We start from the raw sequence: 72089 nt of genomic DNA, 5'->3' as shown, positions 1-72089 counted from the left end.
GAGTAGGTGGCTGTACCACCTTAGAGAGCGTGCTTCTACTTGGATAGAGAGGTTCGTCAGCTTGAAGGTCTTCAGGATCTCAGTATTGCGGATCTTTTCATACCATTTGAAGCCTTTGACTCGACGCAGATGTCTATTCTGAACGGCATCGACCTTTCTTTGCTGTGTCTGGGTTATCAGCCATGTCTCAGATGAGTACAGCATGCTTGAGACGGTGGTGTTGTAAATTCGGGCTTTAGTATGGCGGCTAATATGGGGTTTGTGGAAGATTACTCTCAAGAGTCGTCTGAACACAGAGCCTGCCTTGGGTGTTCTGGCTGAGATTTCGGCGTCAAATATGCCACTTGAGGATATAATTGATCCGAGATGTGTGAAGTGCCTTACCACATCGACAGCTTGGCCGTTAATCTGAAAAGTTGAGAGTGGTGCTGATGTAGTTATTTCTATGGGCATGATCTTCGTTTTCTTCCTGTTGATTTGTAGCCCAACTCTCGAGGCTGTGAAGGAGAGCGTCTCGAGTGCACACTTAAGTTGGTCAAGATTGTCACTAAGGACAGCCACATCATCCGCGAAGTCAACATCGAACAGAGTCCTCCCGGCCACTGATGTCGAAAGTATGGGCATGGTGCGTCTCGTTCAGGATGTCGTCGATGACGCAGTTAAACAGCGCGGGTGCAGCAGCGCATCCTTGCCGTACTCTATTTTGTATGAGGTAGGAAGAACAAAGATTCCCGTTAACCAGGACGGCACTTTCTGTGTTGTTGTAGAGTTTTTGAAGAGGCTAACTATCTTTGTGTGTAGGCAAGCAGGTTTCAGGATTAGTCAAAGGGGCAGTCTGACAACAGCGTGAAAGGCAGAGCAAAAGTCAATGAAAGCTATGTAGGTTTTTCTGTTAAATTACACTGTCTTCTCAACGATCTGTCTAACCGTGTGAATATGTTCAGTTGTCGATCTTCCTTGCGTGAATCCGGCTTGCTGGGGCCTCTTTCCCAAATGCATCAAATGAAAATATTTAGAAAGCCATTTTGTTTGAAATAGTCCAACGGTTAGATAACAAAAACTTTGTTGTCAACATACCCCCCCCCCATATCCTGGGGAAGGGCTGTAAAGTATGCCGTGGGTGGGTATATAAGGTTCTTATGGAAGAAGTGGTCATATATACTTTGGAGGGGACTCAAATGATTAGAAATTGAAAGCTGTAACTCCCCTTTTAAGAGTCAAAAGTGATCCGATGGTGACTAGCCCCTCCTCCTCCCAACCTTGTTTTTCCCCAAATTCGTCAAATCGAAATTTTACATAGCCATTTTGTTCAAAGTCTTATAAAGTGCAAATAAAATCTGGTGTACTTCTGTAGTCCTTCACTTGCTCCATCACACCATGTCGCTTTGTGCCATTTATGGAAATCCATCTCCACGTGTGTACGGTTCCATCAAGTGTGGTTCACACCAGTTGGTGTACAAGATTTTTTCAAGTGGGCTATCCCTAGGATAAAGGTTCTACAACATTTTACTTTTCAGCCATGCCAGTTTTCGGCATCAGAATAAGAAAGTAATACACTATAATAGTTCCAAAAAAGGAATACCGTCATGTATCAGTGTTAAATTCCCCCAAGCCTTTGATGAAAACTGGATACTATTTTTATTGAACCCTAGCGTCAAATAGCCATTCTTAATAGATTTAACAATGATATCCTAAAATACACGTATCTATAGCGAACCTATTAATGTGTCAGTAATTGCAAAATGAATTTGTCTCCTAAATTGAATTTTTTTTTTATGTAGGCGGACATACAATTAATTTTTTAAAGGCAGTTTTAAAGTTTCGATTACTATGAGCTGTGATTTACTCTTTACTAGCTTACAACCATTGGTGCAACCATTATTTAAGCTGTGTTTTGTATATCCTAGACATTCTTTGTTTTTACTTGTTTCTATAAATATAGGAATGGAGAAATTAGGAGCTAAAAAGGGATGGTTTAAGGGATTATTTTTAAATTTCGAAATAACAATGAAGAGCGATGCCAGAGTGTAAAATGAGTAGAAATATAGTCAAATAGTAAGTCTGTATAAATTACTATAAATGAATAAGTAAGTTCTAAAACAAGAATAAAACTGACAAAAATTACCTAAAAGAAGTATCAGTGCCGCCCCCTCATACCTCTTAAAGGCTAAGCGTTATTTGTCTTTTGCTAAAAACAATACAATAGGCGTCCCGAACAGCATCTTTTCTCGTTGGTCAAAAATTCAACGAAAACATGAAAATGATAGTCAGTTTCACAGGAAAGATAAAAAATAATTTAGTGGAAAAATATATTCGTTACTTACAATTTAACTATGCTGTAAACTATTTTAGTTTAATTTTGCTCAAAGAGTATTTGAAACTCAAAAGCTATGACACTAAGTTTCGCATTCTCTTTAAGTTTTACAATCTAATTTTGCATAGCTTTTAGCTTTTAGCATAGATTCTTAGTTTTGCATACCTTTTCAAGTGCATGAAGAGCAACCTCCCCATGCCTATGTATATTCAGCTATCCCCAAAATATTCCAAAACACCTATAGATGGGTTCTGGCAGCCCTACTCCCAAAAACTCATTGCTATGGCTGAAAACAGAAATTCAATATCGGATATATAGCCTCATTCTCTTTACCGAGGCAGCAGGGACAGATCCAGGGATTGGTTTTTGGGGATTCCCCCTAGAAGGTTGAAAACTACATTAATTATAGGGGTGGAGGGCTGAAAATGCCATTGGTAGAGCCTAATTTCGTTGGTGCCCCCCCCCCAAAAAAAAAAAAACGCTGATTCTGTACCTGGCCCCACCTGGCAACCATTCGAATTAAGAACTTTAAGTTAGGCTAGTACCTTTTAACTAGGCTTCGCGTGTCTTAGATACTCTTATTCTTTCCTTTCTACGTATATAAACACGGAGAAACAAGAAGCCCAAATGGGGCTGCTGTAAATAAGGATACTTTCAGGAAAGCTAATTAGGGTGATATATTTTTTCAAAGAATAATATTTTCTTTCATAAGAAAGATTTCCTATTGTATTTTAAGGCACACATCGAAGAGGTTCCTTTTCAAAATATCTTCAGTTGTTTAAAATCTTAAAGGGATAGTGTTATATCTTAATAATTTTGTGGTTTTCCTTAACGTCTAAATGAAGCATTAAACAAAGTAAATTAATATATTCGGCATTTTACTATCTACTATTTTATTTATGAGAGTAGGAAAGTAGTTGATTTATAAAAATAGAACCCAAAAAATTTGATGGCTTAGTATATGTCCTAGTAAGATTTTCAAGCTCAGATCACTGCTGTTTCTGTATTTGAAAGGCTTAGAAAATTACACAGAAGACTGGCCAATTCTACCTGTCTAAACTTTAGAAAGAATGTGCGTTTCCTTGATTTTGATTTAAGTCAACTTTACTTGACTCTAGAATTTGAAAACAAAATTATAAAAATTTGAGGAGCAATGAGTGATCCAGGTATAAGCAGTATGGTCCCTCTGGCTGCCTCATTGGCCTTTCCATCAATCATATGATGCAATTGAGACAACTCTATTAATGAGAATGACTTTCGGTATAGACTCTTTTAAAATTTCCAAATTTCTAACCAAATATCGTTAATTCATTAATAGAATGATCTCATTACATCATATGATAGTCTCGAAAGCCCAAGAAAGCCTTTCAGACTTTGCTGATTGTAATTGGATTCATCATTACTACTGATTTGAATAACTATGAAAACCATGATACCTTTCCATCATGCAAACTACATTAGGTAAAGCAATAAGGAATTAATCTAAAGCTTAGTTGTGATAGAGCTCGAACATTACTCCGCCTAGCAAAAATAGCCCAAAAGGCCTTCTACAATCATTTTGCCACACTTCAACTTGAAGTCTGAAACCATCGTTTAGCGAGGTGATATTTTTCAGATAAAAAAGAGAAAAGATGTTAAAAATTAGCATTACAAACATTTTATTAATAACAAGCATTAGATTATATCCTGTATTGTAGGGTATACGGTGTAAAGAAAACAAGGACCTGGGAATCAAAGAAAATGCATGGAAGGAAGCGGCAAAAAACTTAAATGACTCAGGTAAAAATGGGTTTGGCATTTGTTCAATATTTGAAATGAGCACCCTTGCTTTTAACACATTTAGTAGTTATGGGCTATTGTATTTCTTTTTGTGGGACGTGATCGCCTCTCATTAGGTTGCTAGCTACTACGGCAACCCGGATAAAGGAAAAAATATCACATGTTATTTGCTTGGAGGTAAAGTAAGCGAAGTTTCTTGATAAACATGCAGTAAGAGCATAAGCACAAAGTACTTTCATTTTTTCTTCATATCATGAAGCAAAGAAAAAACATTTTCAGCTAATTATCATGTAATTTTCGTCTCGCCTTGCGAACTTTTTTCTTCCTCAAACAATTTTTTGTCACGCTCTATAAGAACTTAACTTCAGACGGTGATTTTTTTACCCTTATATTAATATTTTGGCTCTATACCCAAGGGTCATCCTCAGCAAAGTGCACATAAAATGTAAAATAAGATTTAATACTTGGGATCATTAAAACTAAAATTTAAAGTCTTAGAAACATGGCTTCGAAGAATGATCAGCATTTTATTGTAAGTCTTATTTTATATTTTTTATATGTGCTTCCCAAAGGATGACCCTTAAACAAAGAGGTAAAACATCCATTTAAGGATTAAAAAATTTACTGTCTTACATTCATCCTTCATCGTTTCATACGGTGTTGTTTGTACTGCCGATCTGAGTAGGATTTTAAATCATATTGCGTTTTTGTCCCAAATTCAAGACAAAGTTTCCAAATTCCTTATAACCAAGGAATTTATCCCAAATTCAAGACAAAGTTTCCAAATTCCTTATAACCAAGGAATTTAATAATCAAGATTTAGCAAAGCTATGAGACTCAGGAAAATTTAAGAAATTTACCTGCTTTCTTCAACGTCTGGAATGAAGCATTAAAAAATTGCTTATATCCAAGATGAAGGCTTTTTGATATCTTGGAGAGTAACTGGGTTAAGGGAATGAAACTTTCTGGAACGGATTCAGATCATATATTATCAAATAAAAATTTATTTGGAAGTATCTATTTTCACCCGCTCCGAAGGGCATCAACCTTTGATGAACTTAAATAAAATTATATTATAAAAGGAAGCTTTCTGAAATGGAGCTAGAGCGCTAATATGGCAAAGGGAAAGAATATTCAGTTTTGTACCTTTGCTATAACTTAAATGTTTAAAAAATTGGGGAAAATGTCCCTTCAGTTCGAAAATAGACTGCCAATTTAACTCAAAATCATATTCAATTCATAAGAGTTTTGTCTTTGCGACATAGAATCAAGACCCAGTCCAATTTTAGATTAGGGGTGATTCTTTTTTTCAATTTTGCCATGAACCCAGGATCTACTGCTTAGATTATACCTCAGGAAGTTATTTTCAAGCTCTCAATGCCACTTCTTCCCTACAGGAGCATCAAATGGGAAGAGAAAGGGGTAGGGGTATTCACACCCTAGATCTTTTGCTTCCCTCCCCCTAGATTAAAAAAAAAACATTTTACATTTCCCTTGAAAATGCTTTTTTGCAGTATTTTCATTAAAAAAAATTGAAAAAACTTAATAACCCTCCCCCTCTTTAGATTTTGACAAATACATTTTATCTATATACCCTGCCTTTTCATGAATTGACAACACTTCTTCCCTATCCCTTAAGCCCAAAAGAGCACATAGTTTAGACTAGTGTTGTAAAATTGCCGTAAAATAAAAACTCGGTAAGTAAAATTGGTAAAATTGACAAAATAAGGTAAAATTTATAAAATAATGTAAATTTGGTAAAACAAGGTAAAATAAGGTACTCCCTGGGAAATGCAGAGTAAAATTGGGGTTTTAGAGTTGCCTTGTAGCTGCAAGACAAGTTAAGCATTTCTTTTTAAGCATCACTTACAGCTTTTAATGAAATTTTTTAATGATTCTGATTTCCTGGGCTTGAAAAAGGTAATGCCCTTCATCTGGAGTTTCATCAGTTTAATTAATTGTCTAGTGTATTTCTTTTGTAATCTAGTGCCCAGCATAATACCTCAGCAATTGGACAGTGCCTGACTTCAGACATATATTTAAAAAAAATAATAAGAATAATAATAATAAAATAAGATAGATAAATCACATTTACCATCGTTTGGGAGTAAAATCCTATTTGTCATTTTTTACACATTTAAACCTAAGAAATGCTGCCAAAATCAACGGGATTTTCTTATAAATCTAGCTCCTCTCCTTCAGAATTAGATTCTGATTCAGGTGACCGTGCCTGTTCTGAAGCAAGATCCCCCAAGCCCTAAACACCTAAACAAAAGTCCTGGATATGGCCCTGAGTGTTATATATCAATTTCTGAAAATTATTTCAAACAACTGTCGACAAACAGGGGCCGTTAAACTAGAATAAGATTTTCTTTAGACACTGTAGCCAGTAACAGCCAGTAACAGTCGGTAGCAATTCGTCGAAAAGCAGGACAAACTTTTGAAAAGGGCTATTCAGGATACTGGTTCCGCTTTGGCCCCTCTATATCATTGAAAATCCAGATGATGTAGTTCTTTTTGATGAGGCAACTTTAATATTTGAAGCAAATGGCCTCTAACACTTCTTTAGGGGGAAATTGAAATTTTCAACAAATCTATAAAATACAGACCTTGCTTTAAATAGAGATTAAATAAAAAAAAACTAGTTTTTTTAACTGAAAGTAAGGAGCGACATTAAAACTTAAAACGAACAGAAATTACTCCGTATATGAAATGGGTTGTCCCCTCCGCAATCCCTTGCTCTTTGCGCTAAAGTTTTTAATTGTTTTAAAAAGTAGAATTGTGGCAAAGAGTCAAACTTTAGCGTAAAGAGCGAGGGATTGTGGAGGGGACAACCCATTTCATATACGGAGTAATTTCTGTTCGTTTTAAGTTTTAATGTCGCTCCTTACTTTCAGCTAAAAAAACTAGTTTTTTTTATTTAATTCCTGAACGTTTTTGAGTTAATGCATGTTTGATTTTGGCTCTCCGCGCATAAATTATTGAAATGAAATTAGTATTTTAATTTTTTTTTTTTTTTTGGCTAAATGGCTTTCTCTTAGTTTTGATCAGACGATTTTGTGAAATAAGGGGTGGGGAAGGAGGCCTAGCTGCCCTCCAATTTTTCGGTTACTTAAAAAGGCTACTAGAACTTTTAATTTTTAACAAACGTTTTTATTAGTAAAAAATATACGTAACTTAAAATACGTAACAAACTTTTATATTCTTATATTTTTATTATGTGTACGAGGAGGTTTGTACCCTCGTTAATACCTCGCTCTTTACACTAAATCGTAAGTTTTGTCCCAATTCTTGAAGAATGACCCCTGAATCAAAAAGGCCGTAGAATAAATAGTTGAAATTACTAAAAATATTTTAGCATAAAGAGCGAGGTATTTATCTCCTCCTAAATACCTCGCTCTTTATGCTAAAGTATTTTTAGAACCCCTCATATGCGCAATAATCTCTGTTCGTTTTAAATTTCAATGCTATTCCTTACTTTCAATTGAAAAAACGTTTTCATGTTTATTTTTTCATTGTTTTTTTATAGTAATGCTAGAAAATCCTGCGCCCTTTTCATTCAATTTTTCTTCCCCCATCACATATTCCTCCAAGGAAAGATCCTCCCACATAGCCCTCTCCCATCAACTCCACCCCCCAAACCTAAAAATCCCCCTGAAAACGTCTGTACACTTCCCAATAACCATTACTATATGTAAACACTGGTCAAAGTTTGTAACTTGCAGCCCCTCCCCCAGGGATTGTGGGGGAGGAAGTCATTCCCAAAGACATAGTTATTATTGTTTTCGACTATGCGGAACAAAATGGCTATCTCAAAATTTTAATCCGTTGACTTTTGGAAAAAAATTAGTGTGGGAGGGGGCCTAGGTGCCCTCTAATTATTTTGATCACTTAAAAAAGGCACTAGAACTTTTCATTTGCGTAAGAATAAGCCCTCTTGCGACACTCTAAGACCACTTGGTCGATACGATGACCCCTGGGGAAAAGAAAGAAAAAAAACAAACAAATAAACACGCACCCGTGATTTGTCTTCTGGCAAAAAATACGAAATTCCACATTTTTTTTAGATAGGAGCTTGAAATTTTTGCTGTAGGGTTCTCTGATATGCCGAATGCGATGGTGTGATTTTCGTTAAGATTCTATGACATTTAAGGGATGTTTCCCCCTTTTTTCCAAAATAAAGCAAATTTTCTCAGGCTCTTAACTTTTGATGACAAAGACTAAATCAATTGAAACTTATATATTTAGAATCAGCGTGAAAACTCGATTCTTTTGATGTATCTTGTAGCATCAAAATTCCGTTTTTAGAGTTCCGTTTACTATTGAGCCGGGTCGCTCCTTACTACAGTTCGTTACCACGAAGTGTTTGAAAAGAAAATAATTCGGTATTTCTGGGCTTCTGACATTATGACTCCTTTGCAGAAGTTAGGCTCAAAATTGGAAAAGGATTATATTTTTTTTCTGGGCCCCTTCCACCTCTTAGTTCGTTTATTTTCCCATTAGTTTTCACCTGTTTTCGCTTTATAGTTGTTTTATCTCTTAGCAGTTCTTTCGTTAGTTGAGTTATGGTTGTGGTATATATGTTTTATCGCTCGTATAGTTGTGTTATATTCAAATTATACTCCATAATAGAGAGGCTCCGAACACCCAGCATTGTATATTCAGCTCTGAATTTGACGTTTTTTTTCTAACGTGACCAGATTCGTCCTGCGCCCTGCGCCCTTTTCATTGAATTTGTCTTCCCCCATGACATATTTCTCCAAGGAAAGATCCTCCCACATAGCCCCCTCCCCTCAACCCTACCCCCAAAACCAAAAAAATCCCCCTGAATACGTCTGTACACTTCCCAATAACCATTATTATATGTAAAGACTGGTCAAAGTTTGTAACTTGCAGCCCCTCCCCCAGGGACTGTGGGGGAGTAAGTCATCCCCAAAGACATAGTTATTATAATTTTCGACTATGTTGAACAAAAAGGCTATCTCAAAATGTTGATCCGTTGACTTTGGGAAAATAATGAGCATGGGAGGGGGCCTAGACGCCCTCCAATTTTTTTGGTCACTTAAAAAGGGCACTAGAACTTTTCATTTCCGTTAGAATGAGCCCTCTTGCGACATTCTAGTACCACTTGGTCGATACGATGACCCCTGGGGAAAAGAAAAAAAAAAAATGAAAATAAACACGCACCCGTGATTTGTCTTCTGGCAAAAAATACAAAATTCCACATTTTTGTAGATGGGAGCTTGAAACTTCTACAGTAGAGGTCTCTGATACGCTGAACCTGATGGTCTCATTTTCGTTAAGATTCTACGACTTTTAGGGGGTGTTTCCCCCTATTTTTCTAAATAAGGCAAATTTTCTCAGGCTCGTAACTTTTGATGGGTAAGACTAAACTTGATGAAAAACTTAAAATTAAAGGATTCAAGTAAAATTTTTCTTCAATTTAAACTAAGATCATCTGTCTACACTTTTAGTGAAAATAAGGTCAGTGCAATCACTAAGACAATCAATCACTAAGCGGATAATTTTATCCAATCTAATGGTGAATAGTATTGGTGACAAAGACTATTGGTGAATAGTCTTTCATTTATTTTGGCTTAGTTTTTTGGTTTGTTGGATTCATTCTTTCTTCTGCTCAGTTAGAGTAAATTCAAGAGATCCGTTTTCTTTCCTTTTTTGAGGATTGAAGACGACTAAGGCGGAAGTCCCTGACGAAATATCTGCCTCTATAATTTTCGCTTCTTTTTTATCCGCTGGCTGACATTACCCTCATTTTTCTTGGCTATTTTTTTTTTCTTTTTTGTCATATATCAATGCTGCTTCTAGCCCTTTCTGTCTTTAATAGTTCTCATAACTAATATAATTTTATTTCAGCTGATATTCCACCATTTTAAAATTATAATTAGCTGTACTATAATACGCTTTATCGTCCTGATCACAAGAGACCTAAGTCAGACAGGCGGTCTTCCTTTTAAACCAGTAGACACAGCTATACGCAAAATCAAAATCATATTCACTCTTTTTCTGACAGCCTCTTCGCCCTTTTATGTTCTGAAAATTATAAGGCGTCATAAAATATGTCAGTAAAATCTATAAGATACTGGTAAAATACGTAAAATACCGGTAAAATAGTTAAAATACGTAATTTACGTAAAATAGCTAAAACGCCAATTCTACGGGATCCGTATAATTACGCCTTTTAAAACAGAAAACACGACTATACGCAAAATTAAAATCATATTCACTCTTTTTCTGACAACTTCTTCGCACTTTTGTGCTCTGAAAATAACAAGGCGTCGTAAAATATGTCAGTAAAATCTATAAAATACCGGTATAATACTTAAAATATCGGTAAAATAGTTAAAATACGTAATTTACGTAAAATAGCTAAAACGCCAATTCTACGGGATCCGTAAAATTACGCCTTTTAAACCAGAAAACACGACTATACGCAAAATCAAAATCATATTCACTCTTTTTCTGACAACTTATTCGCGCTTTTGTGCTCTGAAAATAACAAGGCGTCGTAAAATATGTCAGTAAAATCTATAAGATACCGGTAAAATACTTAAAATACCGGTAAAATAGTTAAATACGTAATTTACGTAAAATAGGTAAACACCAATTTTACGGGGATCCGTAAAATTACGGTACAATATCAAAAGGTGTGGGACTCAAAAAACTTTCATTGAACCTCCATAGATCTATTTCTGAAACTTTCAACCTTTTTTAAAACATGGTTTGTTCAAGCTGATTTGAAGTCCTGCATCCGGTTTCGCTAGTCATTTAGGGTAAAAAATAAATTATCTCACATTCATTTATAGTACTGGATAAAAAATTATCATTTATACATAATTAAATTATTCCCATTTAAGTTCAAAACAAAGACTTGTTATGCGTAAACTCTCACTATATTTTTGGGGGGTTTTAGGAACCCGTAAGCCGAGAAGATTTTAGCCGTTCAAGCCAAGTGGCTAGTGTGCTGGGTTTGCAATTCTCTGTCTGGAAGGGAAAGTCTTCAAGTCCTAGTGGTGCTGATTATTTGGGTTTTAACGGTGTGAATTAGTAAGCTCAACCAGAGTCGCCCAGCTCCAAATGAATATCTTCATCATTCTGGGGGGAGGGGTATATTTTTACCCACAAAATTTATGATGAACAATGAATTTATCTGGCAAAATCTCGAAGTGATAGCAAAAGACGTTTTTCGTCAGTATTACGCTTGCTAATGACAAGAAAATTCAAATGATTGATTATAAAACAATATTTTTCAACTTTCATCAAAGGTTGGGTCTTTCTGGAGGGGGAATGCATGGGCCCAGATTCATCAAAAGACCTTCCAGGGCATAATTTAAGCTTTTGATTCATTAAAAGCTTGTCATCCAAATTTTTACCAAAAACAAAATCATTTTACCTTGTGTTTGCCAATCCAATACCAAATATACTTTTTGACTCGAGTGTTATTCAATGACTAAAAATACAAGCATAGCAACTTGTATGTAAATTAATCTGTGATGGATTTACCTGTAGAAATTTGATACTTGACATCATGTTCGTTAATACTATTCCAAGTCCATGAACCTTGCTCTTAAAAAATAAACATGTGACACTGACACAAACACTCTCTTTCTCTCTGGAAGAGAACTTTCGTGGTTGTGGAGTAGAGAAGTACTTAATGAGGAAAAGAGGATTTAAATTGGTATTAAACATCCATTGGAAACTCTTAATGAATTCCGGATATGTAGCTTTTGATTGACAAGGGACATGTCATGACATCAAAAAATAGTAGGGGATATACCGGATATTGTTGTAAAAATGAAATTCTGAGCTGCGGTTTTACTCTTCCCGGGTAATTGGGGCTTGTCAGGCAAAGTCAATGAGCAGATCAGCCACATACAAAAGACCCGTTTGGAGGGGGGCTGGAGAAGTCACGTATGTGTAACATAAGAAACTACAGAAAACTCTGGGGGTCTTTTGATTTTCCCGCCTCCAGCTCGAGGCCTCTCCCTTCCTTGGTACGCTGCTGGCAGTGACTTTTGATCCATTTAAGTCTACTTAATAGGTTTTTTTTCAGAATTTAGTTTATTCAATACAATTTCCAACAAACAATTGACAATGCGGCTGACGGCGCTCTTTTTGTGTTTAGCTCCAGTTTGGTAGCTCAAAAGTCTTTGTATGATGTTTTGTAAGAAACTTGCCTTTGTATTCTTTCTCATCAAACGAAGGAAGTTCAGTCTGATTTTTGAATCTGATCCCGAAGCTTTAATTCGATTTTCCAATAGTTTGTGAGATATTTAGAAGTTTCGCGCCTTCTTTAGTTTACAATATGTCCTCTTTGTCCACTTATAGGAATAGCTGGACATACTAACTTTAATATCAAAGTTTTTTCTTAGATCCCAAAAATATTTTTTATTTATGTAATAAGATAGAAAAAAAACTAAAAATTATTTTCAGTGTTTTTTTTTTTTTGCTTTTCTGCCAAGCTTATGCCCCATGAAATGCCGCCATTTGAAATACTACAAGTTGAACTACCTAAGCTCACTCTGTATGAGCATCATAATAGACCAAGTCAGAGTAAAAACAGCTCCCAAACCCCCGCATATAGGCCTAATCTAAATCTCTTTACTGGCTATAGTACGGAACGTTAATTAAAAATTGATTGATTATCTTGAAATTTGGTTTCGGTTTACAAACGGTAAATTTTCAACCATGGCCGTATCTAGGCCGTAAGCAGGGTCGTACCCAGAGGGTGTGAGAGATACCCGGTTTTAACCCCCTTCCTGGAATTTTTTCCGGCTCGTAGAAACATAGCAAAATGAATGTAAAACATTTTTGTTACATTTTGTAAAAAAAAACTCTAAATCCTTCCCCTCCAGAAAAATACTCCCCCTCTCGAACAAAAATCCTGGATATGCCCCTGCATGTAAGCGTTGGGTGGCATAGTTCAAAGCAACTGTACTGTTAACTGTGGGGTTACATCAGACGCGTACGTAGGCAGCATCTAGGCCCATTCTAACCCTTTTTCTCCAAGAATCTTGAACTTTTTAAGAGTTGCCCTTGTAACACTATTTCTTTCCATATGATTTCGCTTGCCAGCCTTGCGAATCTAGTCTTGGATTTGTAATTAGCGACTACAGTAACCCTTAAATAACTATTTATTAAATTTTACCATATAGTCATTTTTCAATTTTATTTTATGAGATTTTACTCGTACTCACAAACTTTGAGACCTTAGAAAACATATATATTGTTGTATGTAAACATACATGTTGTTGTAATTTTGTTTGAATGAATTTTATCATCTCACATCACTTTAATTATCAGTCTCAGTTGAAATTCTTTGAAGTAATGATGCTAGGGCCAGCCTCCCCCCCCCTGAAGTAGTTGGGGATTTGTGGTTGCGACCGCTTGCTCTGGTTTGGATTAAGACGAAATTTATTTTTTTGGTAATTGGTTTTAATAGTTGAGTTTTTAATAAGTTTTTAATTGTTAAGACTGTTTTGTTTTGCAAACAAGTTTGAAACAAGGTTTACTTTACTTTAAATTGTCTCTGTCAGATTTTACTAATGATGTATACCGCCAAAAAGTATTTAATTAAATTTAGATTTATCAAGGGAATCTGTCCGCATTACTTCAAAAGCCAAATGGGAGGCAAACATCTTCATTTCTTAATAACAAGGAGGGAAATTTAAAATCCAAACTGCTTTAGGCTGTTGAAATGATATTTCAGGATTGTGATGTCCCAACGGGGTTGAAAAGCAAATTATTCAGTTCTTTTTACTGCCAAAAAATTGTTTTCTAGTCTTGCTATGGCACTGAGGCGAACAAATTGATATCATTACTTTTTTTGGCTGTCTGTTTTGTTTTTTTGGGTTTGCTTTTTTTTTGCAAAGCAGGGTATTTTTTTCAACATTGTTGTTTTTTAGGAGATTTGTATAATAGAAAGTAAATGTATGAGAAGTGCAGAAATTATTGATTTAAAGTTTGGATTTTGGTGAACAAATGGTGGCCACTATACTGCCTATTTCATGTAATTAAAGCTCTGCATTATATGACATATCACCTCCTCTGTTCATCCTAAAATATTAAAATAAAGGCCAAACTCTTTAGAATTTTAATAAAAGTTCGTATAAGTATATACTTAAAACTAAGTATATGACTCGAAATAATCCTTCAAATGTCGGAGTAATCATTTAAGAAGAAAATATTTTCGAAAAATTGATTATAAAAGAAGGCAAATGATTATCTGTTTATTTTTATCTTTTATCAAGCTGGTATAGATGGGTCTCTGAATTCTCAGTTTGAATCAGTGGAATGACATCGATTTTTTTTTTAAACATTTACCAATAAAATGTTGACGAAATTATATGCAACTTGAGTTAACCACGGAAACGGAATACAACTAAGATATTACTTCAGAATTTCTCATCTTCTGTTGAAAAAAAAGTTGAAAAATAAGTGGAAATTCCCAGCACCAGGAAACGGAATGCCGCTACAGTATTACTTCAGAATTTCTCACCTTCTCAATACCAACCAGTCAAAATATATAGTTATATTTTAATATAGGGATTACATATATTAGTCCATAAAATTGTCTAAACTATTATATATACCGCTAAAGATTTTTATATTATTTTGATACATGCCATCGAATCACATTTCCACGATTAGTTGTTTATAAATCAAAATTTTTACAAGACAATTCTCTTACTTAATAGTAAACTTGAGTCACATTTCAAATTTTGTTTTTGTGCTGAATGGACATTTCAAGATTTAAACTTTGAATTGAATATATGGAAATCTCAAGGTTACAAAAAAATTAATAAGAGATCTACCACAGCTTGAAATCCTGAGAATTTAATTCACCAATCTATATCCATCAAATAGAAAAACAACAAACACATATATATTTATTTTTATGGCGTATTTGGACTCATATACTTAGCTTGAAGAACATACCAACGTGCATATTTATTAGAGTTCATATTTTTCTGACGATTTTGGTCTTTATTCGAATATTTTAGGATGAACAGAAGAGGAAATACTAACGAAGAGCTCTAAACTGACAGGACTCTAGACTAACAGGACTAGACGTATAAACATTCACCTTGAGGTAGACATCGACCGCGTAATAAATAGATGTGGCGGTTTTGGAAATACAGAAATAGACTTTTCATAAAAAATTGGGAATTCTGTAACTTAAGCGGAATATATAGAACTTTACAAAGTGGAAAGATACGCTACGTTGTTATGAAAAGTAAAATTTTGATTTGTAAATTTTTGCAATTTTTAAACTGTTTGTTAAAACACTATTTTTAAAAGAAACGGTTATTAGTTAATGCTTTATTGCCTTTACTTAAAGTCCTTGTTTTAAATTTATTCTATGTATTTCTATCTCTTCGTTCTGTTTTGATTGTTACACCCCAAAAATAACTAGTATTTAAAGTTTAATATATATTTTACGAATGTACAAGTTATATCTTTATCTTCATTCCTATTCTTTATTACTATCATAGTTACTAAGCGATGTCATAAAGTTATGCGACATGCTAAATGGTTTGACCTATACAAATTGTTACTAAGAGCGTATGACCTCAAAAGATGGTTCAACACCAATCTTTTTTTTTCCTGACAATAAAAAGCTGAACTCACTCACAATAGCGGTCAGAAGTGCAAAGGCAAAAAATTATGCAGAAAATATTAAATATCAATTTTTTAAAGGAGGTGAACAGCTTTTTTTTTATGGCGGGTCGGTTTTTGTAACTTACTATTTTTGGTATCAAATTTTTATACCATTTTAGTATCAACAGATTCATTAGAACTTTAACCCTTGCCAGATTTTAGATTACATTTACGACCATTTCCACTACCTACCTACGACACATAATTTTCGACATTCCCTTTAAGTTGCAGATATTTTCTTATTTGCAAGTTGATTGAAGTACCCTATTATCCCCCCCCCTAAAGAAAATCCTGGATCCAACTCTGGCTAGGGCTGTTTTAAAAGTTTTAAAAACATTTTTAGTTTTAATATTCGTATTTTAGCGTAAATTTCTTTTTTTTATATATTTTTGCTTGTGTTGTGCTGAGGACGGCCCTTGGACATAGGGCCGAAATATTCACTGAATTGAATTCCACTGTCTTGGGAAATTTTTCCCTATTGTTTCTATGTATTTTTTTTTATTGTTTGTTATCGAAACACACTGTGTTCTTCATCGCGCCCTCACCAACTAGGTGTTGGGGTGGCGCGAAGCGCCATCCCAACAGCTAGTTCAATATAAATATTTGCAGCTCAGAAAAAAAGTACCACTTACATTGTGGCTCAAAGAGAAAGTATCACTAATGTCAAAGAGAAATTATCCTATAATGTCACCAAAAAAGGAAAATCAGGAGGAAACCATCAGAGCAAAGCAAAACCAGGCTTACAGCTCAAAGAGAAAGGACAAGTCTAGGAATGTCCAATTTACGCCAACGAAGGCGTGTCGAGGAGCCACCAGAGTGACGCGAAACCAGACTTGCAGCTGACAGAGATAGTAAAAAAAGAAGACTTGTCGAGGAATCACCAGAGCAACGCAAAACCAGGCTTGCGGCCTTATGTCAACGAAGGCGTGTCCTAGATCGACACCTGCTGACGAAATGAATGCTTCATTCGACACAGTTCTGGAATCAAATGAAGCGGTTAACTACCCATCAGAATTTTTAAATTCGCTGGTTCTCCAACGGTTTCCACCACATGTGCTACAACTAAAAACAGGCGTAACATGTTGCGAAATATTAACCCACCAAAGCTTTGCAACGACACGCGACTTGCCGTAAAAAAAAATGGAAAACGTAATAGAGGTAACAATCTTGACAGGGCCTTCTGAGGGTGAGGCTGTTCTTATTCCTCGAATTCCCATGATTCCAACGGTTCTGCCTTTTCAATTTAAAAGGATCCAATTCCCTATTCGATTAGCATTTGCAATCACCATCAACAAAGCTGAAGGGCAATCATTAGAAAAATGCGGTATAGATCTAACTACGGATTATAGACAATTATATCTTGCATGCTCAAGAGTCGGTAAACCGGAAAATCTATTTATATACAGAGACAATGGGACCGCGAAGAATGTTGTATATCCACAAGTTTTAAGCAGTTAAAAATTAGAATCTTGCGGCTCAGAGAGAAATTACCAAAAGAAAGCGTGTCGAAGTATTGCAAGAGCAACACGAAACCTGGCTTGCGACTTAAATAGAAAACAAAAAAAAATGTGTGTCGAGGAATTACCAGAGTATTTCAGAGAAATTACCAGTTGTATATCCAGAAGTTTTACGCAGTTAAAAATTAGCACCTTGCACATGTGTTGCCGGAAAAAAACTAAAAAATAAAGAAGAAAAATTAAATTTAAAAAAAGAAGAAAAAATATAAAAAAACTAAAAAAGATAAGCAAACAAAAAAACGGAAAAAATAAAAAAAGAAAGAAGCTAAAAAAGAAAAAAAATTAAAAAAATTAAAATTAAAAAAAAAAATTACAAGAATTCAAAAACCTTAAAAACGAAAACCAAAACTTTGAAGCCTAGTAGATATCATTGTTAGAAATTGGACTTGCTTTAATAATCAAATATCTTGAAAAAACTGATAGAACACAAGGGACAATGAGAATCCATATATAGAAGCCTGCCGTGTGCCGTGCTGGCACGGCATATATATTTATATATATATATATATATATATATATATATATATATATATATATATATATATATATATATATATATATATATATATATATATATATATATATATATATATATATATATATATATATATATATATATATATATATATATATATATATATATATATATATATATATATATATATATATATATATATATATATATATATATACTAGCTGTTGGGGTGGCGCTTCGCACCCCCCAGGCCCCCCCACCGCGCGCGTAAGTTGTTACGCGCCATAACGACTGGGACACAGGGAATATATATGACGGCCGGGACACTCAAAGAGAAATTACAGACTGGGACACCGGGACACAAATGACGACCGGGACATATGCCCAGACAATGGGACAGCGAAGAATGTTGTATATTCGCAAGTTTTACGTAGTTAAACACACACATATATATATATATATATATATATATATATATATATATATATATATATATATATATATATATATATATATATATATATATATATATATATATATATATATATATATATATATATATATATATATATATATATATATATATACATATACATATATATCATGAATATATATATATATATGTATATATATATATATATATATATGTATATATATATATATATATATATATATATATATATATATATATATATATATATATATATATATATATATATATATATATATATTCACAGGTGGGACACAGGGACACAACTACAATGGCGCGTAACTAATGTGGCGCGTAACGACTTACGCGCACGGGGGGGCCTAGTTGGTGTTGGGGTATATATATATATATATATATGTCATATATATATATAATATACTAGCTGTTGGGGTGGCGCTTCGTGCCACCCCAGCACCACAATTGGAGGGGGAGCTTCACGCCCCCCCCAAGCCCCCCCGCGTGCGTAAGTCGTTACGCACCATTGTAGTTGTGTCCCTGTGTCCCACCTGTGAATATAGAAAGATATATATATATATATATATATATATATATATATATATATATATATATATATATATATATATATATATATATATATATATATATATATATATATATATATATATATATATATATATATATATATATATATAACATATATACATATATATATATATATATAACATATATATATATATATATATATATATATATATATATATATATATATATATATATATATATATATATATATATATATATATATATATATATATATATATATATATATATATTTAACTACGTAAAACTTGCGAATATACAACACTCTTCGATGTCCCATTGTCTGTGCATATAAATAGATTGTCAGGTTTACCGGCTCTTGAACATGCAACATAAAATTATCCATGGGAAAAACAATCCGTATTCAGATCTATACCTGATTATTCTAATGATTGCCCTTGAGCTTTGTTGATGGTGATTGCTAATCGAACATTCCCTGTGTCCCCGTCGTCATTTATATATCCCCCTGTGCCCCCAGCATCCCCCTTGTAGTTGTGTCCCTGTGTCCCGGTCGTCATTTATATTCCCAGTATCCCGGTCGTCATTTGTGTCCTAGTGTCCCAGTCTGTAATTTCTCTTGAAGCGTCCCAGTCGTCATTTATATTCCCTGTGTCCCGGTCGTCATTTGTGTCCCGGTGTCCCGGTCTGTAATTCATCTTTGAGTGTCCTAGTCGGTAATTTCTCTTTGAGTGTCCCGGTCATCATTTATATTCCCTGTGTCCCGGTTTTTAGTTTTCTTTTTCTCCTTTATTTTTCAGTTTTTTTTCCTTTTTTCATTTATTTTTCTTTTCCAGTTTTTAGTTTTTTTAGTTTCTTTTTATTAGTTTTATACCTTTTTATTACCTTTTAGTTTTTACCTTTTTATAGTTTTTTTCTTTTTTAGTATTAAGTTTTTTACCTTTTTTAGTTTTTTAGCTTTTTTTAGTTCTTTTGTATTTTACGTTTTTTGGTTTTTTTTTTCTTCTTTTGTTTTAAAGCTAAAGCCAAGGTTCGAACTTGGAACCTCTCGGACCTGGAACATAACGCTTTACCAACTCAGCTACTTCGGCTTGAATAGATACGTCAGTTGACAAATATGACGTCAGTCGACACACAAACATGACGTCAGTAGATAGACACACAGACAAACAACTTATTTTCATATATATATATATATATATATATATATATATATATATATATATATATATATATATATATATATATATATATATATATATATATATATATAGATATCTATATATATAAAAATAAGTTATCTGTCTGTGGATCAGGTGACGTCATGTTTCTGTGTCGACTGACGTCATGAAGTTAGTTGTCGTCATTTTTGCAATGACGGTGACGTCATTAAAGATATTTAAGACATATATGTTCACGTAGAAATCTATTAATGTTTAAGTTTAAAATGACTGATGAACTTACAATGGCAAAAGCCGATGAAGATGCTCAAAGAGTCTATGCCAAAAAACTTGCTGCTGATAGAGAAAGTCAGAAAAGAAAGCGTGCCGAGGAATCAAAAGAACAGCAAGGAAACAGGCTTGAGGCTAAAGAACGCAAAACCGCGCAGTTAGATGAAGATCCACCTGGACAGCGAGAGTCAAAACATATCAAAACTGAAAATGATAGCGATGATGATTGGGTTTGGGATTTTGACTTGGATAAGGTCATCAATGCCTACCAGATTTTAGTTAAAAAAACGAAGGTTCGGCGATATGTATTTCATAGTGAAGCTGAAAAATAAAGAAGAAAAAGAAAACTGAAAAAAGAAAAAATGTAAAAAACTAAAAAATACTAAAAAGAAAAAACACTCAAAGAGAAATTACAGACCGGGACACAAATGACGACCGGGACAGAGGGAATATAAATAACGACCGGGACACTCAAAGAGAAATTACAGACTGGGATACCGGGACACAATTGACGACCGGGACACAGGGAATGTAAATGACGACCAGGACACAGGTATTTAAGAATATCGTTCAAAGACAAATTTTTAATTGTAAGAAGACCGTTGAAAGAGAAATTTCTAATTGTAAAATGACTGAAGAACCTACAATGGCAACATCCGAGGAAGCTGCTCAAAACGAATGTATTCAAGCCGAAGTAGCTGAGTGGGTAAAGCGTTATGTTTCAGGTTCTAGGTCCGAGAGGCTCCAGGTTTGAACCTTGGCTTTAGCATTAATACAAAGAAGAAAAAAACCAAAAAAGGTAAAAACTACAAAAAAAACTAAAAAGAAAATATATATATATATATATATAAAAATAAGTTGTCTGTCTGTGTAACGATGACTCTGGTCAAACATTTTCAGATCAATTGCTGGCAATTGGAAACGGAAAGCTCCCAGTAGTGGGAAAGCCAAAAATGTTGTATATTCGCAATTTTTACGTAGTTTGAAACACATATATAAATCTATCTATATTCACAGGTGGGACACAGGGACACAACTACAATGGCGCGTAACGACTTACGCGCGCGGGGGGGCTTGGGGGTGCGCGAAGCGCCCCACCAACTAGGTGTTGGGGTGGCGCGAAGCGCCACCCCAACAGCTAGTATAATATATATATATATATATATATATATATATATATATATATATATATATATATAGACACAGGGACACAACTACAATGGCAAGTAACTAATATGGCGCGTAACAACTTACGCTCGCGGGGGGGCTTATATATATATATATCTATATATATAAAAATAAGTTGTCTGTCTGTGTGTCTGTCTGTCAGGTGACGTCATGTTTCTGTGTCGACTGACGTCATGAAGTTAGTTGTCGTCATTTTTGCTATGACGGTGACGTCATTAATGGTATTTAAGACATGCGTTCACGGAAAAATGTTTAATTGTAAAATGACTGAAGAACCTACAATGGCAACAGCCGAGGAAGCTGCTCAAAGAGTCTATGCCAAAAAACTTGCTGCAGCGTGCCGAGGAATCACAAGAACAGCAAGAAAACAGGCTTGCAGCTGATAGAGAAAGTAAGAAAAGAAAGCGTGCCGAGGAATCACAAGAACAGCAAGAAAACAGGCTTGCGGCTAAAGAACGCAAAACCGCGCAGTTAGATGAAAATCCACCTGGAAAGCGAGAGTTAAAACATATCAAAACTGAAAATGATAGCGATTATGATTGGGTTTGGGATTTTGACTTGGATAAGGTCATCAATGCCTACCAGATTTAAGTTAAAAAACAAAGGTTCGGCGATATGTACTTCATAGTGACGCTGAAAAATAAAGAAGAAAAAAAAACTGAAAAAATGTAAAAAACTAAAAAAACTAAAAAGAAAAAACACTCAAAGATAAATTACAGACCGGGACACAAATGACGACCGACACAGAGGGAATATAAATGACGACCAGGAACCTCAAAGAAAAATTACAGACTGGGACACCCGGACACAAATCACGACCGGGAATATAAATGACGACCGGTACGCAGGGACACAACTACAACAGGGACGCCGGGGGCACAGGCGGGATATATAATTGACGACTGAGACACAGGGATTGTTTGAATATAAATTACAGACCGGGACACCGGGACACAAATGACGACCGGGACTGTTGGCTGACGTCATGTTTGTCGACTATAAATGACGACTGGGACACAGGGACACAACTACAACGGGGACGCCGGTGGGGGCACAGGGGGATATATAAATGACGATGGAGACATAGGGAATGTTTGATTAGCAATCACCATCAACAAAACTCAAGTGCAATCATTAGAATAATGAGGTATAGATTTGAATACGAATTGTTGTTCCCATGGACAATTATATGTTGCATGTTCAAGAGTCGGTAAACCTGTAGTGGGACACAGGGACACAACTACAATGGCACGTAACTAATATGGCGGGTAACAACTTACGCTCGCGGGGGGGCTTATATATATATATATATATAAAAATAAGTTGTCTGTCTGTGTGTCTGTCTGTCAGGTGACGTCATGTTTCTGTGTCGACTGACGTCATGAAGTTAGTTGTCGTCATTTTTGCTATGACGGTGACGTCATTAATGGTATTTAAGACATGTGTTCACGGAAAAATGTTTAATTGTAAAATGACTGAAGAACCTACAATGGCAACAGCCGAGGAAGCTGCTCAAAGAGTCTATGCCAAAAAACTTGCTGCTGATAGAGAAAGTAAGAAAAGAAAGCATGCCAAGGAATCACAAGAACAGCAAGAAAACAGGCTTGCAGCTAAAGAACGCAAAACCGCGCAGTTAGATGAAAATCCACCTGGAAAGCGAAAGTCAAAACATATCAAAACTGAAAATGATAGCGATGATGATTGGGTTTGGGATTTTGACTTGGATAAGGTCATCAATGACTACCAGATTTAAGTTAAAAAACAAAGGTCTGGCGATATGTACTTCATAGTGACGCTGAAAAATAAAGAAGAAAAAGAAACTGAAAAAATGTAAAAAACTAAAAAAAAAACTAAAAAGAAAAAACACTCAAAGATAAATTACAGACCGGGACACAAATGACGACCGACACAGAGGGAATATAAATGACGACCAGGAACCTCAAAGAGAAATTACAGACTGGGACACCCGGACACAAATCACGACCGGGACATAGGGAATATAAATGACGACCGGGACACAGGGACACAACTACAACGGGGACGCCGGGGGCACAGGCGGGATATATAAATGACGACCGGGACACAGGGATTGTTCGAATAGAAATTACAGACCGGGACACCGGGACACAAATGACGACCGGGACACAGGGAATATAAATGACGACCGGGACACTCAAAGAGAAATTACAAACTGTGACACCGGGACACAAATGACAACCGGGACACAGGGAATATAAATGACGACCGGAACACAGGGACTTATCATTAGAATAATGAGGTATAGGATCTGAATACGGATTGTTTTTCCCATGGACAATTATATGTTGCATGGTCAAGAGTCAATAAACCTGACAATCTATTTATATGCACCGACAATGGGACAACGAAGAATGTTGTATATTCGCATGTTTTACGTAGTTAAAAACATATATTTATATCTATCTCTATTCACAGGTGGGACACAGGGACACAACTACAATGGTGCGTAACTAATATGGCGCGTAACGACTTACGAGCGCGGGGGGCTTGGGGGGACGCGAAGCACCCCACCAACTAGGTGTTGGGGTGGCGCGAAGCGCCACCCCAACAGCTAGTATATATATATATATATATATATATATATATATATATATATATATATATATATATATATATATATATCCATTAAATACGTCAAGAATATAGACCAGCTCAAACAAAGTGCTTTAATATTTACCAAGAGGGGATGTCTGAAATATCAAATCATCAGAATCATCGTACACATGGTCTTCAAGATGATATTTTCAAACAAATCTCTTTTTACATGGATATCCCCAATGAACACTGACAGGGAAACTATTGGGGCTATGCCTCTCAGGAAACGAGAAGACAATAAAAAAAAATAACTTGTTGTCAAAATAAACTAGAAAGCTGAAAACTTCTTTTTTATTGAGAATCTATGAATGTCTGTGAAAAAAGGAAGGGCAAAAAATGGATTAGGCTTAAAATTTCTGGTTAGCGAACGACCATGTGGGAAATAATGGTGTCTAAAAAGCAAAATCTCCTTCGGGAAATAATAAAACAATTTTACAGCACAGATATTTATCATATACGAATAAAAAAAAAAATCGCCATGTAATACATCTTACTTAGTTGTTAAGACACAAAAGAATTCCCAGGTAAAGAAGGATAATTTATAATGCCTTCAATAAAATATTTAAGAATTCCGTTGAAAACAGCCAGAAAGAGCCATAGAACAAAGTAGAAATAGGTAAGAGCTCTTTAAAAATTTCGGTCTAGGACAGCTTAAAATTGCACCAAGATTGCAGAGATTAACTATTATATTTTCGCTCACTGCTATTTTTACTGTAAAGCTCAAACACTGACATATGCATCTTTTTTCAATTTTTCATGATCATTAAGCTTCGAGTGGGGGGAGGCTGCTTTTTGAGACTATTCAGCTGATGGTGTTAATCTTCCTGTCATGTCTAGGGTTAATTTGCCCTAGAATATACTGGTGAAATAATTTGGATGTAGCCCGCCATCTCGTCAATGTTATCGAAAATTGCAAAATATTTGTAGTAAGATTGGCATTTTAGATTTAAACTTTGTCTTTAGTCAGATGAACTAATGACGGAGGTTTTCTAATAAGGAATGATGGTGAGCAACAGGATAACTAAAGGGAAGAAGATAATACTGAAAAGTATATGATCAACACTAGAATTGTATTCAAACAACGAAATCATATAGAGAACTGAGACTGTGATAAATTACATTTCATGAGATCCTGTTCCCATCTAGTGTCTCATCAGAAATGTCATAATAGACGGCAATATTGATAATTTGGGTAGGGCCCACCTTAACTAGTTTGGCAGTTAGCCGTTTTGGTGAATAACGGTAATGAGAATTCTTTGTCTTTGAGCGATAACATTAATAAGGAAATAGCATTAGTAAAACTAATTTGGAATCCGGTTCTATTTCTCTTGTTCGTCTTATTATTTAAGTAACATTCACCGGCTACTTGTAGTTCCATCGCAATGAAACTTTGTGCGAACGTTGTTTTCCGACCACAGTATATGAATCAGTTATAACCACTTAATATCTATCAGTTAGTTCATTAAATTTCATTAGATTATATTTACTCAGGATTTCACAAGCTGTTGCCTTTGATCTGTTTAACAGGATGCCGGTTTGCAATGGCTATCAGATCAGAAAGATAGAAATGCGTGGTTCTTTCAGTCCTCCTACACATGAATTAAAATAAAGGAAATTAGCGTTTCTCATATAAGCTTCTTAAGATATGGAATCCTTGCGATCACAGAGCACAGAGTAAGGTTGGTTTCCTCAACCTCTAATCAAGGGAAACCTAAAGACGATGGATCAGTGATGAAGTGAGTAGGAGTGTTTGCAAAATACCAAACAGTTTGTGACGGCTTTATGCATCCGTCTTGATCTAGTGTCTTCCTTAAAATATCAACACTATGGATACTTATTGTTTTTCTAGCAAGGGATTCCGACATGCTGACTATCCGGTTTGAGAAGTAAGTTGTTTTTTCAAATTTGTGTTACCTCTTCTTCAAAATAACATTGCCAAATGGCCTTTTGCTTTTCAAATATGACCCAAATTGAATAGGAATTCTTCAAAAGTTAGTACCTTTTATGTTACGATAATACCTCCCTTTTTGTAGTACCCAATGGTTGGAAACTCGAATCTTTCAAGACGTAATGGGTGATAAATTTTATTTACGTTTTTCGTACATTTGGTGGCACGTCTCTTTAAGAAATCCAGTACATGTTGGCTTTACTTGTTAAAAGGAGTGGCAACATAATGTCAAAATCGGCATTAGGGTCAATTAAGGCTATAAAAAGTTAATCATGGTAGCACACGACGATCTACTGAAGGTCCGTTCAATTGCACCTATGGTTTGTTTACCCTTTGATACAGTTGCCTCAGCAGAGGGACCGAAATTGAACTATTTTGCTACAAGGATACATATATCCATAATAGCATCACTTGGAAGGAGCGCATCTCATGTTTCCTTCTGTGGATATGAGGTAGCACTTATGTATTTGATTATTTTGCCAAACTTGATCTTGGCTGGTAGATTAGTTTTATATGAACAGCCATAAATATCTTAGTCTGGAAGCTAATGTTACACAATGGCAATGTGAAACGACTGTCGACGATGTAGGAAGTTTACTGTCTTCTTTTGTCAGCGGCTAAGTGCAAGATTCTTGCAGGATTAATCAGTACTACCTAGGATTATTGTTACATCTATAGACATTTATTGAAGAAACAGAAGATTTTAAGAAAATGAGTCTTTCTTCAACCAGTAGACTGAGATGCCTTTTGTCATCTGTTGTAAGTCCGTCAAAAAGGATAATGGCTAACTGTTTTTGCCCCACTCTGTTCAGTACTTTAGCCGGTAAAATTCTAGTTAATTGACTTCCTGCTATCTCGGAAAGGGTTTAGGTTAGGAAAATGAAACTTTCATCGATGGGTCTACAGGGTAAAGTATGTCCCGGGAAGGTATTTTAAAGTACCCATCTCCACTCCTCCTCCCTCTAGAGGGCCTTGAAATTTGCCTACATGACAGGTCTATATTAAAATTTTGACAAAACAATATTTTACCTTAATTTTCAGTTACTAGTTGCTTTTTCCCTGCCTTTAGTTCTGAAAATGCAATTCCTGTTTTTTGAGTAGAATTTTGAGCCACATTTATGTTTTTTTTCAAAATTTATGAAATATATTTGTGTATCTTTAAAACCTTATAAAATGGAAGTGAGCAAAGTTATGAAGCTGAAAACAATTTTATTGTACTTCAATTAAGCAGAAGATCTGTTTTGCAGAATTTCATTTTTATAAGACACATATTTTTAAAGGTCATGAAAGGTCAGAGCCCTCTAGAGGGAGAAGGAGTGGAGGTAGTTGCTTCAAAATACCTTCCCGGGACATACTTTAGTCTGTAGATTCATCCCTGAAAGTTTCATTTTCCTAGCATAAACACTTTCTGAGATAGCAAGAAGTCAATTAACTAGAATTTTACCCTTTAGCCTTGGTTTTCCATGAAGTTTTTATGCTAGCTTTCTTAAGATCTATTTTAGAATGTCTTTTGTTTGATCCTATCTGAATTGGTAAATTTAGGACGTTCTTTACTTTACTTGGTAAAATTCCAGTTTAACCAGAATTTTGGAAATCTAGGAGTCTGTTGAAAAGGATATTGGATTGCAAAATTGTAGTTTAGCTACTTTTTCTAGCCTATCTTGTAAAAGGGGCTGGGCTAGGAAAATAAAGCTTTCAGCACTGAATCCAGGGCCAAAACCATACTCTGGGAAGCTATTGCCAAGTCTGTGTGTTAACCCTGTTCTGTCTTCTTGTTTGTAGAAATTTGCCTGCTTGACAGGTCTAGGCCTATACCTATTGAAATTTTGACAAAACAACATTTTACATTAATCTTCAGTTTCTTTTCTCTGGTTTTAGTTCTGTAAATGCAATTCCTGTTATTTGAGTGAAATTTTAAGCCATGTCAATGGCTTTTTTTCTAAATTTAAGCTAGGGATTGAGTGAAGTTTTGAAGCTGAAAACTGTTTTGTGGTGCTTAATTTAAACAGAAGATCTATTTAGCTAGATTTCACTATCATAACAAGAAGATTTTTAAAGGTCATCAAAGATCACTGTTCTCAAGAGGGAGAAGTAGTAGAGATAGGTACTTCAAAATACTTTCCAAGGACATACTCTAGTCAAAAGACCCATCCCTGTAAGTTCTATTTTATTAACCTAACCTTTTCCCAAGATTACAAAAAGTAAGTTAAGCAGAATCATACCCTTCACTATCTAAAAAAAAGTTCATGTAACTTTATGCTGATAAATATAGGCCTACACATGATTCCACTGCTGACATACAGTCAAGGTAGAAAAACAAGTGCTCTCAATGTTTTTGGTGCTCTTTCCAAATATAGGAGCTATTGCAAATACAGCCTTTCAACAACAGTTGAGCAGCTGCAAGTTCACCTTTAGGTCTTATTCCTGCCTTGTTCAGTAGCTGATCCTGGCTGTTAAACCATCAAATTTTTGGATAACCACATGGTTATTTCCACCTGGTTGCCACAAGGTTAAAACCATAGGTACTGGAACTTAGATTTATTCTGGTATTGTAGATGACCACACTTCCTTGGTATATGTTGCACCATATGCATTGAAAAATCTGCATTGTATGGGTCAGATGGTTGGCATAGCTGATAAAACTATACATGCAGAGTCCCTCTATAATTAGGAATTCAGGAATTAGGAATTTCAATTAGAGAAATTATTTCTTCCTGTGGTGGCACAGTGGATTTGACCTTTGCTTGGTAATACAGGACCCAGAGATTGAATCATGCTGCAGGAATGCACTGCAGGGACCATAGTAGTCAAGAAGCATTGTAATTCTTAAATAAATAAATAATTTCTTATTGGGCTACTTTTTCTTTTAGTGATCTGTTTGACAGTTATTACAAAATTTGGGTTAATTATATGAATCTCTTTTAATCAATTCTTCTTTGTAGGCATCAGTTTCATCAAGGTTATGTTCTAATGAAGCAAAGAATGCAGAAAAGACTTATTCAAAATATGGAAAACAGAGAAGAGAAAAATATGTTGAAGTTCCACTGGAAACTTCACTTGCATACCTGAAAAGCAAATGTAGGTAGGCTATTGTTGTCTAATGCTTAAGACCATGGTAGCTACAAAGAACATGCAATTGTGAGTTTTTTCATGTGATCTGGTGTGACCTGAATGGCAGCTAGGAAATGTAGTTTATCCTTTATTTAAAACACTGAGAGGGAGTGCTTCAATTGGTCCAAATATCCCTCTCCCCCAAGGGAACATCTTGAATGCCTGCATACTGCAGGATTGTAGGGGTTGAGTGGCAACCTTCCCATTTGAGATTAGTTTTAAGGACCACTTCCCTTCAGAAATATTGAATACACTTGGGTGCTGCCAACTGTCCTCTCCTCTGCAAAGGGAAACTTTTCTGATCCCCCCACCCTCTCTGTCTCTCTCTAAAAGCCATAAATGTCTCTCTCTCTTAGGATACATGTCTACCCCTAGGATCATAGATCATAGACATGTAATATTGAATTCATATGTTGGCTTCTTTTTCACTATGTTTTATAGATTGACAGTTATAGTCTTATGTTTCTATTGATATTGTTCTTTTTATTCTTTTCGTTTTGACTTGGTGGCACTTCCTAACTAATAGGGGGTCACTAGTCCTTTTACAATACACCCCTGTCTTGATTTTAAACACATTTTGAATGAATGACACATAGCATCAAAAGACATGGTGATTCTCAATTGGGAGATCTACAAGAATGAAATATCTGAAATTCCAGGGTTTTGCTAAAGATTTTGTGTTTGTTAAATCAAATTCAATGTTGAAGGTGACTTTTTTATATATTTTTTTCACCTTTTTTTTGTATTAGAAAGTTTAGTTTCAAGTATTTTGTGGATAAGTATAGGAACTTATGTGAGATCCGATTTTCTTTTTTTCAGTTCTTAAAAATATAATGACATAATGATATATAAAATATAATGGCATAGATCTTAAAAATAATGACTTAGAATCATCATTTTTCTTTATAAGTTTGATTTGAGATCTGTCTCAATCTGAGTAATCAAGCTAGAATTATGATATTACGCAAAAGGTTATCATAGCTTGTTTGTTTTTACACATTTCTCCAGTCTCAATCAATATATTTTTTGATTAAAAAAAAGGCAAAGCTAACTTCAAAGAGGTAATTTCCTTGATGAATTACTCACAAAGAAAAATCAAAGTGGTTTGTAAAAAGCAACTAGAGTAAAGCAAATATACTGTCCTACATATCTACCTTGACAGTCCTTCTTTCTACCATATGTGTTCCACATCATCTTCAGCACCATGTACCTATGAATGGTAAAGCTAATTTTGCTGTTATTATAACCAAATTGTGATGTGTTTGAACAAGGCAGAAGAAGCTGCTGTACCCTGGCAACATATTTGCAAAAGAACACAAATACCTATCTGGTCAATGGACCCTTGTTTAAGTTTGATAAAAAATAAAGCATAACTATGGCTCCGGATAGGGATTGAATGTGGTCGGCCAAGTTTTGGGTGTGTGGCTGATCTCAAATGTAAAACTAAAACCATATACAAATATTAACTGAGGTTGGTAGGTTACTGCAGTATGGACTTCCCTGTGGGTAGGAAAGATTGGAGAAAAGTGATCAATTCTGACAAGTTAAATGATGATACAATGACAAGTAACTGCCTTCCACCTTCTGCTTGGTATAAACATTATTCTTTGATTTTTTTGGTGATTAACTATTCGGTGCATTCTGTATATACTTGCCTTCTTACCCCCCTCTTTAATACAATGCTTTTGCAATGCCATATAGTGCCAGTATCTTTTTCTTCAAATGTGTCTATGTACTTCAAGTGTACCTGAGAGTTTTCTGTGTGGCACTGTTTCATCAATTTTAAAAAGGGGAAAGTCAACAACTGATTGTTCCTGCTATTAACCTATTTCTGTTTCTTGTAATATTAGCAAGGTTTTTGAGTATATCCTTCTACCTTTTTTGGCTAAAAATATTAATGAAGGTGAGAAGCAATTTGCTTTTTGGCATGGGGTGGGTTGTCAGCATGTGCATAAGATTCTGTCTTCTTTACTGGCTGATAATTTCTCCAAGGGAAATGGTCTTTATATTTGTGCTTTGGATCTTTCAAAAGCGTTTGATAGTGTGGTCCATATTCAGCTCTTTTTTTTCTCTGAATAATTCTGGGTCAATCTCTCTGTTATAATGCTTTTTAGGTTTTGGTACTCAAATTCTTTTCTTCAATTAAGATCTGCACCAGACACTATTATAAGGATATGAAGAGGAGTTAGGTAGGGTGGTGTTTTGTCCCCTATGCTTTTTAAGATTTTGTATTTCTAGTGTGCTTGCTAAGATTTCAGGTACATACCTTTCTGGTCTTGTGGATGTTTCTTATCTTGCATATGCTGACGAATTGCTTCTGATTAACCATTCCAAAAAGGGTGTTTCCCAAATGGTCTCTATAGTTTCTGAATCTTTCTCTGATATTGGCCTTTCACTTAATATAGATAAATGTGAGTTCCTTCCCTATAACTGTACTACTGCTACTCCCCTTCACTATAATAACTCCTCTATCCCTCTTGTTGATAGTATTCGTTGGCTTGGTATCTCTATTACTAACAATCTTTCAAGCTTACATTGGCGTACTGTTTGTGATAGGAGTAAAACGATCCAGATTGGCTGGGCAAAGATTGTTGCAAACAGAGGGAAGTATAATAGACATGTGGTGGCCAAACTTTAATCTACTTTCTGTGATCATTCTGTCCTTTATGCTTCAGGTCTTTTCCCCTTAATAATGGTAATTTAAAAAGAATTCGGATAAATTATTTCAAATTTTGTAAATTTCTTCTGTATCTTCCATCTTGGACAAAAAACTGGATTCTTGTTAAAAAATTTTTAGTTCCTGATATAACTTTAAAGTTAGAGATTCTTCACAGAAAACTTTCCAGTACAGCTTCTGCACGCCTATCCCCTCAACACCGTCTTATCCGTTTTTTCCGTTGTTTTTTGTGTGTATTTGTTTTTCTCTTTGTGTTTTTTTTATATTTATTCTTACTCCACTGTATTTACTTTATGTATTGTGCGAGTGAAAAAATAAATAAATAAAACTTAATCTCAGGTATCCAATGATAACAAAATTAACATCTTATGGTGAAACATTAAAACCAAAGGACTGCAGAAAAATTAGGCACTTCAAAACTTATACAGGACACAAATCCCTTAAACAAAAAAAAAATGTCCTGAAAAACAAGGTTTGTAAGATAGATAAGATAGTGATTATTTCAAAAGCTATCATAAGCTTTCTATAAGAACCAAGTTTGGTTCTTATGTCAGGTAAAGAAAAAAAATATGCAAACAAAGCTTAAAAATCAATTGAAGAAAAGAAAAATAACAATGTCATACATAATATTTTATATTTTACTTTATATATTTTACTAAAATATACACTACACAAATAGAATGTCTCAAAAAAGTAAAATAAATTTTACACAGTGAATGGTAAAATAAGGGATGAAAGAGGAAATTCACTTATTTAACTTAGCAATTGTGTAGGGGGTGGATTCTTCTGTGTATTTCCGTGAAAATTATATTGGGGTAAAAATGGGGATTTATTGAAGCAGAACAGGCATGGCATGAAGAGGGAAAGAATGACTAAGTAAAAGCGAATTTGTCAGGGGGTAATGAAGAGCACTATTGATGTAATGAAAGCAACTTGTTTTCTCCTCCCTTAAAGGGTAATTAGATTGAATCTGCAATGAAGGACTTCAGTATGTGACTAAACCATCATTGAGAGGAAAATTCTTTTGCAGATTTAATTCAGTCCCTAAACTTTTTAGGTAGTTTAAGGAGGGAGAATGCAGTATTTGCATATTTCAGAATATTCCTAATTATGTGATCCCATTTTAAATCACTGGATATGGCAAAATCTAGTAATTTTAAAGTGGTAACCAGCATTTCAGTGAGATAAGACAAGTGAAAGAAGGGGACCTTTAAGGAAAAAATTGTTATAATCGTTGACTTTGAAGGACTATTGTATCGCTAATAATAACTTCGTCTGATGTCCATCACGTCGCTTTAAATTTGTGAAACATGTCTCTAAGACACTAACTACTACAACTAACAATAACTCACTGCAGCACCAAGCCGTCTGAGGACAGCATAGCTACGCGTGCTCATCGTCCATCCCAATCTGCTTAATGCCTCCCTCTTTACAGCTTCCCAAGAATATCCAGTTTTCCTTAAATCCTTCCTTAAGACCTTCTCCGCCCAATGCAGAACGACTTGCCTTTCGTTTAGCCCTAGATCATTTGTAAAAAAAGCACGATTTTCGAGAATCTGTCATCCTTCATTTGCAGAACATGTCCTACCCATCTCAACTTTCTTCTTATTATAGCTCTTGAAAGTGGGATAGAACCATTTTTTCATGCAACTAACTGTTTGAAATATGGTCAGTCAGACGTCTACCAAAAACGATCTGTAAACACTTCCTTTGGAACGTATTGTTTGATTTAGGGTATTATTTATGGTTCTTTTAGTGCTCTATTATTGTGTTGTATGGGCCAAAACAAGCAAAGCTTCTTGGGCCAAATAACTTTTTTTACGTTTTTAATAATGTTTTAGTATTCATAAAATGATTGATGATGATGATGATTGATGAAAACATCTAACAAATCCTTCTCCATTCTTCAGAGCCTTCACGTGTAAGAAACAGACTTGGCCAGTGTTATCACTCTAGCTTCAAATATTCTAATCTTGGTTTGCAGACTGATCTAGACAGTAAGACTATCAACAAATACAAGAATTATCTGAAAAAAAAACAAAATCTACTTGATTATCATTCGAAGAAATAAAATTGGGCCTAACATGGCTCCCTGGGACACACTATTGTAAAATAGTAGAGGGTCAGAATATATTTTTAGGTATTTCACTGTTTATGTTCTCTTAGAATGGAAAGGGAGATTTTTTTTTATCAGTGTATTGTGGTTAATTAATCAAAGCCTTTTGTAAGTGCATGGCTAGAAGAACGGACAAGGTATTAGGTTTTTCAAGTTTACTACATATTTCGTCCATAAGGTGAACAAGGTTGTGGGATAGTTGGGCACCATCATAATCTTACTTCTTGCTAATTCTTTTCACAGGAGAAATAAAATCGAACCAATTTGGGAAATAACTGGTAGAGGTAGGTTCATTAAAAATTAAGGACTTAGTGTTTTAAAAATTATTGGCAAAGGGCTTAATGTGTCGGGCACCATCAAATTCTTGCTTTTTACCTTTTTTTCACAAGAGAGATAAAATCCTGCATTTTTTATCTTCCTAATTTTGTCTCCACCTCTAAGGGCAAATTAGCATGGAAACTGAGTGAGTTTAGGGAGAGTGGAGGGGGAGCTCTGTACTATGAGGGGAAAAAATTTGTTCATATTAGTTTTATCTGAGAGCTCTTCTTGGAGGGAAACCAACATTGTTCTGGGTTTTCCTCTAGCATTTTTATTCTGTTATACCATCGTTTTGGCTTTGTAGAAAACAGATCCTTGACTTTAGATTCTTAATATGAAGAAACAGATTCACATATTTTTGTACATTTGCACAGCGAGTTAGCTTCAAGTGTTTTAACTTGCTTAAGTAGATTCATTTTTGCCCTAATTTGTTTTTGTAATTGACTGTTAAAATATAGTTTTTAATTAGAATAGGTGTTACTTCTTTTCTCATGGAAGGAGGTTTTAGTCCCAGTGAGAGCCAGCCAGTTTTCATTTGTAATCTAAGATCCAAAATCGGAAATACCTCCATTGGAGAAAGATGGGATATTTTTTTTATTTATAGAAGGTTAAGGGCGTTTCTAAGAGACTAGGTATAGTTAAGAGCTGGAGGGAACAGCTCGAATTCAAGTAATGAAGGTGGGAGCTGACTAAGGAGGGGTAAATTGGCATTTGGGAAGTGTTTGCTAATGGCCAAGCTGTGTTACAAGATGTCTGATGAGAAATTTCTGTATGGATACGACTGGGCGATTTTTAAACTTTTCATTATTCGTTGACTTGTGCAATTTTCTGATAGAGGAAAAGGTGGGGATACCCTAACATTAGCGTTGGTACAACAAAATCGCCAGCAAGTGGATAAGACGATACAAATATTGACATGATCAGAATTGCATTCGAGCTTAGTAAGCTGAGAAATATAATTTACAGTAACAAACTGTTAGATATGAAATGACCACATAAAAAATATTTTAGAACTTTTAAATACTGACCCCTCATATCAGGGTCAGGCTTAGCATCTTTTTGTTACTAGCAACGATGTCATTTATTGAAAAATTTGTTAGTTTGTAAATAACCAACATTTCTCCATTATTTTCATTTTGACCCACCCAGACAATAGCTTCACTCATTATTTCATTGGTCTGATTTGTCACTTGAACTCGATTAATCCTCTTAAGTGAACTGGGTTTGGTTTTATATGCTTGAATTAGCCACTTCTGAATTGATTGCTACAACTCAGATGACATAAAAATGATAGTATCCTTATTGCTGGTTGAATGAGAGGGGGGTTGTCCTCGAAATTGTCAGAATTATTTATTGTGTCCGACTCATTAAGAATTTAAAATTTTGTTGCATGGTCGTGAATTTGAGATAATATTAGAAATAAAGCTCAACAACTCCTTTTTCTATTATAATCCTGAAAGCCGCAAAACAGACTCCAGTCTGATTTTTAGGTTAGGCGGAGGAGATCTCGGTTTGACATGTTAAGTTTTTATTAAGGGGAGCTGGTCCTCCGAAGCGAATCTCATTCTTGACAAAAGGGATTGTATGCAATGTAATTGGGTGAAAATTGGTCTGAACTAATGCTTTGGTGGGGTGCAATTTTTTAAGGGGGTCTACGAAAATAGGGGTATTGTCCTCAGCCTGGCGTACACATGTTCTATCTTAGAACATCTCTTTATGAAGGAGGTAAGGAGAAGTTGGGGGTATATTCTGTAAAAGTAGGGTCGATGGAGGTTCGGCGTGGATTTTCCTGAGGGATACTAAGAATTCTAACTTTTGGATCTGGAGAACACGGAGTGCAGAGTTAAATGGAAATGGGGTGCAGAGGTAGATCAAACGGGATGGCTTTAAAGGGTTTACTTGCATGGTTTAGGCATCCTTAAAAGAACAGCTGGGACGCAACCAGCTTTCATTCCAATTATCAGAATCAATTCAAGCACACTATTCAGCTCTTGCATTATAAAGCTAATTAGACATTTAGCTAAATCAGAAAGCACGCTTAATGTGTATTTAGGCATAAACATTAATTGCCTAACCACTTTGAACAAACATGTTAACAAACCGTTAAAGATGTCCAGCCTTCATGCAAAATATTTTTAATTGGAAATCAAGATAGCGCATGGCCAAAATGTAGGGAAAATCGCCCATATTTTCTTTCTTGCTATAATAAGTAATTTTATTGTAGGCCTAAATAAAACTTTGTGAATTCGCCAGTTATGATTACCATACAAATTTTCTTTCAGGAATTACTCAATTTCCAGTATGGCTATTTTTAATATCAACACATTTTTCCAAATCTAGCTGCCATGAATTTAATTAATTTGTACATTTGTACTTAAAGAAATGAAAAAACTGAAAAGGATGTAGATTCTTTACTTTAACAGCATACATGGCAAAAGTGATTCGAAGTTTTGTTTTCTTTTGTTTACGTGATTTTTGTCACCTATTTTCTCTGGTTTTTTTTTTTTTATTTGAAGAGTGTTGGGATTATTTGTTCCTCCATTATATAAATAACACAATAAAAAGAAAATAAAATTACAGCGACCTAGGTTCAGCTGATTTTGGCCCTTAAGACTTGTTATTACTTTTTATCAAACATTTCCCTTATGGCTGGGTGCCCCACCACGCTTTACGGACATAACTTTAGAATATTGAATGGTATACTTACACATTATAATGTTTCCTGTGTGGAATCTGGAAAGAAAGAAGTATGTTTGTAGATACCATTCTTTGGGGAAAATATTTCAGTAAAAACGTATGAGGATTTAAAGGTCAATATGAAAGCATCTGAGGCTTGGGGATAAAATGTACCTTATTAAAGAAAAACTTCTTCATGCAAAAATTCCTTCTTCTGACATTTTGAAAAGTATTTGATTTTAGAGCTGCCCCAGTCGTCGTCTGCAGGGGGATTTGTGCCTCAAAATTTGGAAAATGAAAGAGAGTATTGGACCAAATTTGTCTTTTTCAAATTTCAGTGCTACTTCACTTCAAAATGTGATTGCTATTAGCTTTGATTGGAGTATTTTTCCAAAAAGTATTTTTAGAAACGAGTTTTTTTCCTGCATGAATTTTTAAAATCCCATATTATGTGGTGGATGCCATTTAAAATTTTAAAAGTACCATTTAGTGCTGCCTGCAGGGGAAATATGCGCGCCTAATCAGGCCATGTTAAGGTTTCTCCATCCTAAAATCTATCAACATTAACTTGTTGATATGCTGAATAATACATTCAATAATGTCACGTTATATGGTGGTTGCATTTTGAGAATTTGAAAATACCCTTTAGTGGTCTCTGAAGGGGAAAGGTGTGCCCTCGCTTAGGTTTTGTTGTTATCTTTCTATTCTAAAACCATTGAACATTAATATATTGAATGAAACACCAACTCTGACAAGGTTGTTGTGTTCCGTTTCTGTCATAAAACAAATTAACATAATAAAGACAGCATTAGTCAAATTCGGGATAGTTATATTTTAGACATATTTCGTATATAAACTGCCTGGACAAGATATTTATATTTTATAAGGTATTGTGATATCTACATATATATCTTTGTTTTTTGTTATATTTTGGGTACATCACTAGTTGAAACAATTGAAGAAAGCTTGATTTTTGCTTTTAAGATTCTTGTCTGTTATATAAGTCTTAAACTTGTGTAATGAAAAATGTTAGAATGATTTGACTAAATTGGAACGTTTAGTTGATTCTTGTTTTATTCTTTGTCTCACCAGTACTATTTATGCCAACTTTTTTTCAGCCTATGAGAAAACATATGGAGATGAACCAGTTTGGAAAAATTATAGGAGAAATTTTGCTGGCCAGTTTCAACCCAAACTCAGAAAAACGTGCATCGTAAGTTTTACAGAGAGGTGTATGCCTTTTTTCCTCAGTTGCAATTTTTAAATAGATATTTCACAACTCTTGTCCTTCTCCATAGTCTGCTTCGACGTTTCCCAAAATTTTATTGAGGCCTGGTAAGCGTACGAGGTTTTAAAACTTTTCGCATCCCACATTATAAAAAAAGATATTTATTTACAAAACATATTCTGTTTTCAAAAAACAGTCATTTTTTGTTTATGTCGTATATAAAATTAAGCAAGAAAAATATAAGCAATGGAAAAATCAACAGTTATATTTATTTGTAAACTAAGTACATGAGTAGTGCGTTCAAGCATTCCGAGATTACTTTCCCGACAAGTCCGATTACTTATCCTTAGTGTTTCACGAGGTGTAAATGACGTCAGAGGCTAGTGGAACTATTACTTGAAATGGTCTCGATTAGTTGTCGATTGGTTACACCTACTAATCCTGGAAAATGCAGGATTACTGGGGATAATTCTGGGGATATAAACAAAAAAGATCAATGTTTTCAGAAATGGAAAAATATGTAAAATTATATGTAGAGAAGTAATATAGACAGTAATTGTGAAATGTTACACACCTCTGGTGGGTGGGGGGGGGGGTAAATAAGTTCTGTCTACAATCGAACACATGCGATTAAAGTTACTAGTCGTCTAGTTGCCTACAGTGTATCAGTTAATAAGTTGCGGGATAAGTATTTTTTGTTAACTTTTAGAGATTGCATCTAGGGAACTTGATGTTAAGCGTATAAGGGATGCTCGTACGCACTAGAGGTAAACTGTTTTTTTTTTCGTTTTTTTCTAGTGTAGAAAATCAGACGACAAATATTGATATTTCTAGGGAAAAGGTAAAGATATCAGAAAATGTTTAAGTTGGGAAATGAACAAGATGTACCATAATAGTATCTTGACATCTAGCAATGTTGCCAGTTCTATGTGCGGATGATAAAATTACAAGAAAGAGTACAAATGCATACTTTCCACCCCTCCTAAGGTTTTATGGATGTAGAAAAATGTAATGTGTAAAAATTTTTTGTGTGTGTTTAGCAAATTTACGCTATTCGGAAAATTTTGTACGACCCAGTGCTAACTCGCAATCTTCACTTTTGGAGAGGCTGGTCTGCTCTGTTTTGTCTACTCCCTCTGCAGACAAAAATGTCCATTCCTACTAATAGTATTACTGCTATCAGCATAACGTGGATATATGACGAAATTGTGGTATCAAGACATGCGTTGCCGTTACGATCAAGGAGCCACAACTGAAATGGTTGGGCCATGGCTCGCGGAGGCCTACGGAATACTTGCCTCGCTGAATCCTTCTAGCTGAGCCACTTAGCTCATGGAAGAGACGCCAAGGAAGACAGTGGAAAAGTTGGTGGATCTTGGATAAATCAGACCTTGAACCTATTGCGGGGGTTCAGAAAGTTTGGTCACAGATGTACAACTCAATGGTTCCCATTTACAAAGCAGCTGGCAGTAGACCGCACTACATGGTTCAAACAGGTCTAGAAGATCCTTAATACTGGGCAAAGTGGAAACGCCTGATTCCTGCCATAAGTACAAGTACAAGAAGTAAGCCACCTGAGGCTAACACAAATGCATGATCCTCTTTGATCCACTACTAATTGTAGGAGTAGACCTGTGCCAAAAAAATTGTTGGTAAAAACAAATCGTATAAAGACTGAATCTCGATTGTTTGGGAAATTGTAGAATGAAGTCAGATACCATGCAAGCTCTTATAATAAATAATAAGGCTAATTATCTATAAAAAAAAAAAAAAAAAAACTATGATACCTATCACCACAACAGGCCACTAAAAACCTTAGCGCCTAATCCGCCACCAGCTAATTTCCTTTGTTCCTTGGTGGCTTTTTTTATGGTTGTGTCTGTTGAATACCCTTTTGAAGTAATCAAGAGACGGTTTTTGAGGGATAGTGTTCTTTGAAAGACTATTATAAGAAGGAAAGCATCGTCTTGTAAATCTGTCCTTGGGGTACTCAGTCCAAGTTGTCTCTCTTTTAGTTAATTTGAGACATGTGTCGTCTCTGCATGTTTACAATTTTGTATTTGTAAACGTAGATGTTACCGTAAATATCCGAAATCTGGTAAATGTCGACATTCATCGGTGAATGTCCAAAAGTCCCTTTTCTCCTCATGAATTCAATTACCTATTCGAATCAGCTTCTTCAGTCTTATGCAAGCTTTGATGGTAAAATATAAATTTAGGCTGGGCTAGGTTAAATTAGGTCATAAATCCCAGAAATGGGTCAAAAACCTAACCTGTCAACATCAGATCTTACATAAAACTGAAAAGTTGACTGGCGACACTGACTAAGTCCAATGAGAAAAAAAGGTAAAAGATTTTTCGGACATTCACGGTAACAGTAATACTAGCTGATATATCTTGCGAGAAGTAGAGTCGGGGATGTACTTATTAAAAACATGCATTAATGTTGGATCAGATTTCTCAATTAGAGTTTGTAATAGTCTCTGGATGGTGCAGGAACTCGACTTTTAACCCAATTCTAAATCATCTGGGATGCCACCAATAGGATTAAAGGAGTCCCTGCAAAAAAGAGCATTCATATTCTATGACGGGCCTATTTCAAGACTTCTAGACATGTACTTTTCGGACTTTGTAGACATGTAATGGAGCTGGATGGTAATAAGCTCTTAAAATAAAAAATCACAACCAGTTCTCACGCAAGAGAACTGAATTCAACCGAGGCGTCTGCCTCATGTGAGATCTGATAGTAAATCTGTTCCCGGTCAAAGTATTTCGTGTGCTAACTGTAGATGGCTTCATCTATAAAGCTTAAGTTAAGATGTTAAATGAAGGATCTTCTACTGGGTGACTGATAGCTCTTTTATGTTGGATGTGTTTGAATTAGTCATCTATGCTTTTTCATTAAGCGATATGGAGCAGAAGATTCACAAGATTGTCCGCTCTGCTATTTATTTATACCTGGAAAATTGTAAATCCCAGGATGCTACCATGAGGAAGCTCAGCATTAGCGGGGTTAATGCAGGAGGTAAACCTGTAGAAAGCAGCACAGAGAGAACCTCTGCTTCCTTAAGAAAATCGATTGGATCATCAAGAACTTCGCAAAAATGCTATTTAAGAGGAGTTTCTTTAATAGGCGCCTGTGTCAGATCCTATCAAAGCTATTACTACGTTAAAACAGAGTACTCTGATGTTGTATTCGTGTTCCAAAAGCTCGTACCAAAAAGTCATTTGACTTACAGATGTTTAAAGCATTTTGCTGCAATTGCACTCATAGATCTTGCCAATCCATAAGTTTAGGCTGAAATTAGCTAATGTAAGCTGTCTTACAATCCGAATTAGAAACCAGGATAGTTGGCCTTGATTCTTAAAACCTTGGGAGAGATCCTGAGTAAATGCAGATATTGAAGGCCATTGGAGCAGCTAATTTGGTACTTCAGTATTTGATTATATCACTTGGCCTGTTATCTCAACAAGATGACCTAGTCATGCCGAGGCTCTGGAAAACTCAAAGGGCTTAAAGACTGGAATAGTCGACGAGATCAAGGGCGAAATTACTACGATCAAGGACGTCAGAGACATATTTGTCGTCATGATCAACACTTGGAAGCTCAGCAAAACCCTTCAATCTTTGAAAATGTTGGATGGCATTCCACTCAAATTGAAAAGAGGGAAGGTATCTCTCACTTTTGACGATTTCACTGTTTTTTTTTTTTCAAAAATTATACAGTACCTTTTTGCAGAACCAACGTGAATATTGGTGGAGAAATTTTCAATTTTTTTTTAGTCAGAATTGGTATTAACAGTAACGGCATCCTTCAAGTACTTTCAAGAATCGTACTTGTTTTTTTTTGTTTTGTTTTTTATCTTTTTGGCAAAGAAGATATGTGTTACGGAGGTCGTAATCTGATTGGTGTGTGTCTTTTCGTAGTTCTTGGAAAGATAAAATCAAAGAGAGCTTGTTTTATGTAATAGGTCTAGTTATTTCTAATTAAACAGAGAGAGACTCTGAATTATTTAGAAAACTTGGAAAAAACGTTTGAATTGGAATGTGTCTGGTTGCAATGCTTCGTAATAATTTTCGTGTACTAGGTTGATACTGAATACGAGTGTCAGTATTTTGTAAAACGGCTAAAATTAGTTTTAGGGTAACATTTAAATAATTGACCGCATTTCAGATGGTGATGGTAAGGAGTCTTAGCTCCATAGCTCTTTCACATATTGAGCTCTGGGTCAAATTCTTTCTCAGAGTATGCTGGGGGAAAATATATTTTCATATGAAGAACCTTACGCTGCCATAGGAAAATTTGAAACGTGTGTATAAATTTAGAATCTAACTCTTAGACAATGAATAGAGCCTACATTCTGAGTGGGTCTAATGAGGAGAGCCCAAGTCTTAATACAGACGAAAATAATATTGAAGTATAGTAAGCATCGATATTTTCCTGGAACATCAACTGACGACTATGTGACATGGCTGACTTCCAATATTTATGATATCAGAGCAACAGGCATCACTATTTAGTTTAAAGTAGTTCCTAAGTTATGTATTGACCACGGTTAAGTTCAATAGCTTCTGAAAGTATTGGGTATACAAGGCTGTAGTAATGAGGGGTATGTGAATATTTTTTGGCCTGCTGTATGAATTCCATCACACATAAAATGAAACATTTTCAGAAAAGTGATGGCATACTTTATATGCAATGTTTTTGGTGTTTATTCACTTAATTTTAATCTTGCTTTCTTAAAGAGCTAACTTATCTTACTTTCTAGTAAAATAATATCTTACTCTAGTATGCTATCTACCTTATTAGTCTTATTACTCTCGTGAGCATGTCTTGCTCTAGTAAGCTAAATATCTTATTAGTCTTATTACTCTAGTGAGCATGTCTTACTCTAGTAAGCTAAATATCTTATTAGTCTTATTACTCCAATGAGCATGTCTTACTCTTGTAAGCTAACTATCTTATTAGTCTTTTTACTCTAGTGAGCATGTCTTACTCTAGTAAGCTAACTATATTATTAGTTTTCTTACTCTAGTGAGCATGTCTTACTCTAGTAAGCTAACTATCTGAGCATGTCTTACTCTGGTAAGCTAACTATCTTACTTTCTAGAGAGCTGGAGAGCTAACTACAAGCAACGCCTGTCCAATATGTAGAGATGAAAATCTGTTATTGCACTTTGAAAATGTAAATCTGCTTCAACAATTCATTGATCCATACAGTGGAGAAACCTTGAACAATAAGTGAGTTTAATACTACTGTTGTAAATTGCTCCCAGTTTTAAGCCAACATAAACTGAAAAAGCCTCTATTATGCCTTCCCTTATTCGTTTAAAGCTTCTATTTGGGCCATCGTGCAAAAAATCTCCAAACCCTTTAAGGTTTCTGTCAATCGATAAAAAGCTCTTTCTTTGAATTTGGATTTGACTGACCAAATTCTTCGTGTCCTTTTTTATGGTATATTAACTTTGTGCGTCTAGCCTTTCTATTGTCACCGTCCAGTTTGTTTTACTAGAGGTGTTTTGGATATTTTGAGCCAATTTTCTCAAGGATGAGAGCTTGATGGAATCATCAAGCTATGTGAACCTGTATTCGTGCAAGGATTGTTCAGAGAAAGTAGGTTTTTGCTTCCATCCTCCTCTCCCAGCCTCTCGTTATATTTGACGAAGAGCTTTAGTGTAACCCTGCTCCAAGACCAGAATAGGGCTGGATGATGAGACAGGGACGGATCTAGAGTAAATACTTGGGGGAGTGATAAATGTGTTAAATCTTGGAGGGTCAGTATGCTAAATCTTGGAGCCAATGTGACAAAGGCGCCAATAATTGGTCAAATTGACAATTAAAAAAAAAGAGTGAAAAACAGAAAAAAAAAATCAAGGAATGAGGGCCCGAGAAAAATCTTGGGGGGGGGCTGGATCAGCCATTGTGGTGAGATCCAGGAAATGATTGAGAGGAGGAAAGGATTGTATTTATGATTTTGGAAGGTAGACATGAGTTCAACTGCCACACTCGTGAAAATGGGCCCTTAATCTTCATTGATCTGGAAGACATTTGAATTCACATAAGTGGCTCTTTAATGATACGAAGTATATATGTTGTAGACAGTATAAATAATTTATCATAATTTATATCACTCGGGTAATTTAAAAAGTGCTTATAGGGATTGTGATAAAATGATATTATAATATTACATTACCTAGGCATTATGAATACCGATCGGACGATTTTGGGAAAAGAGGCGTAGGGTAGGGCCTAGTTGCCCTCCTATCTTTTTGGTCGCTTAGATCGGCTCTAGAACTTTTAATTTCCGTTCGAATGAACTCTTTCCCAATATTTGGGACCATTGGGTCGATACGATCACTCCTGGGGGAAAAAAATAAACACGCATCTGTGATCTTTCTTCTGGCAAAAAAAAAATACAAACTTCCTTATTTTTCCAGATAGGAGCTTGAAACCTCTACAGTTGGGTTCTCTGATAAGCTGAATCTTATGGTGTGATTTTCATTAAAATTGTATGGCTATCTAAGATTTTTTTTCGAAAATCAGTCAAATTTTCTCAGGCTCGTAGCCTTTGATAGGTAGCACTTGACTAAATGAATTCGATATATTTGGAATCAGCACAATAAACCGATTCCTTTGATACATCTATTGGTATCAAAATTCCCCTTTTTTAGTTCCGGTTACCATTAGAGTTTCGGTTTTAGAGGTTTGTTACCACGAATTGTTTAATAGGTTGTATTTAAGGCAAATAAACAATTTATCAGGTGACATTATGCAGTAGAATAACACTAGTAATGCTATTGATTGACCATTTTCGATTAGATTAAGTATGCGCCTATTTAGGCTTGGAAGAGTTGTACAAGTGTCCTTAATTTCAGTCCTTTTTTTCTAAATTTTTTTTACGCTTTAATTATTAATTCCTCAATTATCTATAAACTTTTCCACCGCAACTGTACAGATAAATACTTTAAAGGATAGACGACTACTAATAAATGTTTAGATAAATTATAAACATAAGGTTAATTATAATTAAGATTAGTTTTTTATAGTATTTACTTCAGATAAATTCCAGATTCATGTTTGCGCACTGCTTGGATTCTTTTTAGATGTATTGTGTTTGAGACACATGTATTTAGATAAAATATATATAAAACATGCCTTTAAGATAAAATGTTTGGATTATTCTTTTCTAAGAAGTTTTCCAGGAAGCTTCCTGTGAGTTTTTTTTTCAATTCGACATATCAGCTAGGTTATTTTTGCTCGGAGAATTTTAACGTCTTTCTTGTACATTGCTCTTCTTGCTTGTTTTGACCATTGTTTCTTATTCTTTTCTTTTGAATTTTCATTTTATTTATGGCCTTTATACCAAAGTTGCCAGTTTTGTGCTTACACTAGCAGGAAAAGGCTCAGTAGCCCTTTTGTCCATCAAACGACTCATGAACATGATTTGTTTTTAAATTAACATCCCCGGTGCCCCAAAAAGCACTTAACTTTTTCAGAGTCGACTAATGCTAGTACTAATAACTGACTATAAGCTCAACCGTTCCAATAATTTCCCAATCAGCTGGAGAGACCAGATTTGTGTCTTTATTACTGGGTCAGAAGTCTTTTTATTTGGCTTTGGTATAGGGAAATAATCTTTTCTTTTTTACAGAAATTTTAAAATAGTTGAACTATCTGAGTTTGCATTGTAAATTCTGAGAATGCTTTCCTTTTTGAGGATTAGATGATGACTTAGAAATACAAATCCTATTAATATAGTCACATTCAGAGTAGATCCTATAGTCTACTGAATCAGACATCCAGATATTTAATGGATTTCTATCATGATATGTGAAGAAAGAATAAACTTAGGACTTCTTTACCCTGAGCCTAGATGGAAATAAATGAGAAAATCGGGGATTAAATCCTTGTTGTTTGGAAAATTACTTTGAGATTTTTAAGAAAAGGACGTTTCATTGAATTGCAAGGAGTGAGCCAAATAGTTGGAAAACCGTTGGAACTGTTAAGATAACACCAAGTAGAATGTTTGTATGAAGTCATTGAGTCATGACTCATTGACTCAATGACTCATTGAGTCAATGAATCATGAGTCATGAATGACTCAATGACTCATTGAGTCATTGCGATGCAGGAAGATCATTCCGTTTGTAATATAAACTGGAAAACATTTTGATTGAAGAAAAATAATTAAATCGAGCGCAATTCAATAGTGTCATTTGAATTTGCTGGTTAAAATGTCATTTGGATTTGCTGGTTAAAACATTCTTCTATGACGGCTGTATTTTACATATGTATTTATTTCCGCAAACAGTAAAACCCATATTTCTTCTAGGAAAACTGGTTTATGCAGGAAGAGACAAAGCCAACTCTTAGTTGAAATACTGAAGGCAAAAGCACATGGACTTATTGAATTTGACGTTCCATTTAGAAGCTATGACTATAATGAATATATCCCTAAGTAGTTATTTTATGAATGATTATTAAATATGCTTTTATTCTCCCTTTGATAAGAGGCAACGCGATACTTTTGTACTTAGATAGTTTCCCCATAGAATTCAACATAAAGTGTGCATTTGTATGAGATTGTGCAAATGCACACCTCCTCCTCCCCTCTATAGGCCTATCTCTTCGAGGATTGTCAAGAGGTATTATGAAGGGGACAGGACAGACCCATCGAATATTATAAATACCTTAAGAAAATCTCATACAGAAGAATAAACGATTTGAATATAGATTGAGTCATTTGGCTTCACAATCTATTTCTTATCGATCGTATTCCAGTTGAAAATAGGATACGGTAAGGGAATTCAATGATTAAGTTGAAAGTATGGAGTAGAATCGGCCGTCCTGGCCGAGTGGATTGGTGTGCTGGGTTCAGGATCCTGTGTCTGAGAGGACGCAGGTTCGAATCCCAGTGTATCCAATTGTTCAGTTTGGGACGGGGGTCAGTGGCGTGATTCTGTAAGCTTAGTCAGAGTCGACCCAGCTCTAAATGGGTGTCTGGAGAAATCTGGGGAAGGTAAACAGGAAGGGTGTGCGAAAGCACAGGATGGTTGACCCCCAACCCCCCATCGCACTTCCTGGCTGAAGGGCCAAGAAATGGAGATCAGCACCGCCGGTAGGGACTGCAAAGTCTAATGCCGTATCCTTTACCTTTTTACCTCTATGGAGTAGAAGAATTGTCTTATTTACTGAACCAGTAATGTTAGATGTGGGGTGGGGGATAATATAAAAATTCCGCATAATTTTGCTAAATATAGGAATTTGTCTCTGCTTTTCAATTGATTATTTCTTAACAATATTATTTAAGTGAGGTGCTTAGCATGGGATTCCATGGGCTTTTTATAGATGGGACAAGGTGTGCCTCAAGATTGTAGCAAGCAAATTATATGCAATGTCTCTCTCTTTTTTCTCTGTCGTGTTCTCTCTTTGTTCCTAGAGCAAGAATGTTCCTATCTATATTATAATTGACATTACTACCTCAGACAAGCTCTGCTTCTTGGGTAGGTCTTTTTTCCCTTATGAACAATGTCTCTATTACCAGTAGTCTTTGAAAAAACTCAGCTTCATTTATCTTAAAATAGCCCATCCTAAAATCACTTAAAATACTCCCCACACGTTTTTGTCGCAAATAAAGTACAGTACATCTACCAAATTTAGTAACCAACTTATCTTCCATCAAATTAAATAACTTACTGCCTTTCACCAGGATGAGTGAATTTCTTGTTTTCAGTTAATTGAGATTTTTTTTTTTTTTATTATTACAAAGTTATCTTCATTTTTAACTACATTGTCAGCAGAGGTTTTCAAAATCATAATTTGCCTTATTTTTTTGGACGTTATTGTTTAAAGCAGCCTTTTATGTTGATACTGATGAATATATATATATATATATATATATATATATATATATATATATATATATATATATATATATATATATATATATATATATAACAGCAATTTTTCTTTTTTAGTTTTTAGACTTTTTTTTAGTATTTTCGTTTTAGTTTTTACCTGTTTTAGTTTTTTTCTTCTTTTGTATTAATGCTAAACAAGGTTCGAACATGGAACCTCTCGGACCTAGAACCTGGAACATAACGCTTTACCAACTCAGCTACTTCGGCTTGAATACTTTTACCTTTTTTTTACTTTTTTAGTTTTCTTTTTCTCCTTTATTTTTCAGTTTTTTTCTTTTTTTAGTTTTTTTTTCTTTTTCAGTTTTTAGTTTGTTTTTTTAATTTTTTTTTTCTTTTTTAGTTTTTTTAGTATTTTCTTCTTAGTTTATTTTGTAGTTTTTACCTTTTTTAGTTTTTTTCTTCTTTTGTATTAATGCTAAAGCCAAGGTTCGAACCTGGAACCTCTCGGACCTAGAACCTGGAACATAACGCTTTACCAACTCAGCTACTTTGGCTTGAATACATTCGTTTTTGAATTGGTATATAATGAAATAATTCAGAAGTCATATGCGGACAGACAGACAGACACACAAACAAACAACTTAATTATATATATGTATATATATATATATATATATATATATATATATATATATATATATATATATATATATATATATATATATATATATATATATATATATATATGTATATCTATATATCTATGTGTATAAAAATAAGTTGTCTGTCGAGTGACGTCATGTTTGTGTGTCGACTGACGTCATGTTTTCGACTGACGAAATTACAGATCGGGACACAAATGGCGACCGGGACACCGGCACATAGGGAATATAAATGACGAAAGGGACACTCAAAGAGAAAGCGACCGGGACACAAGGAATGTTCGATTAGCAATCACATCAACAAAGCACCAGGACGCAAATGACGACCGGGACACAGGGAGTATAAATGACGACCAGGACATAAGTAAAAAAAACTAAAAAAAAGGTAAAAACTAATAAAACAACTAAAAAAGCTAAAAAACTAAAAAAGAAAAAAAAGAAAAAAATGAAAAATAAAGGAGGAAAACAAAACTAAAAAAAAAAATAAAAAGAAAAAAACTAAAAAGAAAAAAGAAAAAAAACTAAAAAAAAAAGTAAAAACCAAAAAGAAACTAAAAAGAAAAAAAAGGGGAAAAATACAAAAATTTATTTCATCATATACCATTTTAAAACGAATGTATATACAGACCGGGACACCGGGATACAAATGACGACCGGGACACAGGGAATATAAATCAACAAAGCTCAAGGGCAATCATTAGAATCATGAGGTATAGATCTGAATACGGATTGTTTTCCCATGGACCATTATATGTTGCATGTTCAAGAGTCGGTAAACCTGACAATCTATTTATATGCACAGACAATGGGACAGCAAAGAATGTTGTATATTTGCAAGTTTTACATAGTTAAAACCATATATATATATATATATATATATATATATATATATATATATATATATATATATATATATATATATATATATATATATATATATATATATATATATATATATATATATATATATCTATATTCACAGGTGGGACATAGGGACACAACTACAATGGCGCGTAACGACTTACGCGCGCGGGGGGGCGCAAAGCGCCCCCACCAACTACGTGTTGGTGGCGCCGTTGGGGTGGCGCGAAGCGCCACCCCAACAGCTAGTATATATATATATATATATATATATATATATATATATATATATATATATATATATATATATATATATGTATATCTGTTATTTAGATTTTTGGATTCAACTTTTTTTTGAAAGGTTTATGAACATAGAGTGCTGAATCTTTCAAAAAGAGCATATACCTCAATTTTCTAAGCATAAAAACGTTTTTCATTTCACCTACTGGCAGGGGCGTGGCTCCAGCATTTTTATTGAGGAGCAAGAGAGGTCTCCATCTGGACAGTAAAGGGGCATGGACTATATAATAATTTTTCCTCAAAATTATTTGGGGGCAACTATCCCCCTCCCCCCCCAAAAAAAAAAAAACGCCGCCATTGACTATTAGCATGCAAAACAAGGATCTGACCTTAAGTAAAGTAAGTTTTATTTGCTTGTTTTTAAGTAAGCTACTTAAATAAGTAATAGTGTAATAAAATTCATAAAAAGAAAACCAGTGCAAAACATGCACAATTAAGATTTTGATCATTCTCGATTTTCTTTTTAACAATTTGGCATCTAATTTTAAATCGACCCTAGGTAGAGGTTACCAGTGAACTATCTACCAGCAACCCCAAAAACTTGAACAATTGGCGTTATTCCAATAAAAAAAAGTTGTATTTTGTTAATAGGTAGGTATCTATAGAATAGCTTTAGTGATAAGGCTGCATGCTAATGACATCATGTATTTAAATTCATTATAATTTTCGTAAAATAGCATCAGAGGGTTTCTTAACAAAAAACTAACTTCACTCATATTCATTTCAAGGAATTTTTTCTAATAGCTCCATGGGCTAGTATTGTTTGAGATTTACACACTACTTTCAAAAATTTCAAGATAATAGATGGCAATAAACAACTTCCTATTTTCTGAATTTACACCTTCGTAATTTTTTTAAACAGCAGCAGGAATTTTCTTTGAAAAATACTAGCAACTTCATTCACATTCACTTCAAGTATTATTTTAATGTAAGATATAATTTAGTAGAAAGCAATATAATACAAGGAAATTATGACTCCATGGGCTCAACAACATTCGCCAGAACACTGCCAGCACTTGAGTCTAAAGAATTAGTATTCAAGTCATTATTTTCACTTTGCTTTGTGCTGTTGGCTACATTCCAATCGATCCTAAATCTTGTCACTCTTGGTTTGTCAGCTAATATGTTTCGACTAAGTTTATCATACTCAGGGACTGCAGGGGGATTCTCTTTCAGTTCAGGATCAGTATATTCATTGTTCACATAATAGCCAACACGTAAAAACTCTTGGTCTCTGTACGAACATGTCAAAAGTACAACAGTTACACCAACAGCATCTTGTGGAGGGATTTTTGATGTATCTGGTGCTGGTGCTTGGAACACAAACATGTGGCGGCCTTCAGGAACTGGTCCAACAAACACTGTATCAAGAACTTGATCATATTCCTCACTTTCTGCTGATCCAACATAAATAATTTTCCATTCTAAATCTTCTTGGAGATCTTCTATGCATTCAAATGTGATCTCAAACTGAAAAGGGCTGGAGAACATTGATGGATTATCGAGGACAACTACATTGTGGACATGAACTTTTGCCATTTTGAAATCTAAAAAAAAAAGAAGTTTAATATTCACCAAAAGTAAGTTGTGCAACCTTTAGGTAACCACTGTTTGATTTGGATAATGTTGTAAAAAAAATATTATGAAATAAAAGTTATGTAAATCTCAAAAAAATTGATAAGTATGATAAGGCTGTTGTAGGAAAATGCTAAAACTTGTAGTAATTTAGAAATACCTTTTGTTATTTTGTTAAAGGTTTCACTTGAATTATATGCTCTAATTAGCCCAGTGAAAGCTATAATTCAAGGAGGGCTAGGAGTGTTCTTTCTCAAAGATATTTTCGTTCTTGAAAATTTGTATAACCAGTAAAGAATCCCCATTCCAGATGTATTGCTTTTAATAGCTTCTAATTTACCCACTAGAAACAATCTGCGTTTCAAAGTATTTTTTGAAAAAAGGATTCAAATCCTTGCTGCGTAGATCATTTGTAAGCAGTGAATCAAAACTTTAAGAGACATGATGCTGATTTTATAGATCAAAGTTCAAAGAGGAATCATTTCCACTATTTGGAAGATCAAATACAAAAATTTAAATAGAAATAAGACGGAAAATAAAATTTCTTCACAGGAGAAAAAGCAAAGTTTCTGATCAGAGACATAAGAAACAAAAGGCATTTAAAATTCAAAACACAGTTTATAATTATATGCAGGCCTATAACAATAACTTAAAAAACACACAAACAAAACTGGAAGGGGACAATGCTACCCCTCAAAAGCTCCCTGTAAATGTTGCTCTATAGCCTGCCTTCTAAGAAAAGTATTAATTGCTAAAAGCAAAACCCACACTTTCTTTGACAAGTATTACATGTCTACTTATTTTGACAGCACATGCAGATTATATTTGAGCCTAGAGAGAATTTCAGGTAACCCTTCTTTAAATAGTTCATTGCTCCTCATTACAGGTTTAGTATTGTTCTTTGATGATGAGGCGCTCAATGCTTTAATTCACCAGCAGTCAAATGAAGGTCTTTCAACACTAAGTTTAACCTTGTAAATAAATCAAAACAAATAGATTATGTGAGGAAGATTGCATAAAATATGAATAAAGAGCTTTTCTAACATTGAATTTCTAGAATAGAAAGCATACTTCTTCTTGACTACCTTTTGTATGTGAGTCGTAAATGTACACATTCCAAATCGAGAGTGAAAATAAAAGGTCAGATACTAAAATGGGTCGAAGTCTTTTGGTAGGGGTTACCGCCATTACTATTTTTGATATGGTTGAATTATGAAAATCCAGAAAAAAAAAGCCATATCCAAGGAAAATATTAAAGAGAGGTAACGCATTACAGAAATGCGCTTTCTATCTACAAAATTGGGAAACTATTATTAATCTGTTTCTGATTACTGGCAATAGTGTTTAAAGATTTGAATTACTTTTGACAAATTCTTTTGTTTTAGATGGTAACAGTGAACTTTTCAACGACATTGATCAATAAAAAAAAAATAAAGAAACATCATTTATTTATTGTTAACAAAAACAAATAAGGTTAATAGCTTTTGAAAATTAAAAAATAAAAATATAACGACTATCTTAATGACACACCACTGTAGAGAGATATAAACAGTAGGTTCATTCTGTATCTCAGCCATTAGGCAAAGCCAGACTGAGATGCAGCTGCTCCAGAGAACATATAAACCAGAAGAAACATAAGCAACATTACATTTTTTCATGGGTAGGGACGCGTGTGGAATCAATATTTACAGACTGGAGAAGAAATAAGAGGCCTCACGCGTCTAGGGGATAACGAACAATTTATAAGGATATTCAATGTAAAAATAGGTTATATTTGAACAACGCCATAACGTGGTGACGTTTGAATAGGAAATTTGGTGCTTTGCATTGATATTTCATTTCCATAGTCTTATCAATTTTTCCTCAAAGGAAAATTATGTGGTCAGCATGAATGCAGACTCAAAGACAAATTAAATTTGGTCACTTCCTTTTTCTTGGGACAATTTTCTTAGATAGTGAAGCTAATTATGCCAATACAGCTAAAATGAGAACCGAATGTAAAGAATCAAAAGAGAAAAACTCAACGCCCTCTTTTTCTCCAAAAAAAGAGAATCCTAGAAATGCGCATGACTAAAACCCATTGTTTTTGCAGCTGCAAAAGTCTTCTGCTATGTCATATTAAATAAAAAAAAACAAATTTTTTTAGCTGAAAGTAAGGAGCGACATTAAAACTTAAAACGAACAGAAATTACTCCGTATATAAAATGGTTTGTCCCCTCCGCAATGCCTCGCTCTTTACGCTAAAGCTTTTAATTGTTTTAAAAAGCAGAATTGTGGCAAAGAGTCAAGTTTTTAATTGTTTTAAAAAGTAGAATTGTGACAAAGAATCAAACTTTAGCGTAAAGAGCGAGGGATTGCGGAGGGGACAAACCATTTTATATACCGAGTAATTTCTGTTCGTTTTAAGTTTTAATGTCGCTCCTTACTTTCAGCTAAAAAAATTTGTTTTGTTTTTTTATTTAATTTCTGAACCTTTTTGAATTAATACATGTTTGGTTTTGGCTCTCCGCACATAAATTATTAAAATGAAATTTGTATATTAATTCTTTTTTTGGCTAAATGGCTTTCTCTTAGTTATGATCAGACGATTTTGAGAAATAAGGGGTGGAGAAGGAGGCCTAGTTGCCCTCCAATTTTTTGGTTGCTAAAAAGGCAACTAGAACTCTTAATTTTTAACGAACGTTTTTATTAGTAAAAATTATACGTAACTTATAAATTAGCAACTTACGTAACAAACTTTCATAATCTTATATTTTTATTATGTATACAAGGGGGTTTGTATCCTCGTTAATACCTCGCTCTTTACACTAAATCTTAAGTTTTGTCCCAATTCTTTAAGAATGACCCCTGAATCAGAAAGGCCGTAGAATAAATAGTTGAAATTACTAAAAATACTTTAGCATAAAGAGCGAGGTATTTATCTCCTCCTAAATACCTCGCTCTTTATGCTAAAGTATTTTTAGAACCCCTCATATGCGTTATAATCTCTGTTCGTTTTAAGTTTCAATGCTACTCCTTCCTTTCATTTGAAAAACGTTTTCATGTTTATTTTTCATTGTTTTCTTATAGTAATGCTAGAAAATCATGCGCCCTTTTCCTTGAATTTGTCTTCCCCCATGACAGATTCCTCCAAGGAAAGATCCTCCAACATAGCCCCCTCCCCTCAGCCCCACCCCCCAAACAAAATAAAATTCCCCTGAAAACGTCTGTACACTTCCCAATAACCATTACTATATGTAAACACTTGTCAAAGTTTGTAACTTGCAGCCCCTCCCCCAGGGATTGTGGGGGAGTAAATCATCCCCAAATACATAGTTATTATGGTTTTCGACTATGCTGAACAAAATGGCTATCTCAAAATTTTGATCCGTTGACATTGGGAAAAAATGAGCGTGGGAGGGGGCCTAGATGCCCTCCAATTTTTTGGTCACTTAAAAAGGGCACTAGAACTTTTCATTTCCGTTAGAATGAGCCCTCTTGCGAGATTTTAGGACCACTCGGTCGATACGATGACCCCTGGGGAAAAAAAAAAAAAAAAAAAAAACAAACAAATAAACACGCACCCGTGATTTGTCTTCTGGCAAAAAATACAAAATTCCACATCTTTTTAGATAGGAGCTTGAAACTTCTACAGTAGGGTTCTCTGATACGCTGAATCTGATGGTGTGATTTTCGTTAAGATTCTATGACTTTTAGGGGGTGTTTCCCCCTATTTTCTTAAATAAGGCAAATTTTCTCAGGCTCGTAACTTTTGATGGGTAAGACTAAACTTGATGAAACTTATATATTTAAAATCAGCATTAAAATGCGATTCTTTTGGTGTAGCTATTGATGTTAAAATTCAATTTTTTAGAGTTTTGGTTACTATTAAGCCAGGTCGCTCCTTACTACAGTTCGTTACCACGAACTGTTTGATTAAAGCTAAATAATTAAGCTACAGCAAATTCTGCAATGAAGACCATTGGTGGATCTAGTAAGGGACCATACCCACTCCCTCTGGCTCCAAACATGCCCTGGACAAACAAAAGTTTGAATAGTAACTGAGAATAAACTTGGTAACAAGAATGATTCAATAATTTAAATAATCTTAACACAATTTTGAAACATTCCAAGTTTTATGCCAAACATGCATCTACCCCAAGACTGGAAAGATAAAGAAAAGAATTGTGAGGGTTAACTTAATGAGTCATAAAAAATGCTTTCTGATAAGAGGTTTTATGTAAATTGCAAGTTTGTGGCAAACTTTACAACAACAATAACAAAAAGCCTAGGGGATATTTTCCTAATCAAGAAGAAAAAAATTTTGAGCTCCATATAATAAATATCATAGGCAGCGCAATAGCGCTGCCTAAGTAAAGAACTATGTTGGCACAATGTATTATTTTCTTCTTTTCAAACAGTTTGTGGTAACAAACTGTAGTAAGGAGCGACCCAGCTCAATAGTAACCAAAACTCTAAAAAAAAGAATTTTGATGCCAATAGTTACATCAAAAGAATCGCATTTTAATGCTGATTTTAAATATATTTTTAAATAAATTTAATTATATTAAATGTATTTTGGGGGTGATACCTGACGCGGGGATGCCATGGATATTCTGTGGTAGCCACAACACTGTGCTGGGTAGAGAATTTAGAGTGGCGAAACCCTATATAGGCCAGTGTATTCTCCTGATGAGCCCTTATGTTGGGTGTTGCCTCTGAATTATTTGTCTATATTATTTTTTCTATTGTTTGGTAAATGACGACTTATACTTATTGACGACATGACTGCCTGTCCATGGATTATTCTTTATGGTTGATTGTGTGTGGCTATGCTGTTTGACCTATGTGATTGTATGGATGAGTAGGGTTAAGGCCTCATTCAAGTGCTGGTCTATATTAATCACTAATTTAGGAAAACAGTCTTCCTTTTCTCCTTCTGTCTCTTTTTTTTTTTTTTTTTTTTTTTTTTTTTTTTTTTTTTTTTTTTTTTTTTTTTTTTTTTTTTTTTTTTTTTTTTTTTTGTGTTTGTGCTGTTGCATTGGTGATTTCTCTTTTCATGATATAAATTTCATCAAGATTAGTTATACCCGTCAAAAGTTACGGGCCTGAGAAAATTTGCCTCATTTTAGAAAATAGGGGGAAATACCCCCTAAAAGTCATACGATCTTAACGAAAATCACACCATCAGATTCAGCGTATCAGAGAACCTTATTGTAGAAGTTTCAAGCCCTTATCGACAAAAATGTGGAATTTCGCATTTTTTGCCAGAAGATAAATCATGGATGCGTGTTTATTTGTTTTTTTTCCCAGGGGTGATCGTATCGACTCAGTGGTCCTAGAATGTCGCGAAAGGGCTCATTCCAACGGAAATTAAAAGTTCTAGTGCCCTTTTTAAGTGACCAAAAAATTGGAGGGCACCTAGGCCCCCTCACACGCTCATTTTTTCCCCAAAGTCACCGGATCAAAATTCTGAGATAGCCATTTTATTCACCATAGTCGAAAAACCTAATAACTATGTCTTTGGGGATGACTTATTCCCCCGCAGTCCCCGTGGGAGGGGCTGCAAGTTACAAACTTTGACCTGTGTTTACATATAGTAATGGTTACTGGGAAGTGTACAGACGTTTTCAGGGGGATTTTTTTGGTTTGGGGGGGAGAGTTGAGGGGGGTTACGAGGGAGGATCTTTCCATGGAGGAACTTCTCATGGGAGTTAAGACTTTCAATGGAGGGGGCGCAAGATTTTCTAGCATTATTTAAAAAAAAACAATGAAAAAATAAATATGAAAAGTTTTTTCCTACTGAAAGTGAGGAGCAGCATTAATACTTAAAACGAATAGAAATTATTACGCATATGAGGGGTTTACCTCCTCGTAATACCTCGCTCTTTACGCTAAATTATTTTTAGCAATTTCAACTATTTATTCTACGGCCTTTGTGATTCAGGGGTCATTATTAAGGAATTGGGACAAAATTTAAGCTTTAGTGTAAAGAGCGAGGTATCGACGAGGGGTGAGCCCCCTCATATACGCAATAAAACATACGAATATAGAAGTTCGCTATGTAAGTTAATTCGTAAGTTACGTATATTTTTTACTTATGAAAACGTTAGTAAAAAATTTAAAGTTATAGTTGCCTTTTTATGTAATCAATAAATTGTAGGGCAACTAGGCCTCCTCTCTCGCTCCTTTTTTCTCAAAATCTTCCAATTATAACTATGAAAAACCCATTTAGCGCAAAAAAATTAATATGCAAATTTCATTTTAATTATTTATGCGTGGAGAGCCAAGATCAAAAAATGATCTTGATCAAAATCAAAACATGCATTGATTAAAAAACGTCCAGAAATTAAACAAAAAAAAAAATTTTTAATGAAAGTAAGGAGCGACATTAAAACTTAAAACGAACAGAAATTACTCCGTATATGAAAGGGGCTTTTCGTCCTCAACGCCTCGCTCTTTAGGCTAAAGTTTTTTAAATTTTTAAGAAGTCGAGTTAAGAGAAAGAGTCAAACTTTAGCGTAAAGAGCGAGGCGTTGAGGACGAAAAGCCCCTTTCATATATGGAGTAATTTCTGTTCGTTTTAAGTTTTAATGTCGCTCCTTACTTTCATTTAAAAAAATTTGTTTTTTTTTTTTGTTTAATTTTTATCTTAGACCAGGGCACTTTGTATTGAAGAAGTTGTCGTAGGAACTTCAAAAAGGACTCATTTGATTGGAAGTTGAAATTGCTAGTGTCCTTTTTAATAGTCGAAAGTGATTGGAGGACAACTAACCCTTCTTCCACGCTCACCCTTTCCCCAAACACATCCAATCAAAATTTTCCGATAGCCATTTTGTTCAACGTAGTTGAAAGGTCTGGAAATTACGTCTTTGAGGATGACAAATCCCCAGCCCTCAGGGCAGGGGTTGTAAGTTACGTCTTGCGGGCATTAAGATTTTTATAGAAAGTGTTATTGTAGACTTCAAAAAGAGTTCATTTGATTGGAAATTGAAATGGCTAGTGCCCTTTTTAATAGTCGAAAGTGATTGGAGGGCAACTAACCCCCCTTCCACGCCCACCCTTTCCCCAAACATATCCAATCAAAATTTTGAGATAGCCATTTTATTCTACATAGTTGAAAGGTCAGGAAATTATGTCTTTGAGGATAAGCCCCCCCCCCATAGCCCTGAGGGCAAATATTGTAAGTTATACCCTGTGGCATATAAGGTTTTTATAGCGTTGTCATAGAAACTTCTAAAAGAGCTCATTCGATTGGAAATTGAGAGGGCTAGTGCCCCTTTTGATACTCGAAAGTAATTGGAGGGTAAATGCCCCGCCCACACCCATCATTTCTCCAAATACTTCAGATCAAAATTTTGATATAGCCATTTTGTTCAACATAGTTAAAAGTCTGGAAATTATATCTTTAAGAATGACAACTCCCCATAGCCCTCAGGACAAGGGCTGTAAATTATGCCCTTGGGACATACAAGGTTTTTATAGGACGAGTTGCCATAGAAACTCCAAAAAGGGCTCATTTGATTGGAAATGCAGAGGAATAGGGCCTTTGTTATTAGTTGAAAGTGATCAGAGGGCAAATGCCCCCTCCCCCCAACACCACGCCCATCATTTCCTAAAACACTTCCAGTCAAAATTTTGAGATATCCATTTTGTTCATCGTAGTTAAAAGTTCCGAAAATTATGTCTTTGAGGCTGACAAATCCCCCTAGCCCTCAGGGCAAGGGTTGTAATTTATGCCCTGGGGGTATATAAGCTTTATAGAGAAAGCATGGTCATATAAAGTTTGGAGGGGGCTCATTGGATTGGTAATCAGAAGCTCTAGTAGCGTCTCTAAGAGTCAAAGTGATTGTAGGGCAGCTACCCCCCCCCCACACACACACACACATTGTATTGTCCCAAAATGCATCTAATAGAAATTTTGAGATAACCATTTTATTCAAAAAAAAATCCTTATTTTATTCAAAATATTCTATATATCATATAACAAGGCTTCTGGGATTGAACCCCAGAGCCTGGAGGCAAGGGTTGTAAGTTATGCCTGTGGCATTTAAGGTTTTTATGTTTAGGGATGGTTATATAAACTTTAGAGGAGGCTCATTGGAAGTTCTAGTTCCCTTTTAAGAGCCAAAAGCAATGGAGGGCGGTAAGCCCCCCCCCCAACTAACCCTCTTGACCAAATAAATCTGATTAAAATTGTGAGATAGCAATTTGGCTCAAAATAGTCCAAAGAACATATAACAATACCTCTATATTTGACACAACCCCCCAGTGCCCTGGGGTTAAAGTCATGCCTCGGGGGCATATAAGGATTTTATGGAATGGGTGGTCATATAAAACTTAAGATGACGCTCATTTGATTTGAAATTGGAAGTTATAGTGCCCTTTTTAAGAGTCAAAAGTGATTTGAGAGAAACCAGCCCCCCCCCCCACACTCATCATTTCCCCAAAGATGTCCAATCAAAATTTGGAGATTGTAAATTTGTTCATTGTAGTTGAAAGGTCTGGATATTATGTCTTTGGGGATGACAATCCTGCCCCCACAACTCTCAGGGCAAAGGTTATAAGTAATGCCCTGGGGTATAGAAGGCTCTTATACAAAGAGTGGTTGTATATACTTCAGAGGGGACTCATTGGACTGGTAATCAGAATCTCTAGTACCCGTTTAAAGAGTCAATGTGATCTGAGGGCAGCTATCCCCTCTCAACATGTTGTGTTTCCTGAAATAAACCAAATAAAAATGTTGAGACAGTCATTTTATTCAAAATAGTCCAAAGATCATATAACAAGGTTTGTTCCTGGGGACCCAAGAATGGTCCCCAGGAACACTGCTTAAAACAGTTATAGAAGAAGAGAAATAGGGACACCTTGGGAGTCACGAACTCTTACAAGTTGTGTTCTTTCTGAATGGAAACTTTGTATCTACTTCATGATAACATCATCAACAGCTGCTGCTTCTAGTTTGGTCATAAAAAATTCATGACAAACCCAGTCAAATAGTTTGAGAGGTCCAGGAATGCCATATTGACAGGGACATATTTATTCAACAATGATTTAGCAAGCTCATATGCGGGGTTGTTACAAGCCAAAATGTTGGGAGGGGGGGTAGAAAGAGATTTTGTCAACTGGCCAGTCATTAAACCAATTGTTTTTGTCAAAAACTAGCATAATGTCCATTTCAGATACAATGCATAAAATCACTGCATGAGTCAGTAAAACTTCTGCATTTACCATCCAAGATTCAGATTTTGATACATATCATGTCACTATTTTAATGCTGTATATTTAACCAAATGGAAAATTGTGGCACCATCTGTAAAATCATGGAAGGAGTTGGTAAAACTGCTGTTTACCAAGTTGAAAATATCTACAGATGACATGTCAGTATTTTGTGGTATTTATTGAACCAAACAAAGAATTTTAGTCACATCAGAAAATTTATGGCAAAAAGCACCACAATTTTACAGTCTTTTTTTACTGAGCAACCAAAAACATTGCAGGTGGTGGGCATCCCCCCATACATGATGGCCCTGCTCATATGCCTGTATTAGATTAGTATCAATGGATCTTAAAGGTCTGAAGCCATGTTGTTTGGAAGTGAGAATGTTGTTCATTTCCAAGTGCTGAGTTAGAGCCCTGTTGACAAATCTCTTGAGCACCTATACAACAGAAGAAGTAATGCTGATTGCCTTCAATTGCAGCTTGGAGCTATCTAAGAATTTCTCCTTGAAGAGCTCCAGGGTTAGCAATTTGAGTTGTATTCAGGATTCTTTAGTGACCCAGGTGCACTGTGCTGATCCAGAGCTTCCCAGTTGAGTTTACACTCTCTAGAGGACAATTCAGTATCCATTCTTTATTTGAAGATGTTCATAGGTTCAGAGTTTATTCCGAGTGTTGATGATTCTCAAGGAAAAGTATTAAGCACAGAATCCTGGATAGGGTAGGCTGCTTAACAAGTTTCAACTGATGACCTATAGTTCTTGAGTTAGGGCCAACAGTGGGACAATAATTTTCGGCATGATCTTTGAAGCCTTTTTGTGGATTGGTGTGATATAGGATGTTTTCCAATCAAATGGTAGTTCTCCATTTGGTAGGGACAGCTGGTACAGTCTACACAGGGAAGAACTGAGAACATTTCAGGCCTCTTTGAGAGGCCTTGGGTGTATCCCATTTGATCCCTTGGATTTGTTAACATTAAATTTATCAAGGCTAGCTAAGACTTTGTCTTGATTAATTGACAATTTAGGCATTGGATCAGATATTACAACTGATGATGCTGCAGGGATAGTTGGACAGGATTGGATGGTGAAGGCAGTGACAAACTGGGCATTCAATGCATCAGCTTTATCTACTGGCAATGAGTAGGTTATGTCATTATGCTTGAGGTCAGGAATTGTGAGATGCCCAGGATTTTTAGCAGAAATATATCTCCAGAAGTTTTGTTAAGCACATCAAAGAAAAAGACATGTCTTTTCTGTAATTACAGTTTTGACATACTTTGGAATTTTAGTTAAGATGTGAGTTTTATTTATGTTTGGTCTGTTCTTCTTTTTTTTTGTCTCTTGTTTTATGTTGTTCTTTGTCTTTTTCTTTAGATGATTAACTAATTATTTTCTTTTCCCTTTTTTCCTGATGATAAAGGCTCCTGGATGTGCAGTCAAAAATATTTAGAATTTTCAAATTAATTAATATTTGGTTGTTGCTTTTGTTTTTAGTATGTGTGTCACTGCTTTATTTAAATTAAACCTGTTTTTCTCTCTTAAACTATCTAGTAATCTTCTCAGTTTGGAATTTATTTCTGTGTGTAATTGAGTACATCATTATGAAATGATTCTAAAATTATTAATAATGGGAGAAAATATGGTAATCTGATTAGTAGAAACATCATAAATGTTATAAAGTAAAAATGTTGTCACTTTAGTTTCTAATATTCATTAGGCTATATACAAGACCATTGGAGGGAGGGTGAACTGATTATTAGAATATAGTTGTAAAGAACATAAAAAATGTATTATGTATGGCATTTACCTTGTCCCTATGTCAGTTAAGGGATTGTCTATATATTAACCCTAAAAACTGTAAATTGACAGCATTCTCACTACATCAAGCAACAGAAAAATTCATAAAAAAAACTATAATTTGAGCTACATATTTTATCATTTTTGATAAGTTAGTGTGGGTAAAGTTTTAGACAAGCTGCTTTTTTTGCTATCTTGAAAAGTGGCTAGGTTAGGTAAATGAACCTTTCAAGGATGGATCTACAGACTAAAGTGTGCCCTGAAAAGGTATTATGAAGTACCTACCTCTACTTTCTCTCTCTCTAGTCCCATTGACATTTAAAAATCTGGGCTTTATGCAAGTAAAACCTTGCAAAATAGATTTTCTGCTTAAATGAAGTAAAGAAAAAGTTTCAAAACATTGTTCAATCCTATTTTATGAGATTTAAAAGATTAACAAATATACTTCCTAAATTTAGAAAAAAAAATATTGATATGGCTTAAAATTTTACTCAAATAACATGAGCTACACTTTTGGTAAAATTCTACAAGAGCTGCTTTTTGCTATCTTGGAAAGTGATTAAGTTAGGAAAACAAAACTTTTGGTAGTGAATCCATTGCCAAAAATATACTCTGGGAAGGTATTGTCAAGCTTCTATGTTAACCCTTTCCTGATTTCTAAGTCTTAGGAATTTGTCTACTTCATAGGTTGCAAAAAACCTATTGCAATGTTGATAAAACATTTTACCTTAATTTGCACTTATCAGTTATCTTTTTCTCTGGTTTTAGTTCAGATTATGTAATTCCTGTTATTTAAGTAGAATTTTAAACCATATTAGTGAGTTTTTTCTAAATTTAGGAAATTTATTTGCAGATCTTTGAAACCTCATAAATTGGGAGTGAGCAAAGTTGTAAAGCTGAAAATAGTTTTCTTGTACTTCATTTAAGTAGAAGATTTAGGGCAAGAGACCTCTTTTAGGGAAGGACCACTTTTCTTTGGCATTCCAAAAAAATAGAGATAGGTTTTTGGTCTACCCCTATTTTACTTCAGCATGATGCAATGTTAGGGTAGTATCAAGAGCCCTATCTTCTTTATGAAATTTCCACCAATAATTTGCCAGCATAAATTAAAAATGTGGTTGCTATTTTAAGTAGGCTAGCAATTGAAAAGAAAAAATTGTATTTAAGATTTGTGATTAACAGAATAAATTTACATTAAATTTTTAGAATAAGAAGAAAATCAGCTTTCTATTAATATGTCAATAAAACTCAAACATTGGAGGGATACATAAATCAACATACAAAAACTGGTAATTCCCAAAAGAGGTCCTTGTAGGCAAGTCAATAAACTAATAATTCTAAGTGTTTGATCTTCAATAATATTAATAATAGCCTAGCCATACAGATGTATAGCATGGATTTTTAGCAACTCATTAGTATATAGCCTACAATTCTTCTCAATTCCTCTCTAGTAACAAGGTCTGAAGATTCTAGTTTTGCATAGTTTTGCTTGACTGGATACTAGTTACTTACCCTATTTTGCATGGTAGGCTATCTCTTTTATAATAAATATAGAAAAAAATACTGATATTGCTTAAAGTTCTACTCAAACAACAGGGATTGTGTCTTCTTAACTAAAATGAGAGGAAAACAAACTGAAAAATTAAGGTATAATGTTGTTTTGTCTAAATTATAATAGGTCAAGCAAACAACAGTAAGCACAAGTAGGCCAGGCAAATTTCTAGGACATAGAAATCAGAGGATGGTTAGCGTAGTAGCTTCATGATATGGTAAAATTCTAGTTTAGTGACTTCTTGTTATCTCAGAAAGGGATTGGGTTAGGAAAATGAAACTTTCAGGGATGGGTCTACAGGCTAAAGTATGTCCCAGGAAGGAATTTTGAAGCACCTACCTCCACTCCCTCTCCCTCTAGAGGGTCCTGACCTTTGATGACCTTTAAAAATATGTGTATTATAAAAGTGAAACCTTGCAAAAATAGATATTCTGCTTGAATGAAGTACAACAAAATTGGTTTCAGCTTTACAACTTTGTTCAATCCCAATTTATAAGATTTTAAAGATATACAAATACATTTCCTAAATTTAGAAAAAAAAAACATTGATATGGCTCAGAATGCTACTCAAATAACAGGAATTGCATTTTTCAGAACTAAAGGCAGAGAAAAAGCAACTGGTAACAGAAAATTAAGGTAAACTGTTGTTTTGTCAAAATTTCAATAGGTACAGACCTGTCTACTAGGCGAATTTCAGGGCCCTCTAGAGGGAGAAGGATTGGAGGTGGGTACTTCAAAATACCTTCCCAGGATATACTTTAGCCTGTAGACCCATCCCCAAAAGTTTCATTTTCCCAGCCTAACCCCTTTCCAAGATAGCCAAGTCACTAAAATAGAATTTTACTTCATGATACATTCCCAAAGTATGTTTTTGGCCCTGGAGTCATTACCAAAAGTTTTATTTCCTAACCTAACCACTTTCAAAGGTAGCAAAAAGTAACTCATCTAGGATGTTACCCTTACAAGAATAGCCTATTTAAGAAACATGAAACCTCGTCTAATGAACACCTAGCTTCACTACGCATAAGGGAAACCAGCTTAAGTTTGACTACTTCCAAATATAATAAAAGATAAAAGACAACTGTTCAAACTAAAAATACCAGCAGATCTCCCGCCAATTATTTTCCTTTCTTCCTTTAGATCAGCGTCTGCGACCCCATGAGCGAATACCTAAAAAGTATAAAAAATACACCGAAAAACACTTTCAAAAGCTAACACATAAGTGTTTGTCCAATTTGAGAGTCCTGTCATTTGCCCTTACCGTTACCAGAATACTTGGAAAACTATAGGTCTCCCCGTTCACCTGCGAGTCCAGGGGAAACAGTAGTCTGGTGAGAACGGTAAGCCTATTAGGCTTAGGCCACTTATTCGCTTATGAGTCCAGTCAACATTGTTCGTCATGAGTCAACCCAAAAATGTCAACCACCCTTAAAGTTCAATAGCTACCTACCTTGGTTCTGCCCCAATTTGGATGGATGGACGATGTTGGGGGGTAGGGTATCGGCGTTTCATTTTGATTCAATCTCCCCTGGATAAGAGGGATTAAAACGATTCTCCGTGGATTTCGAAAACACCTTCTTTGTACATTCGTAAAAAGAATTGAAAGAATCCTTGCGTCGTCCCCTACTTTTCCTACTTTATCACCCTTGGATTACACCACCTATCTATGAGTGTTGGTTGGTGGTAGTTTAACTAAATTCTCACTTTATCTTCTTAGAATTTTTTCCTTGTCCATGAGAAATCCCAGTTGTTGTTTTTTTCCTTCCAAATTAGAAACCAGCTTTTACTCTATTTAGGCCAGCTTAATTACTGGGGCACCAATAGAGAAAGCTTAGAAGTATCTTTTGGCGAATTTTCATTGGAAATGCGTCTTTTGGAATTGTTAGTGAAATAATATAAAAAACGAAAAATTCTCCCCCCCCCCCAAATGAGTGGAAACGCATTCCTCCCTACATTTTCGTAAATTGACGCGACTGTGTAGTTCTATCAAGAATATCTACAGATTTCAGCATAATTCGCAAAAATATAGAGAAGGCAAAAAAAACTATTTAACAATATGTAGCAAAAAAAAGAATATTTTATGAAATCTAGGAAAGACAATTAATCTCCAGTGACTAATCAGTTTTCTTGTCAATTAGATGACGAAATTGAAGTTTGTTAACTAATAAAAACTAATAAAAGTAGTTTTTCAAAGGGTCTAGTCCAAATTTATAAAATATTTACCACTAAATGTCAGAGCTGTAACAGAAATTTTGCAAGGATATTACTAGCCAAATAAAAATAAAGGGACAAAAAAAATATTAGGGATCAATCTCTTATCATCCGATTTTAATGTTCCATAACCATTGGCAGTATTAGCCACTAATCTTTGGCTAATGCTGCCTAACCTAGTTAGGCGGGACCGCTTTATGATAATCGGTGTACACAAAATTTCACCAGCCCCGACCCCTTTAAATCTGACTAACCAAGTTTCGATGGTTTCTGAGACAAAAAAAAACATACATTATTGTTTTCTTTCGCTGTCAATGAATTTTTTACAAAAGTGTCCTTTTTGCACTCTATAATTTGATTTCTGAATTATTTATTTCCTTGAATTTAAGGACTATACCATAAAAAATCACTAGATTTAGAAAAAAACATTCTTTCTATAAAAAACAATAAATATCACTAGACAAGAAAAAGAATCACTAGAAATAATGGTAAATCAATAGGATGGCAGCCCAGTTTTAAGGTCACCTTAATTTACCTTTTAAGGAGAAATATTAATTTGAAACTCCCAATATTATCTCCCTATCATACTGAATCACTAGAGCCATCCATCCTCCCACTACAACAGATCCTGAAGTTCAAACAAGTAAAACAGTCGTCAAGTTTGCTAAGTAAGTACGATATACTGGATTGGATGAAGTCAAAACTATTTGACATTGTTTTCGATTCGTGGATTATTTTAGGGGGACAAAATAAAGAAGCGTTCCGCACACTTACGTCAAGGTAGCTGAAGTTGCAGAAAGCACTACACAAATCACCATCAGAGTAGTTTGACATTACGATCTCATAATATTTGTAATTGGTTTTTAATACATTAGGTAATATGTCTAAAATTTAATTCCAAATATAAATAGCTTTTCGTTGGTTAGGTAAAACCTATTGACCAGTCAGGTGTACTGTTTTACAGACTTATACTGTAGATCTGCTTAAGCCAATATGAAATCAACAATAAACGAAACAGCTGCTTTTACCAAATTTATGATTGATTTCAAGGACAGTATACAGAAATCATACTCATAATTTTATAAATCCATCTCTCTGTACCAGCATTACTAGTCCATATTTAGGCTGACAGTAGTTTACAAACTCTTTCAAAACACATTTCCTTAAATGCCTACGTTGCAGTTTGTTCAGATTAAATTTTTTCCCTAAGATAGGCCAGGCTTGAAAAAAAAAAAACTTTAGCTTACATCTAACGTCAAACTGCTTTCCCAAATAGCTATCAAATCACAATAGATTTTAGTCACTTGCGCTTACAATGAAATGAAAGATTGATTGAACAGTGATAGAAGTAGCAAAAATTCCACACCCGTTTAATCGTTAAAAACCTGTTTGATTATATTGGTTTTCCTCATGATAATCATACACAGAATAACATTTAGTGACAAATTGAGGGGAATTTCAAACTCAAAATGAGCTAAGTAAACAGTTCGTGGTAACGAACTATAAGTAAGGAGTGACCCGGCTCACTAGTAACCAAAACTCCAAAAAACGATATTTTGATACCAATATATATTTCAAAATAATGAGATTTTGGTGCTGGTTTCAAATATATAAATTTCATCAAGTTTAGGTCTACCCATCAAAGCTTAAGAGCCTGAGAAAATTCTCCTTATTTTCGAAAAAAGGGAAAAACGCCCATAAATTTCATAGAATCTTAATAAAAATCACACCATCAGATTCAGCGTATCAGAAACCCCTCTGGTAGAGGTTTCAAGCTCCTATCTGTAAAAATTTGGATTTTCCTCCCTATCAATGCCCCGCTCTTTACGCTCTCTATGTTTGACTGTTTTGCACAAATCTACTTTTTAAAACACTAAGAAACTTTAGCATAAAGAGCGGGGCATTGAGCAGGGGACAGCCAAATTCATATATGGAATAATTTGTGCTCGTTTATAAGTTATGATGTCGGTCCTTAATTTCAGTTAAAAAAAACTTGTTTTTTGTTTAATATCAATTAAAAAAGTAAACCATGATCAACTCCGATCAATTACCGTCAGCGAACTAACGTTAGACTTTAGTTTCATTTTTGCTAACACTGTTTATTTGGAAAGTGTTCTTTCTTTATTTGAAAATATTCATGTGCAGCTCCAGATTTCTAATAATAGAAGATACTTTCAGTTTCTGCATTTAATATCAATTAAAACAGGAGACCATGACCAACCCGGAACAATTATCTTCGGCAAACTAACGAAAAACCTTAGGTTCATTTTTGATAACACTATTTATTTGGAAATTGTTCTTTCTTTATTCAAAAATATTCATATGCAGGTCCAGATTTCTAATAATAGAAGATACATTCATTTTCTGGATTATTAAGGTGATTTTCTTCAAACAAATCTTTGGAATGTACCTTTAGCTTTTTGCAATAAATTCGTTAATAGAGTACTTTAATTCAATGATAAATAAATAATTGTTAAGGGATTTTTGGTAGTTGAGACCGAGAGCTTCGCACCCGTCTCTCATGGTGGCAATAAATATGAAATACTACACACGTGAGTTTTCATGCTGAGTAGTCAGAAGAAATAATCTTGTAATAATCTTGCTTATTAAAGTAAGCTTTGGTGTAATTGGAATGGCTGTTCTGAAGGACACATTGTGATAAAAAATTGTAGTCTTGTGCCATTAGGCTAGGTCCACCAATTGATGCATATTCCAAACAGGCCTAGCCTATGATATTTGCTACTCTGACAATGCTCCCTCGAATGGCTTTGGATATAGCCCCAAATAATATTATTCTAATTTTGCAATACTTTCTAGGCTATTTTATTTCTATTAGGAAACTCTAGGCCATTTCATTACTGCTGACCAAAAATTATCAGTAAAATTCTACTTTAGCTGTTTTTGACTATCTTGGAAAGAGGTTATGTTAGGAAAACTGAAACTTTCATTAATGAATCCAGGGTCAAAACATACTCTGTGAAGGTATTACCAAGCTTACATGTTTACCCTCTTCTGATTTCTAAGTCTTAGAAATTTGCATAACTGACTGGTCTATACCTATTGAAATTTTGACAAAGCAACATATTATGTTAATTTTCTGTCATTATTTTTTCTGGTTTCAGTTTTTAAAATGCAATTTTATGTTATCTGATAGAATTTTAAGCCATACTCTATAAAGCCAAGAAGCTCAACTGTATTTTTAGTAGTTGTTTTGAAGTTTCTGGGATAGAGAGTTTGACAAAAATGAGTTGGGATTTAGTATCAGGAATGATTTAACTAGTCAGAATAGAATAACTGATGACCAGTTATTTTCTATTTCTAAGGTTTTGAAAGCACTGAGAACATTGGATACAGGTAAAGCCCAGATATTGATGGTATTACAAATATTATGTTAAAAAATTTGGGGTAAAATTCTAGTTAATTAACTTCTTGATATCTCAGAAAGGGTTTAGGTTAGGCAAATGAAACTTTCAGGGATGAATATACAGACTAAAGTATGTCCCAGGAAGGTATTTTGAAGCAACTACCTCCACTCCTTCTCCCCCGTAGAGGGCCCTGACCTTTGATGACCTTTAAAAATATGTGTATTATAAAAGTGAAACCTTGCAAAATATATCTTCTGCTTAATTGAAGTACAACACAATTATTTTCAGCTTCATAACTTTGCTCAATTCCATTTTATAATGTTTTAAAGATATACAAATACATTTCCTAATTTTGAAAAATAACATTGATATGGCTCAAAATTCTACTCAAATAACAGGAATTGCATTTTCTGAACTAAATGCAGAAAAAAGCAACTAGTAACTGAAAATCAAGGTAAAATGTTGTTTTGTCAAAATTTCAATAGGTATAGACATGTCATGTAGGCAAATTTCAAGGCCCTCTTGAGGGTGAAGGAGTGAAGGTGGGTACTTTAAAATACCTTCCTGTGACATACTTTGGTCTGTAGATTCATCCCTGAAAGTTTCATTTTCCTAACCTAAACCATTTCTGAGATAGCAAGAAGTCAATTTACCAAATTTGGCATCTGTTTTATGTGAACTGCTTGTCTTACTGTTCAATTGGTTGTTTTTGGCTGTATCTCTTCCAATTAGATGGAAAGAAGCTCTTGTGGAGCCACTATACTGGTCTTGTAGACTTGATTCTTTTCAAAACTACAGACCACTTTCTATTACTTCAATATTTTGTAGAATAATGGGAAATTTTTTGTCAATTGTATACTGTTGAACTATGAAGAAAATGGGCCATGGTAAGAGGCACAACATGCATACAGGCAGAAGTGTTCATGTAGTATACAACTACTAGGGGTCATAAAAGACTACCAGCAGTTTGCTGATGAAGGTGACCCATTTGATTGTATATATTTCAATTTTTCTACAGCCTTCAACAAAATATACTACTCCAAGCTGCTTCAAAAACTCCAAAATCTTGGTGAGCAGACACATAAGTGGACTGAAAGTTTCATGATTGGTAGAAGTCAAGCTGTTTTTGTTGGTCAGGCAAAATCCTTAAGTATATTAATTAGTAGCAAGGTTCCACAGGGTAGTTGCTTAGGTCCAATTTTATTCTCCATGCACATAAATGATCTACTGTCAACTATAAGAAGTTTTGCTGTCAAATGTTTTGCTGATGATGTGAATTTGTATAGGAAAGTTGGCTTGGTACAAGATGAAAAACTACTCTAGGAGGATGTAGAAAGTTTAAGTGAATAGTGCAGGGTAAAGTATATGGTTTTAAACACTTCAAAGTGTACTGTCATGCATCATCTCTGTAGAAAGTTGGTTGGAAATTTGAATTCTCACTATTTCATTGGAAGCACCAAGGTACCAGAGGTGAGAACTATGCTTAATCTTGGCATAGTATTTGATCCATTTTTAAAGTTTATGAGTATACAAGTATTGTCTCAGGTAGAGCATGGTTTACATTGTCCAGAACTAAAAGAGTATTTTTGAAGTTTAATGTGAAATTTGTTTTTAAACATATATAAGTTAAAAGTTTGCCCTATCCTTGAATATTGCTCTCCAATATGCTACCCTATAAATCAGGATAATAGGAAGAAAATTGAATCAGTACAAAGATCAGCTACAAGGCTAATTCCCTACCTAAGACATTTGTTGTATTCAAAATGTTTAGAGCAGGCACGTATTCAGGAATTTTTTTCAGGGGGGGGGGGGGGCAAAACCCTTGAAACAACAAATATAAAGTAGCACTTTTTTTATTTAGTAATGCAAAAAGCACGTATATTGGAAAATACAGATTATCTTTAATCTGTAGTATTGTAGCAGATGGGGGGAAGAAGACTGAAGCCTCAAAAGTACATTTTAGGCTCTGGTTATGTTCATAGCAATTTAGAACTAGTGATTAATCTATTGTATCCCACTGAAAGGGAAATTTTAGGGTTAACAGTGCAATATGGGTGTTGTGGGGGGTAGTTCTTCTATTGCAAAAATGTAGATTTTAATGAAAAATTATAGTTTCCAAAATTTATCCATTAAAAGCTGTACTTCATCCTGAAAAGGGGGGATAAACGCCCTAATATCAAGGATAATTCTGTTTTGCTGTGGAAAGCAAACTCTCTTTACAAAAAAAAATAACTGTACAATTGCTAATTACTTCAAAGAGGGTGAAAAGTTAGACAGTAAATGGATTAATAATTGGGCAGTGACTTGACTGGATAATTGCATGCTGTAAAATCCTCCAAATGCTTCACACATGTATCTAGATTCTTAATAAATGTCCTATTTTTGCCAGAAATCCCAAGAAACCATGGGGAAATTAAGCATTTCACAAAATTTCGGGGGAGGGGGGACAGGCCTGAAGCCCCCCCCCCCCCCCCCTGCGTACTTGCCAGGTTTAGGGGTGTTGGGATTGCCAAGGCTTTGACCTTCTCAGTGTCTACAGTATTGCAAACAGCATCATAAATTTGGATTCAGAAAATTTCTTTCA

At 34.8% G+C, this 72089-nt stretch overlaps 3 protein-coding genes across 8 annotated transcripts in view; 1 reads left to right on the top strand and 2 right to left on the bottom strand.

Annotated features, from left to right (window-relative positions):
- Positions 1-11753, bottom strand: part of LOC136030406 (uncharacterized) — a 74711-nt gene extending 62958 nt beyond the window's left edge. For 2 of the 3 annotated variants that reach the window (XR_010618273.1, XM_065709362.1), the window contains exon 1: positions 11615-11753. The gene's annotated coding sequence lies outside the window, so the exon portion shown is untranslated. Of the gene's footprint in view, positions 1-11504 lie in introns of all 3 variants that reach the window. The other variant, XM_065709363.1, reaches the window with a different exon arrangement.
- Positions 11754-26617: 14864 nt separating this feature from the next.
- On the top strand, positions 26618-46632 carry LOC136030405 (small ribosomal subunit protein mS40-like). The gene is made up of 5 exons (XM_065709361.1): positions 26618-26753; positions 28937-29072; positions 38011-38105; positions 43233-43363; positions 46455-46632. The coding sequence occupies exons 1-5, from the start codon at positions 26706-26708 to the stop codon at positions 46582-46584; spliced, it is 540 nt and encodes a 179-aa protein (XP_065565433.1). The 5' UTR covers positions 26618-26705; the 3' UTR covers positions 46585-46632.
- A 3802-nt stretch (positions 46633-50434) lies between these two features.
- Positions 50435-65076, bottom strand: LOC136030404 (histone chaperone asf1-like). 4 transcript variants are annotated; one of them, XM_065709357.1, is made up of 2 exons: positions 65030-65076; positions 50435-51352 (listed from the first exon to the last, which is right to left on the bottom strand). In XM_065709357.1, exon 2 carries the CDS (start codon positions 51342-51344, stop codon positions 50775-50777), a length of 570 nt encoding a protein of 189 aa, XP_065565429.1. In that variant the 5' UTR covers positions 51345-51352; positions 65030-65076; the 3' UTR covers positions 50435-50774. The 4 variants fall into 4 exon arrangements, with proteins under 4 accessions (XP_065565429.1, XP_065565428.1, XP_065565432.1 ...); XM_065709356.1 differs by having other exon boundaries at positions 64922-65044; XM_065709360.1 differs by having other exon boundaries at positions 65012-65033.
- Between the last annotated feature and the right edge of the window lie 7013 nt (positions 65077-72089).

The sequence above is a fragment of the Artemia franciscana genome, chromosome 8, assembly GCF_032884065.1.
Source record: "Artemia franciscana chromosome 8, ASM3288406v1, whole genome shotgun sequence".
Lineage (NCBI taxonomy): Eukaryota > Metazoa > Arthropoda > Branchiopoda > Anostraca > Artemiidae > Artemia > Artemia franciscana.
Note: the sequence above shows the minus strand (reverse complement) of the source record. Positions and strands in the feature narration are given on the sequence as shown.

What these genes read in the sequence shown, in the direction of transcription:
- LOC136030405 (XM_065709361.1), top strand. Translation starts at nt 26,706, where the DNA reads ATGAGTCTTTCTTCAACCAGTAGACTGAGATGCCTTTTGTCATCTGTT. An exon ending in AACTCAGAAAAACGTGCATC is followed by an intron (nt 38,106 to 43,232) that starts GTAAGTTTTACA and finishes CTTACTTTCTAG; the next exon opens with AGAGCTGGAGAGCTAACTAC. An exon ending in GGAGAAACCTTGAACAATAA is followed by an intron (nt 43,364 to 46,454) that starts GTGAGTTTAATA and finishes TATTTCTTCTAG; the next exon opens with GAAAACTGGTTTATGCAGGA.
- LOC136030404 (XM_065709357.1), bottom strand. Translation starts at nt 51,344, where the DNA reads ATGGCAAAAGTTCATGTCCACAATGTAGTTGTCCTCGATAATCCATCA.